This window comes from Engystomops pustulosus, chromosome 9 (genome assembly GCF_040894005.1).
Source record: "Engystomops pustulosus chromosome 9, aEngPut4.maternal, whole genome shotgun sequence".
Lineage (NCBI taxonomy): Eukaryota > Metazoa > Chordata > Amphibia > Anura > Leptodactylidae > Engystomops > Engystomops pustulosus.
Genome location: NC_092419.1, coordinates 84834947 through 84907035, shown reverse-complemented (window position 1 = coordinate 84907035; position 72089 = coordinate 84834947). Strand labels below are relative to the sequence as shown.

Genomic DNA, 72089 nt, shown 5'->3' with positions numbered 1-72089 from the left:
AGATTGTACATAGATACGATTGTTTGCTGAATCTACCAGCATAACCAAAAAAAGCATAAATCACAAGTAAAGGCCTGATGTGTTAACTCTAAAAATGTATAACCTGACCAGGAGGACCAAACCGGAAAATTACTCAAAGTACATGATTATAATTTAGATTTTATTTTGGATTTGTAATAACACCTGATTGGTTAATAGCTTTTGGCCATTCGTGTAATGTTTTGTGTAGATTTGTTGCTTTGAATTTAACTCCCTTTGAATATCTTATGTACTTTTACTTTATATTATGTTATATTTTTTTGTTGATGAACAATAACATTGTGATTTTTTTTTAATCTGATTTAGGTCTTTTGTTATGTTGCAAATTTTTGACTGTAATAGCAATGAATAGCAATAGTTATGATTTTTTTTCAAACAAATAACCCATACAACAAGAGTTAGTATTTTATTGTGGACACCACTTTGTATTATGTTCTGTACATATTATCTGGCTTGGCATTTTTTGCTTCTTTTTTTTTTTTTAACAAATTGCTGTGGTCCTATATGCACTCCTTTATGTGCAGTTTGCCTATGTATAGTGCAGGGGGCGCCAGATTCATCATTTCTGGTGCCCATTCATCATAATCCTGACGCCCCCTGCATTGTTATAACAGAGTGCACCACTTTTTTTTTTTTTTTTTTTTGTGTACCTTTAACATGGGGTGTGCAACAGATTTCTTGATGAATGTGGCGCACGGTCCGACCAAGTATCAGAACACCCAGAATTCAGTGCAGAAATTTGAGTCACGTGATGTCTAGTACAGCCACGCCACAAAACGGTTGTGTGCGACACAGTTGTGGTGCAGACACTTCTTATATACCTGTTCAAGCAGTTTGCACCTAAGAGAAAATGCTAATTCCGACAGAAATCTCCCTTTTTTTATTTTTTTTTTATTTTCATATATTCAATACCATGTACAGTTTGGGGTCTTTTAAAACCTGTTGGGGTGTGGTCACACATGCATTAAAACAATGCAAGACACCGGGTTCTGATTATCGATCCCTATGCTAGCGCTGCATGTGTAAACGTAGAGCTAGCGGTCTGCGTGACCGCACCTTTAAAAAAAAAAAAAAAAGAATGAAATCCAGGCTGCACCTGTCCTTTATGAGCAGCACCTGTGCTAGTGATTCTTTGATTTTCTTCTATACTTCTGGATTCTGCTGTGTACAAAAACCTTAAACAATTGGAAAGATTTTTAGGTAACTAGTTGATAAGTTAGTGAATGTGAGTGTTACTGCTGAATTCATTGTTCAGAGGTTGTGTAATTTATAACTTTCCTTCAGGTCCTGTGACATTTATTATGAAAGTCTTCCAAGTCCAGTGGAATAATTCTGCTATATAGAGAGGATTACCTGAGGGTACTTGTCTTTCGGCCCCTAAGGCAAATTGCTCCGTGCCAGGAGGTTTTTGCCATCGACTGGAAGACCTCTGATAGGAGAAATTTTATGTTTATAAGTTTCTTAATAGGAGTCTACTACCTAACTACCCCCAACTATCTGCTGCCTGGGGCAATCTATAGTATGGTGCCCCCATCCAATAGTAATATATCTGGTTATTATTTTAGTAGCTGCAGTGTCTCACACCGATGCTAACGTCAGCTGTGAAGAACAACTATTGTTAAGAGTCAGGTCCTGCTTTGTAGTAGGTGATTGCACTCCTGATGCTGCACCCATTTTTCTGCAGGTGGTGCTGTCTGAGGCAAGAGGTTCAACCCGCCTCTTGGCTAGTGCACCCCTGACAATGCTGTTGTGTAAAGGTTGGTGATTGGTCCAGTGTTGACCTGCCCTCAGATGGCAAAGAGATCTACAGTACAACCAGCTACAGCAGTGGTTACTGGAGGGGAAAGATAAAATCATGCATGATAATCCAAGGGCACTTAGGCCCCTTCTCCACTGGCGTTTTTCACGCGTGAGTTCTGCGCGTGCATTTGACGCTCAGAACTCGCATTGCACTCTGTCCCATTGTATTCAATGGGTCTTTCTCCATTAGCGTTGTTTTTGACGCGCGTGCTTGCGTTCGTTTGCACGCGCTTCAAAATCGCAGCATGCTCTATTTTTGCGAGTCACGCGCAATTTTCACGCCCCATTCAAGTCTATGGAGATGCATCAAGAACGCATTGCACTCGCAATCATTGCAAGTGCAATGCAAGTGCAATGCGTTTTAAACGTAAGGGTTGCTAGGTGACCAGAATAACATTATTTCCCCTGCTCGCGAACGATCATTTAATTAAAAAAACACAGTGAAGAACAGTGAAGAATAGAATAAAAACAGTGAACACAGTGAACACAGTGAACACAGGATCATTTAAGATAAAAACACAGTGCAGAACACAGTGCAGAATAGATTACAGATGTTCGGCACATCTGCTTACTTGTCGGGAGATACGCGCGGAACGGCGCGAACAAAATAGCATGTGAAGAACAATATATATGTGTGAAGAACACATTGCAGATGTATTTAAACATCTGCAATGTGTTCTTCACACACATATATATTGTTCTTCACATGCTATTTTGTTCGCGCCGTTCCGCGCGTATCTCCCGACAAGTAAGCAGATGTGCCAAACATCTGTAATCTATTCTGCACTGTGTTCTGCACTGTGTTTTTATCTTAAATGATCCTGTGTTCACTGTGTTCACTGTTTTTATTCTATTCTTCACTATTCTTCACATCTGCTAACTTGTCGGGAGATAATATACACGGGGAACAGTGAAGAATAGATCGCAGATGTTTGCAACTTATCAGAAGACATTATTTTTCAATTAAATAACACATTTTAATCCCAAACCATGGTCCCTTTGAAAAATGCTCGAGTCTCCCATTGAATCGCGCGTCAAAAATGCGCCGAAAACGCAAAAAAAACGCAAATTACTCCAAGGAAAAATGGAACAAAAACGCAGCCAAAACGTCAGTTTTTCACGCATTGCACCCTGACGTGAAACGCAACGCTAGTGTGCAAGAGGCCTTACTCATACATCCAGGCACTGTGACTATGAAAATACTCTTATATTTGTTATCTATGCACACTGTAACAGCCTATGAAGCTACAGCAAGGAGAGGTTCTGGAAACATCCCCAGAGCCCTTCTGGCTAATTATCATAATTTTAAATGTTAATTTAAGAAGGAAAGGAGGCCATAGATAACAAATATAAGTAGATTACCACAGTACCTGGATTTATGAGTAAGTGTCTCTTGTTTTGATTTCCTTTAAAAACACACAAGCTCTTCATTATGCAAAAACTTTCATCATGTCTTTCCACCACTTTTCACCACCCACCTGATAAATGTCCCCTTAGAACTAGCATCAACAATCCTTTGCCTTTCAATTTTAACCCCTGGCAGTCTGCAACCGGTGACACTCATGTATTGTAGATGGTGACCTGATTACCATGAACTGATTTGTCCACTTTAGTGACTAGTGACCCCCTTCAAAGGGAATAATCGGAGAGGGGATTCCTTTGGCTTCTGCCTATTAACCTTTATATGTCATAATAATAATTAATTTATACATTTTATTTTTTCTTCTTTAGGACTTTTAAATATTCCTGGAAAGAATAGGAACTTTATACGAAGAGGAAGAATTTCCACTGATCATTTCCAATTAGGGATTCCCAAAATGGAGGGTTTTCCTGCAGTGTTTTACAGTGAGCCGGCGGTGCTGGGGCTACTTGCAAATGCTGTTAGTGCATTTCTTGTCTGTATGCAGAATTTTTCCAAGTTTAATACTTCTATCAGTGCCGGAGGGGTGGAGAACATTCTTGCAGGTAAGAATCCTGCTCCATATACATAATAAGTAGACTTCATCTATTGGGGGAGATTTATTAATGTGTTGGTCTTTAGACCAGTGCAGAGTAGAACAAGACATTTCTCTGCTGCTCCAGATTAATCCCTGTGTCTGATGCTGGATGATTAATCTGGTGCAGTATAAGGCTGGTGAGGCCTACTTTGCACCTCCTATTAGTTGGTATAGTTTGCTGTGCCACAATAATTAGTTTTATGGCGCATGGACTGAACACAGCATTTCAAGCGAAAATTACTTCACAATTCTGGCATAAACAGATTGATACATCTCCCCCATTGTATGTAATATGAACCATGTTGTCAACATTAACATCTTTTCTACCTCTGTACTGTATCAAACATATCAGAGTATTACAGTAGCTCACCCCAAAAATTAATGACATATTCCACCAATGTCCGATCATTATGGATTCAATTGCTGTCACCCCCAACACTAGGATGAACAGAAGCTGCAATGCCCTTTTATCTGCCAAATATGTTTAACAGGATGCGATAAGGAAACATTGCCTCTTTTGGTAACCTTGTAAAACAGCCCCCTTAACATCAAGCATGACTTTTAGAAAGCCTAATGACATGATGCAAGATTAAATCCAAGCCAGTAAATCTATTCCAAAATAGACTTCTGACAACACTGTTTCAATGTCCTTGCATCTCGTCAGTAAAGTGTAGAGAACTGGTCAGAGGCTTTTCACTAGGGTTGGGAAGTAAGAATTCTCCTCATGGAGACTTTGTCAATTAAGGCCGCCTTTCAGGTGTGTGGAAATTTTTAGCCATTAGCTCCAGTGGGGGATTTTGGAAAATATTAAATATATTCTCACTTCTGGGCCCTAGTCAAAAGCCACTCACTCAGCTAAACCAGTATCCTACACTGTACTGACAAGATGCAAGGAAATCCAAACAGGGCTTTCTAGAGTTGGGAATCTGTTCCTTTTGGAATAGATAAGCTGGTTTGGTTTTAATCCTGCATCATATTATGGGGGTTGCCTTACAAGGTAGCCAAAGATTTTCCATATCCCATCCTGGAAAACGTATGTGCATATTTTCCCAAAATTGGATCTTAAAAATGTTGGATTGTCATTAGAACAAGGATTAACAATAAAGCTTGATTGTAGACACCTTTAATAACTGTTATAACTATTTATTGTAGCCTAAGGCTAAAGTAAAGTAAATTACTAATTACCAGAGGTCCGTTTGTAACTGGGGGTCGTAAGTTGGGTTTTCTTACGTAAGGGACCGCCTGTATGTGAAATATGATATATTTTGCACAATTCAGATTAGAAGTCCAGAACCACATGATTGATCCTAATGATAAATGTACTTGCTGCTTATGTATATGGCCTGGTGGCTAATAGACAGAGCCGAATGGTCCTATAGACTTTTAATGAATCTGCATCATGGATGTTCTACTTTCGCTTGCTTCTTACCATAATATATTCATGATCTCATCTATGAATGCTTTCTTCTTATTGCAAAAGGGAGTTGTCTGTAGCATTTATAGTTCAGCAGGAAAAACAACTTTTAAAGTAAACCACTTGATTATAGCTAATGAAAAGAGGTGACATCTGACCACTTATAATGTACTACTACACACTATAATTGGTGTAGTGGTACAGCAGAATGCCCTGTATGTAACATTACAATAAGGATACAAGTAAACACACAAACCTATAAAATATGTACGAACGATTTGTATGACCAGTTTTTACTTAGAAATCTATGTCATCCTTAAATAGGAGCAATAGTCCACGTTCCACAAAAGACAAAAAGGAAATACTTATTAAGAGCAAAACACTAAAGTAGCTGTTCTAATCTTGCAAATTTTCTATTATGGTGCAATAAGTGAACAGTTTAGACAGTCAGAAGGCTAAACCCCCTTTCCAGCTGTCCCTGCCTAATTGCCCGGCCTACCTTTAGTAAATCAATATACAAAATAGTCTGAAAACAATAAATCCAAGAGACCAAAGTCAAGATAAATGCCAGGTAGCTCCAAATAAGGCTTATAGCAAGCAAATCTTTAAGAGTACCAGTCCAGAAGATGAAATGGACCAGTTCTCTGATATCCAGACAGGGACGACCAGCAGATAAGGAATGTGAGTGGAGGAAAGTTTTGTTCATCTCAGCTAACCTAACTGTTTGCTACTCAGAGCAAAATCCAAAGGAGACAGATAGGTATGGTCGAAATCAGTTAAGACATTAAGACGGCCAGGAAAGTAGTTAACCATTGTTCAGAGTAGTAAGCACAGAATGTATCAAAATCTCATCTAACAGGGGATCAGCTGTTCTTTATTGACCGAGGATGGTGCTGAAGCCTGAACGGGTACATGGTCTTTATGATCGCTGTGCAAATTTGGAACTATGTCAGATTTATAAAAGTGTCTAATATTGAATCATTTATAGGTTGGTATAAGACTGTCTAACATCTCAAGTTCGCTGGCTTAGTTTACACTAGACAAAGTATTTTGGCACATCATAAAAAGTTTTAAAACCCTTGATGATGTTGCACACAATATTTGAGTGGGTTTTTTTGGTACAAATTTTTCTTGTGCAGATATTGATACATTTTTCATCTATCCACTGCAGGTGTTCACCTTATCCTGATCGGAGGAATAAGTCAACTCATTGCTGGGTTCCTGTCTTTTCGAAAGTATGATCACCTAAGTGGCACTGCCTTCCTCGCCTTCTCTGCCTTGTGGAGCAGCTATGGTGCCACCCGAATCATTGTAGGCTCAGAGTCAAGTGTCCAGAACAGTTCATCTGTAGATATTCTCTCACAGATCCCAGTACATGAGGGGGCAGTGGCTGGATTGGTAGCCTACATCGTAATTGCGTTTATCTTATCATTCTGCTCTGCAACAGTCAACTATATCATGCCTTTTGTGTTTGGGGCTTTAACGCTAACATTAATATTTGAGGCAGTGGGGCTACTTGGTAACTGGGCCTTAGTGGTATCTGGCGTTTTAGAGTTGATAATAGTATTGTGTGGACTTTATGGGGCAGGAGCCTTACTACTGAAAGGCATCACCCAGAGATATGTACTTCCTGGATTTGGAAATTCTCTTTTCAACGTTCTACTTCTTGGATCCGCCAATCGTAACTCTTCAAAAAATACTGGAGAAGAAAAGAAAAAAAATACCAAATATGCTGAGCCCATGGCGCTAGGTTACCTGTGCGACACCATCTCACCTTTTATAATGCTATTCTACTGCTTTGGATACATTACAAACTTTTATGTAGGATGTATTTGGATCAGCATCAATGTTCTTTCCCAGATGTGTTCCAGTTATTACAGTTATCTACGAGATGATGTTTACTATGCTACTAAATTTGCTTTCCATGGGATTTTCTGGTTGGTTCAGTCTTGGGAAGCGTTTACTATTTCGGTAGTCCTCAGGTCTGAGGACATAACTCTGAGCAGACAATCTCTGGTTGGTGACTGGTTCTTTGTGGCTGTCTCGTGTATATTTTGCTTTTTGTCATTCAATAAGGAGCTTCTAGAAGTGATACATAATGCTGCATTTGTTGTTATGACAGTAGCAAGAATCCAGCAGATCCCAACCAAAGCTGGCTACATATTTTTTGGAGTGACTTGCATCATATTTACTGCAATTTCTCTTTACACAACATTTGCAAGTCTTGTTAACTCCATTGCGGAGAAAGTACTAATCCCAATCGGAAATGTATTGATATCCAAAGACAAGTTTCAGAATGTCCTTTCTTGGGGCAAAAAATGCCTTAAAAAGCATGGAGAAGAAGCGGAAATCAAAGAGAATTTCAGGTCACGCCCTTCAGACCCTCTGTTTTATATCTGCAATGGATTGGCTGCCCTTGCTGCGATTCAGCACTCTTTAAACGATGGAATCCAGGCACGTCTATCAATTCCTTGGGTGCTAATACCTGGTGCTATTATACAGCTATATGTCAGTAGAATCGATGTTCAAGGAGGACGAAGATTTGGCTCAGTTCTGCCATTCTGCTTCTCTGCTGTCTGGGCTACTTGGGTGTGGCTACGTTTCGCAGGTATGGAATATACTATACAACTTTACTGTAATTAATACACAATATATTATATACTGGTATAATGATATTGAGTTGTGAATAGCAAACAAACAAAAACTTAGTGTGGAAGGTAAATTTTTGATTGGTTTAAGAATTTTTTTTTTTTTTTATTGATGGCATACTTCCCAATTTTAAGATTTAGAAAGTTACAACTCACGTAGGGCATTATACTGTCTACTATATGTGGCCTCCACATTGTGAAATGCCCCCTTCCTATTGTTAAACATTGCATTATTCCTGCCTTGTGTCACTTCCCACACTGTATCATTATTCTATGACATACCTCCCACCACCTGTGACCCCATAATCTGGGACTGAATCCAAGATGGTTGGGAGGTAAGTGATAAGGTAAAGGCCAATTATTTATTAATATACATAATAATGTGTTAAACGTTGTAAAGTATATTCAACAATTACACTTCTTCACAAGACAATCTTTAAGTCTCATAAATTATGTGTCTCTTCAGGTTCTTTATTGGGAATTTCTACAGATAATGATGGAGGATTTACAGCCGGTGCAATTGCCTTTTTGGTGATCAACTTATTTCTCATAACCTTTGGTGAGTAAAATTTGTATTAATGTTTTTTTTTTTCAGGCAATTTGGAACTTGTTTACAGAAGAACTTGGTAATAGCTATACATCTAATTAATATTTAAAGGGACAAATCAAAGGTGTATAGGCATAGAGGTCCAGGATTAAAGAGATGGAGATTCATATCACATATTATTTTTAATCAATCAGCTGTTCACCTCATCAAATACATAATTGGGCATAGAGTGTGAAGCCATTGGCTCTGTGTCCCTTAGTGGCTGGAAGAGGTGACTCTGAAGTTGATAGAAGCTTGTGTAGTGTAGAATCTGTAATAAAATATGATTTTTGCGTGCTTAATTTCACAATGTCTTGGCATCTTTCCCTAAATGAGTGAAAGCAATTACTTAATGGCTTTAATTAATAGACAATTATAAAGCTTGGTTGACATTATTCTGTGGTTATTTATTTTTTTATAGATTTATAACTTCTATTGTTGTTTTTTTCCAGCTACTCATGCAAACATTGTTCTTCTACTTGTCACTCTTGTAATGGAGTCTGTGATTGTCAGCTTTCTCCTCTTCACCCTCGAGAGACTTCCTCTGCAACTTGAAAGTAAGTGTAATATTTTCTAAACTCTTTAGAATGTTACTGAAAAAAGTGAATAAAAAAGTTGTCATTTATAAAACATTATACATACCGTATATAGACATTATTCTGTATTCATTCTTCAGTTTAAGTCACTGGATGAATCAGAGTTTAGTAGTCAGTTTGGCTCAGCCCCCAAACCCCTTCCACTCCCCGGTAACCATTTGTGGGTATTACATGTTTAAATGCTGCCATCAAAGTGCCATTTTGCTCCCTGTGATGTCATCAGGGAGTGCCAAACTTTGGCAAAATGGCAGTGCACACAGACGCAAGCTTTGCAAGCAGCCGTTAAAGATTGGTACGAGAACCGATTGTGTGTGTTACTGGATTTTGAGGTTCAGCTGGTCTGCTCAAGCTTATTTGTTAACTAAACTCCTTAAAATGCTGATATTAAATTACTATATCCAACAACAACTTTACTAACTGACGGTGTTTCTTATTCTAGTAACCGTGCTGTCCATCTTTAGCATCATTTGCCTGTATGGCTTTTTGGCTTCCATGACAAACTGCTTGTTCAACAAGGAATTGATTCCATTGGGACCTGCAATTTTCAAGGTAGAAACTACCAACTTTAACTCATTCAAGTTCTAATGTAAAACAGGCTGAATTGTTTGATTATCAGTGGGATTAATCGTACTTCAAGCATTAGCATCACAATAAGTATGCCATATTAATATAAGAATAATACAATAGTGCATTGATATCAAAATAAGCATAAATTCTGTAACTTAATTTTTTCACAGAAACAAGAACCAGAGAAGAAAGTAGACGTCTCTAGTTCATGCATCCTACCTGAGTCTCGTCGTACAAGTGGCCTAAGAACTATTGCAAAGACATTGGAAAGTGGGGGTGTATGTGGCATCCCAACGGATACAGTGTATGCTCTGGCTGCTTCATGCAAACATCCAGATGCCATCAGAAGGATTTATTCAATAAAGGTGAGAATACCATAACCCTGCAATCTTCCTAATCTAAGAGAAGTGACAATGGTGGTTTTCCTTATCCCATCCTAGAAAACTTATTTACATATTTCCCAGAATCCCCTAGTGGAGCATCAATGGCTATGTCTCCACACGCCTACAAGGCAACCTTAATTGGCAAAGTCTCTGTAAGGAGAACTCCTCCTACTTTCCGATAATTGATTATATTTTGATATGTGAACAGATCATAGCTGTTAAGATCCTAAATTTTGAAAATATAACCGGCCATAAAAATTCCTCAATTCTCTAATTCTCTAGTATGAGCCCTTCTAGGTGCTACTAAAACAAATTATAAGAGCTCATGACTGAAATGCAAATAGATTATCCAAGATTTATAGCCATACTAAGCCGTAACAGGGCACCCTTAAAGGGAACCTGCCATCAGGAATTGGCCTAATAAACCACTACCAGTTTATTGTCACACGGCATATTACTTTCTAGGTTTTTGTTTATTTCATGCCCTGGTGTGGTGGCATCATCCAGAAAATCAACTTTGACGTGAGATGTAAATTGGTTGTATGAAGTCAAGGGGGCGGAGAGTTTAACACTGAAGTAAAGGTGACGCTCTGAACGCCTCCTCCTCTGTGATTGACATCATGCAATGGACTTTAGAAGATCTGTTTAGTGATTTCTCTGGATGCAGGTCAATCAATTACAGTGAAGGGGCTTTCTGAGGAAGAAAGATATTGACTCCAGTGTTAAAATCTCTGAAATGAGATGCAAATTGGTGATATAGAGTCAAGGAGGCAAAGTAGATTTTCTGGATGATGCCACCATACTGGGCCATGAAAGAAACACAATCTAAAAGGAGTTCAGATGCTTGACAACCTACTAGTAGTGGTTTATTAGTTCAATTTCTGTTGACAGGTTCCCTTTAATAAACCCCATGTGCTTATAAAGGCTCCATTTAATGCAGCATCCATTTTTACATATATTTTACATGGATAGAAAAAATTATTCTAGTAGTGCTATTGGCCCCTCTAAACGTTGTCATTGTAATTATTTTTTTCTAAAGCAAAGTCCCTCCGGTGCCATGATATGAAGCCACACATCACTCTACAGCTGTGCATGAGGCTCTTTGTATCTGGTTAATGCAGACTCGCTATACTTCTCTGCTTAGATAGTCTGGTATAGAAATACCAGTTATTATAAATAGATTCTGCAGGTATCTCAGGTTACTAGCAGCTTATAGGGCGGTTCCCAACAAATGAAAGCTGGGTGATAATGTGATGAGCAATATTTTACAAGGCTGGCAAGTAAATAAACCTGACTGACTGCAATACTGTCTCTCCAAGAAGAGGTTGTGTCAGTACATGCAGCTTGTGGGAAAAGACTGGGAACCAGTCACCAAGAATGTGATATTTAGCTGGTGATGGGTTCCAATAGCCTATGCTATGCTGATTCTAAAAATGCCTTTGTCAGCATTCTGAATCATTTCATGAGTTTATGTAAGTTTAATTCACATTACCTGACTCCTTGACAGGAGCCTGTGGTGAGTCTCTGGGGAGTGGACCACAGCCCGTGTGCCTGTTTCAATCTCCTCCACACTCGCCCAGCTTTCTTCCCACTTTCTGTCATGTGCATTGAGCAGGTAGGGGAGGGGATGGTGTGGAGAAGAGGAAGAATACATGAGAAGACACAGGCACACAAAGGCTGCAGCTGTCTCCCCCTCCTGGGACTCACCACATGCTGCTGGCAAGGAGCCAGGTAATGTGAATTAAACTTGTATAAAGTACTGAAATGATTCAGAATGCTGACAAAAGCATTTTTCAAAACAGCATGACATGGGCTATTGGAACCTTCTCTATGTGCGGCAATTTGTAGCGTGAAGTGCAGTAGTATATCTTTGCTGTAAGCTATGCATTTGTTCAGCATATTATAATTACAGGGGCTTTCAGGTTAACTGGAACCCCTTAGTGGTCTTTCAGTTGTAAAATAAAAGAATTAAGGAATACTCACCCACCTCCAGCTCTCCATTTTATAAGCACAACCTCTATTTCCCCACCTGCTGGCTGGAGAAGTAATGAGAATCAAGCCAAAGATAGGCCGTAGTGATCACCTATTCCTCACCATTATCATTCCAAGTGGACCTAGAGGCAGAGGAAAAGAAGGCCATGCCAATGGAATTGAGCTACAAAAGTGGATCAATACCTTCTATTTACTTCTGCCCTGTCCTCCAAGGAGTTTACAAGATGTGTATAAAATGTGCAAAATTCTCAGAATTTGAAGATCAAAACTTGGTAGAGAAAACTGGTGTTATGGATCTCTGCTTTACTTTGTTTGCATGTGGTTATCCATCTAGACATTGTCCTGTATACATATACTGCAAGAAAGCCATCTGTAGAACAATAATTGTTCTGCAATATAAAGTATCACAAATATAACGTATCATTTGATGCCGTTTACTGCAGGAACGACCTTCAGAGAAACCTATCTGTATATGTATTTCTAACCTGGAGCAGCTGAGAGTAATAAATCCTCCATTCAGTCCACTTTTGTGGAGATTTATGGATTTGGTATATCCTGGAGGGATAAGCTGCATTGTGAAGAAAGGGGAATGGTTAAAGCGACTAGGTGAGTGATTTGTATAGTACTGTGTGCTGTTAAGACAATGTTGATATGTCTTATATTTTATCTTTTTTCCATGCCTCTACCTATAGTACAGTGTCTCTATGCTTATCTCTTTTGCTGCCTTGCCCCCAATTTAATAGTCTGTAAATGTGACCTGTCTCTTTTCTGATACAGTAAACTGAGACTCTGATAAAATTGAAAAGTTTAATTTTTCATTAAAATTATCTGAGTTTTAAAATTCGAATTTATACTCAATAGAATTTGAGCCTTAGTTAAACTCTTACAGAGTCTTTGCCGTTTTGTGTATTCTAGGAGTGGGCCCTGCCTATGAATATGTTGGGACCACTGACTCCATAATGATCAGAGTCCCAGATCATTCAGTGACCGCCCATCTCACTGACATGACTGGACCTTTAGCAATTACATCTGCCAACCCCAGTGGAGAAAGTGACAGCACTCACCATGATCATGTAATAAGGTAAGTTGGAAATGTAGTTAATTATATGCAATTGCATGTGATGCTATTAAACCATGAGCTGGTCATTGACTCACGATAACCACAGGACAGATTTCACTAGGTTAAGTATTACACAAAGAAGAAAGATATGTGTCATAAGGCCAAGGTAGTAAATGTATAGTAAATCTTTATTCAAGCAGAGAGATGGTGAACACATTAAAAGCAATAAAAAAATGTACATATAACAAACTAGTTGGATTAGCCAGATAAGGTTACCAACAATACACCTCCTCAAAGAGTGAGTAATTCTTAAACCACCCCTAAAAGTAAATCAATAAATATAGGTCACATCCAAGGTATCAACCAATATCAGATAGGTATGAGAAGCGCACCAATCTGTACAAAAATGGTATTCAACCAAACCGTTTGACATATTAGATGTGGATCACTAAAATACATGCACTGTCATACATTACAGGTAAGTAGGATAATAAGGTCAGAGTAGTAGAATAGCGGGTTGGTTAGTGGGTATAGAGGAGGTAGAGGGCTTCCCACGCGTTTTGTCTCCTACTAGAGACTTCCTCAGGAGACTTCCCCTAGGCTATCTAAAGACATGTAAGAGAGATGGTTATAAGCCAATCATAGCATTTTATTTTTCTTCACTTGGTTGACATTGGCTACCATTCTCGCTAAATATTGACAGTGAAACCCATAAAACTTGTTAGAATCCTATGTAAATCTGTCTATCCTATGTTCTGCGGTGTATGTAGTAGTTACCAAAAAATAAATGATTACCATAAAACATGTCATTTTATTTATCTCTTCCACAGCCGGCTCAGCCACAAATTGGATGCTGTTCTGTGTGATGGTTATTCCAATGAGCTTGTGGGATCAACAGTTGTAATCTGCACCAAAATAGATGAAGGTATGAATAGATTAAATGCTTGTAGTTAAATTATAGACCATTAAGAGAAGAACTACTTTGAGTTGATGAGCAGTAGATGGTATCCAAATGGATTAAACTGACACTTCCCATAGTGCTACACTCTGATCATCAACTCCACTAATATTCCTGTGCACAATGGCCAACTAGGGAGTCTGTTGGCTCTTTCGAGCTAGCAAACTGCCGATAGAACAAGGCATGGATGCACACGACCGCAATGAGGGACATGGTCCTGCCACGTGGAGGTCTATGGCACCCAATCACGGTGAGCAGACAGTGCTTTCTATGGAGAGGGGAGGGATGAGGAGTGCTGCTCCCCCCTGCCGAGTTATGGGACAGGCGAGCACAGAGATGTGCTTAAGCCAAATGTTGATCAGTTGACAGATGGAGAAGAACCTGCAATAAACGGTCAGATGGAGAAGAACCTGCTTATTGTAGCAATAAACTGTCAGATGAAACTTGCATTCATTCCAGAGTTGGGCAGGAAACCTGTCAGTCAACTCTATTGCCTCAGAAAAATGCTGTTGTTGGCATAATTGCTATAATACGAAATATAAAAAGGATTCTCCAAAAAGCACAACTCCATTAGTCCATTTAGTAATAACTTGGATTATTAAGCACATGATTTGATGATCTTAAACATTGTAACTTACCTTTTGGTGTTTATCTTTTCAGGTTCCATTACCATATTACGGGAAGGCTGTGTGCCAGCTACCAAAATTATGCAATTATTTGAGCATGCAAAAAACATGGAACAAGACGTGTTATAAGCACTATCGGACATGTTTAGCCTCCCTTGTTAAGTAGTCCTGCAGGTGGGACTCGTTCTGTATAAATGTAAAGTTAGTACATACATGTATTTTATATATTTACTCTATTTAAAGTTCTGTTTAAATGTAGAAAACCATTACTTTCAATTGTCTGAAGGTAATTGTAAAACTAAACAAATAAAACGTTTAATATCAATATCTTGTGTATATTTCTTACAAGTGTCACAGCTGTACATAAGACCCTATTGCAAAAACTTGAATGGGTCCAGCAAATGAGTCCCGGGATTTGAAAAGATTTTCAAATATAATGGTTTTTCCTGTAAGGGAATTAAAAATAATGGCCCACAGATTTTACACTGTTATTATCTAATTTGACCAAAATAAAGCCAAAATGGAAAAACCATATGGGAAAAATAAGTACAAAGCCTGAATCAATGGCTTGTAGACCCACCTTTCACAGCAATACCTTGAAGTAGTAGTTTTTAAGTATGACTTTATATAAGTCCTTTGCAAAATTCTGTATACTGTAGTTCCTTTACACTACTGAATTTTCCATCTATTTACCTTTTGTAACATATCACATAGTAGATAAGGTTGGAAAAGGACACGGCTCCATCAGGTCCAGCCTATAAGATTAAACAAATGAATTTTTCCTATAACCTGTGATATATTTTTGTTTTTCTTGAAAGGCATCCAGGTCTCTCTCTTAAAGGGAACCTGTCATCAGGAGCCTTATTTCTGGCTCCCCCATGTCCCCATAGAGAATAGTGTGCACATTGCCAAAGTGTTTTTTATAATAAAACTTGCTTTTTCTGATAAAAATAAAAGTTAGATGATGGCCAGTGAGGAGCTTCTCCTCAGTAGGGACACACTTGGCTATTTGTACATTGTAATGAGGTCTCCCCTTAGACATGATTTCTGTAAGCTGAATAACCTCAAGTTTAGTAAACTGTCCTTGTTTTCTTGTCCACCCAGATTTCTCTACTCTGCACGGGAGTGGTATTTTATATAACAGGCTCTCTCCAAGCGGTGCAAGAAAAAAATTATATCTACTCTAATCAACTATTCCAATATTTAAAATGCACTTAATATTAATACAATATGTAAATCAACCTTTTGCATCTAAAATTATTTAATTAACCCTTATATAGACATATAAAGCACCTTTACCAACCCATAAATACAAAAATGTTGTGATAACTGCATAGATGCAGAAAGAAGAACACACACAACACCAGAACTATGTCAAATACAGCACCAGAGCCAAGATCAGACCATAAATACAGTCCCATAACCAAGTTCTATACATATACAGCACTAAAACAAAGTTCATACACATTTACAACACTTGATCCTGGAGCTGTGGCACAGAGGATGCTGCTGCGCATGGTGAAATCACACGTCCACCTGTGCAAGGTCACCTTTGGTCCGGTGCAGGCAGACATGTCAATACATTTAGCTTGACCCGCATTCACCATCACACGGTCACACGCTGGCTGGTGATGAAAGGAGAGCAGCCTGCTTGCCACTCTGCTTTGCTTCAGCTCTTTGAGCAGGTCATCTCTTCGCCGAGGAAGAATGAACTGGTCAGATCCCACCCCTGCCTTAGTACCTGTTCCAGTTCTACTATGTCATTTTTATACATTGATGGCCAAAACTGTACACAATGGGGCACATTTACTTACCCGGCCCATTCGCGATCCAGCGGCGCGTTCTCTGCACAGGATTCGGGTCCGGCTGGGATTTAAGATGGTAGTTCCTCCGCCGTCCACCAGGTGGCGCTGCAGTGCCGAAAATAATCTTAACGCCCCGGAATGCACCATCCCATAGAAGGTGAAGGTGAGCGCTCCCCAAGCGACACATTTTCGGTTTTTAAATGCGGCGGTTTTTCCGAATACGTCGGGTTTTCGTTCGGCCACGCCCCCCCGATTTCTGTCGCGCGCATGCCGGCCCCGATGCGCCACAATCCGATCGCGTGCGCCAAAAACCCGGGGCAATTCATGTACAAGCGGCGCAAATCGGAAATATTCGGGTAACACGTCGGGAAAACGCGAATCGGGCCCTTAGTAAATGACCCCCAATGTGTGGTCTGATCAGTGATTTTTTTTTTTATAGGGATCAAACAATGTCCTTATGAGAATTTATTTCTCTCGATTCTGTACATCCCATAATTTTATTTGCCTTATTAAGGTCACAAAAATTTTATTTTGGTGCCAAGACTTTTTCACCAAGTAATTAACTATTTATAACATAATTGTCACAATAGAGAAGAAGGTACGGGCCCTAAGTTATCCCACAACCCCTATTGGTTAAGGATTTCTGGTCAACAATCCTTACACTGGCTGAGTGCACAGGAAAGTTGAGCAGACACAAAGGCACAAACAACTGATAACAGACAGGCAAGCAAAGTCAGACAGGGTCAATTCCAAGATGGCGGTGAAGCACAGACTCAAATAGCAAGAGAATGGTCAAATAACCCAGCAGATGTCAGATACACAGTATAGGAATAACAAGCAGAAATAGGACACAAGTATCAGAAGACTATTAAAATCTGCATGGTGTAATGGAACAGGGCAGATATATAAAGGAGTTCCTGGATGCAGCCCCCAGCAGCTGACATCTATCACTCAAATCACAGGTGATACATAGCATATCTCTAAAATGACAGCACCCAGTTTTCCCAATGGAAAAGACTCTGCAAGGCAATTTCCAATAAAGTGTTTTAGCAAACAGCCCTTGGTGTGGTTCTAACTCAGAACACTGGAGCATGCATTAGTGTGTCCATTTCTGTGCCCCTGGAAATACAGAACTGGATGACCACATATGTGTCACAAAAATAAAGACTATATACCATTTTGCACGCTTACGTTAAAATAATCTGAAAAATGGATACACGGCTTCATTCATTAACATATAAACAGGACTTCCCAAATTAATATTATATACAGAGCCCCCCCCCTCAACTATACACAGCACCCTTTGTTCATTATGCTTAATGTTTACCATATATACTCGAGTATAAGCCGAGGTACCTAATTTTAAAGAAGACCTGTCACCAAATGTTACCACCCTGACTGTACCTTAATTACAGAAGTTTTTCTGATATGCAAATTATCTTTCCAGGCTCATGTCTTCTGGCTGTGACTCTTCTCTCTCCCAGGCTGGCAGTGAACCATGTCCCATTACTCTGACTGACAGCTCTGTGTCTCTTCAAATGTCTGTCTGCTAATATTCAACTACTGACATATAAAGCTCTATGTACTTAGGAAATATTGTGCCAACTTTTTTACTTGGTGCCTTGTGTTAAATTCATGACATGTGACCAGTGAAATTGTCGCAGATCCTTTAATCTTCTAACAATAGCAAACTGTACATCATGTATGTGATCACATGAAATCACAGCAGCCTCCATGGAGGATGAAGAAAAGTAGAAGTCCTTGGAGGCTGCTGTGACTTCATACATGCATGGGGTACAGTTTTCTATTGTTAAGAGGCTCAAGGTCCTGAGATGTCACTCTGGTTACATGACCTGAACTGCTAAATAGTATGCAGGCATAAGGCATGGAAGGGGTAGATGGGAGGGGCTGGAAAAGCCCCTCTGATGCCAGATAATATAAGATAAAAAGTGATTCATGTGGATGTAAGGGAAACAATTTGTAGCTAAAACAAGGGTGTCAGTTAGTGAATAGAGCTCTATATGAACCTGTCACTGTTTATGTGAAAAGTTTAACTCTAAAGACTGGGAAAACCTATTGACTGAAGTATAAGCCTAAGGTGGAAAATGCATTGGTGACAGCCAGGGCCGGCATTATGGGCAGGCAGTGGGCATTTACCCAGGGCCCCCTGAAAGAAAAGAATCTCTTCTTTCAAATGAATCTAAAATTGTGTTTCTAGGTGTCAGGGAACCGGAGATATTCAGGTTTAAAGTGAGAATATCAGGTGCGATATTTATATATAAAAATCACTCCCGGCAGCAGTTTAACAGTTAATATCTCCATTTCCCTAACACTGATAAACACAGTTTCATATAAAAGATGAGACTCTCCTATTTCATTGGAAAAAAGAAGTGAGTTTCTAGGTGTCACAGAGCCAGAGATACAGCCCCCTGAAGTTACTGCACACAGGAGCTGCAGCACCTCACAGATAATGGAAATATTGGGGGAGATTTACCATTAGGCAGGATTTTGTGCAGATGTCTATGTGTTAGACTGGCAGTTTTCCAACAGTCAGATTTATAGTCCGGTGTATGTGCGGTGTTAAATGCCTTCTTATGTGAGTATCAACTGTGGGTGCTCTATGCGGATAGACTGCACTAGTCGCACGAATATTGAGCACATCTGCTCAATTTCTGCCTTTTCGCGATGTTTTTGCACAGGAAATTCAAATTGAGAAAAAATGTAAAATTCATCATTTCATTCTGCCGTGAGTTTGGTTTCCTCCATTGCGCTGCATCTATCTTCCCGTCTGTTGTTCTTTCCTTGTGCTCGTCTGATTTATTTTCAACTTTTTTTTAAACTGGTGCTTATGCTGGCGCTAAAATATGCCTACTCTGAGGAGCTTACAGAGCACGGGTCAGCATTACCTAGACAACGAGCAGAACTATAAACAAAAAAAAATGTCAGTAGGAAAATACGGAAAAACGATATTCGATTTGTAAGCCTCGGGACATCAAAATAAAGACTTTTCAAAAATGATGAAAATGTAAAGTTGACATATGGGAAATGTTATTCAGCAACTTATTTAGGTGGTAAATCTATCTGCCTGAAAAAGCGATGATTTTGAATTTCGATAATGATAAACTTTTCAAAAAATTTATAATTTTTTCCTTTTTTTGTAAATAAAAGCAACTTATCAGCCTAAATTTACCACTAAAATGAAGTACAACATGTGGGGAAAAAACAGTCTTATAATTGCTTTGATAAGTAACAGTGTTCAAAAGTTATAACCATATAAAGTGACGCAGGTCAGAATCCAAAAAATGACATTACACCTCTGCAGCGCCGTCAGCTGATCACCTCCATGCCACCCACTATGGATGCCGTCCTACATGCAAAAGGAGCTCCGACCATGTACACACTTTTCCTTTGGCCAACATTTCCGTGTTCAAAAAATGTTTTACAGTTGTGTTAAAATTTTCTCAGATGATAACTATTTGGTTTTTCTTGGGTGTAAGCCATAATCATCAACCTTACAACAGAAATAAAAGTTCTCTCTGTTCGTGATGAATATATGACTTTCACTTTTTGAATTTAATTACTGAAAAAAAAACTATTTGCTGATATTCTAAGATATTGATAAGCAGTTGTAGTATAGCTCAGGAATAAAATGAACTGAACTCAATCAGAGGTTGATGACATCTATATACAGGATAGACTTTTGCATAACCCTCTGTCATACAGCTGACTCTGTAGAGTTGACATATAAGGCCTGCATGCATATTGAAGACCTTAGACCTACCTAACCATTGCCCCCTTTAACAAAAACCACAGACACAATTATTCTATTAAACATGTGGAGTGACATCTGGACGTCGGCCACAGCTTTATTAACATAAATTAATCATTTTAACTCCTACTCATAGAGTTGCCACTTATTTTTTAACTCTTAACAATAAGAACATATTTAGAGGGCACCGGAAATGCCAGCCATGTTAGAGGGCATGTAGGTCCTCACCGCCTTCTACACAACCCGCCAGATGTGACTTTATAATTTTATGTATTCATATTTATGAATACATATCTCTCTCTCTTTTTTTTTTTTTTTTTTTAATGGGGAAGGAGGGAGGGATGGGAAGGATTCCAGAAAGAAGGTGAGTGACATCACCAGCCCTCTTTTAATCCCTAGGTCCAACCCCCCAGGTTGCCCTGCCCCCAGTCACGTAGCCCAAGAACACCAATGCCAACAGGCTTCTTAAAGGGGATGTGACCATTGACCCCTGGCTGACCCGACAATGCCTGCAGTCCTTAGCCCAACGGCTATAAGCCTACGGGCTGACAAAAACCATGATTATTGAAGGTTAGGGATGTGCATGGAATTCCTCAGAACTGGTTTAACCTGCCCTCAGTAACAAGAAACCCCAAAAATGTATAAACAAAGTCAATTTCCTCTTGAGTGGAAGGAGCGTGGGCAGGTATTGTGTATAAATAGATACATATCCCTTGTACCTGCTGGATATTGTGAAAGTTACTTATTAATCTTAAGTACACTCACACTAACTGACATCCTGACATCATTCTTAAGTGATGGCAAACACAGAATTTCAGAGGTAAATGCCTGCAGACTCATAACTGATAAACCTAGGATTTTCCTCCTACTCATACTTATGGGTTACAAAAGAAAGGCACATAGAACCTTACGAGAGTTGGTTTTTGGCAGGACAAATAGTACATGATATAATAATCTGATGGAATTACTGTGAATCTAGAATAAATTTAGAATGAAGTGGAGTTGAAATCTGAATTTGCCCCATTTTCTTATTGGATTTGTTTTTACAGTGTTCACTGCGTAATAAGTTACCTTTATTTTGTGGGTTTTATAGGGATTCCACTTCTATATGCTGTTTATTTATTTTAATACAAGCAGTCCCCGGGTTACGTACAAGTTAGGGTCCATAGGTTTGTTCTTAAGTTGAATATGTATGTAAGTCAAAACTGTATATTTTTGCTGTAATGGGACCAAGGATTATCAATAAAGCTTCATTACAGACACCTTACAGCTGATCATTGCAGTCTGGGACTATAGTAACATCCAGAGAGCTTCACCAGAGGTCACAGGGGGCAGGGGGGTCCGTCTGTAACTAGAGGTCGTCTGTAAGTCAAGTGTCCTGAAGTAGGGGACCGCCTGTACCTGTAAAAATATTAAGGTTTTGAATACATTGTGATATCATTATTGCAGTCTGGGACTATAGTAAAGCATCCAGAGAGCTTCACCAGAGGTCACAGGGGGCAGGGGGGTCCGTCTGTAACTAGAGGTCATCTGTAAGTCAAGTGTCCTGAAGTAGGGGACCGCCTGTACCTGTAAAAAATATTAAGGTTTCGAATGCATTGTGATATCATGATATTGGTAACTTTAATTTCTCCATTTCCGAAATTGTGCAAGAGCATTTTTTATTGAGGTAAATGTTTTATTGGTTTTGTGGAATGTGATGTTTTGTACCATTTTTAGTTATTTATCTGGCAAGTGAAATAGTGAAAAATGGGTTGCAAAGAAACCTAGCAAAAGTAAGCCTGTAAAACGTTGAAACTCTACCACCAAAAATAGAAAGTAAAAGTAACCTGTAATTGTGTTCTTGAATAAAAGACCTGCAGGCCACGGAGCCATGTCCAACAGAGCTCAGTAAGGAGTTAAAGGGGTTGTACGATACCTGGAAAGAAAATTATTTGTGGTAGGGATGGGGTTGCCTAAAAAAATAAACCTGTGCTTACCTCTGTGGTCCATCCCGGTGCCCCATGCTGCCATTTCTCCTGACCATGCCCATGTTTGTTTACAGAGCTACAGAAGCTGTGTTAAGTTCAGCTTCAGGACCACCACGCCCGCATATCCCTATATCTCAACGCATGATACAGTGCTGGGATATGGAAACCGGTGGGTGTGGCTTGTCACCTCAGTCGGCCGGAAGCTGAACTCAGAACAGCTTCTGGCCCTGTGTAAACAAACAGGGGCAAGGACCGGAGAGAAGTTGCGGGAAATATATATATACTAAGGGGACATATGCTGAGGCTATCTGTATGTATGCTGAGGGGGTGAGGATGTGGTGGGGCTATCTAAATATACTGTGGGGGCCTGTAGATCTTTTATTTTATATAAAAGTAAAAAACATAACAATACAAACAAAACTTAATATACAATATATACAATATATACAATATCTTACCTGCTGGTCCAGCCACATTCACACCTAGTAAAAACAATAACTTAAAATACACCGAAATGAATGAACACCAAATACCACAACCCCCACCCAACTGATTATCACAACCTAAACCAAACCAATAAACAATAAGACAAACCACACCCACAAATAAGCCTTACAGCTAATCAGTGCAGCCTGGGACTATAATAAAGCATTCAGAAAGCTTCACCAGAGGTCAGAGGGGTCTGTCTGTAATTATGGGTTGTCTGTAAGTCAGGTGTCCTTAAGTAGGGGACCGCCTGTATATATATATATATACATACACTCACCGGCCACTTTATTAGGTACACCTGTCCAACTGCTCGTTAACACTTAATTTCTAATCAGCCAATCACATGGCGGCAAGACAGTTCAAACCGCAGTTCAAACCGAGCATCAGTATGGGGAAGAAAGGTGATTTGAGTGCCTTTGAACGTGGCATGGTTGTTGGTGCCAGAAGGGCTGGTCTGAGTATTTCAGAAACTGCTGATCTACTGGAATTTTCACGCACAACCATCTGTAGGGTTTACAGAGAATGGTCCGAAAAAGAAAAAACATCCAGTGAGCGGCAGTTCTGTGGGCGGAAATGCCTTGTAAATGCCAGAGGTCAGAGGAGAATGGGCAGACTGGTTCGAGCTGATAGAAAGGCAACAGTCACTCAAATCGCCACCCGTTACAACCAAGGTAGGCAGAAGAGCATCTCTGAACGCACAGTACGTCGAACTTTGAGGCAGATGGGCTACAGCAGCAGAAGACCACACCGGGTGCCACTCCTTTCAGCTAAGAACAGGAAACTGAGGCTACAATTTGCACAAGTTCATCGCAATTGGACAGTAGAAGATTGGATAAACGTTGCCTGGTCTGATGAGTCTCGATTTCTGCTGCGACATTCGGATGGTAGGGTCAGAATTTGGCGTCAACAACATGAAAGCATGGATCCATCCTGCCAGGCTGGTGGTGGTGTCATGGTGTGGGGAATATTTTCTTGGCACTCTTTGGGCCCCTTGGTACCAATTGAGCATCGTTGCAACGCCACAGCCTACCTGAGTATTGTTGCTGACCATGTCCATCCCTTTGTGACCACAATGTACCCAACATCTGATGGCTACTTTCAGCAGGATAATGCGCCATGTCATAAAGCTGGAATCATCTCAGACTGGTTTCTTGAACATGACAATGAGTTCACTGTACTCAAATGGCCTCCACAGTCACCAGATCTCAATCCAATAGAGCATCTTTGGGATGTGGTGGAACGGGAGATTCGCATCATGGATGTGCAGCCGACAAATCTGCGGCAACTGTGTGATGCCATCATGTCAATATGGACCAAAATCTCTGAGGAATGCTTCCAGCTCCTTACTGAATCTATGCCACGAAGAATTGATGCAGTTCTGAAGGTAAAAGGGGGTCCAACCCGTTACTAGCATGGTGTACCTAATAAAGTGGCCGGTGAGTGTATATATATATATATATATATATATATATACATACATATATACTGAGGGGGCATGTGCTGGGGCCATCTATATATACCCTGTTTCCCCTAAAATAGGACATCCTCCGAAAATTAGACTTAGTAGAATTTTGTTCAATCTTAGAAATATAAGGCCTCCCCTGAAAATAAGACCTAGTGGCAGCCATTGCAGCAGCTCTCCCCCCATGTTGTACATTAGTATCAGTAGATCATATAGATACCACAAGAGGTTGTGACATGCGGGAAGAAATCATTGGATAAATCTCTGACTGTTGCACTGCAAATGTGATACAATGTGATCATTTATGGAAAGTGATATTGCTAAACATGAGAGATTGGGGCCAATGATTCCAATAGAAATGGAGTCACAAGAAATTCAGCATGAAATAAGTTTGGAGAGAGGGATGTTAAAGAAGTTGATTTTTTTTGTCCAACAATAAATGTGAATTATTTTTCATGGAAATATAAGAAATCCACTGAAAATAAGACCTAGCACCTGTTTAGGAACAAAAAATTAATATAAGACACTGTCTTATTTTCGGGGAAACAGGGTATATACTGAGGGGGCATGTGGTGGGGCTATGTACATGTACTGAGCGGACATGTGCTCAGTCTATTTATACTGAGGGCGCATGTGCTGGGGCCTCTGCTGGGGCTATGGGAGTATGGGAACTTTGCGTCCGCTCATCTCTGTATATAATGGAAAACTTCACAGTGGCTGTACTGCTGAAACCACACCCTACTGTCCCACACAATACCCTTGATGTACCCTATACTGTGTAAAACTCCCCTTAGTAGCCCTGACATCTAATACCCCCTTGTACCCTCCCATTTAAAATATCCCCATTTTGTGTTTCCACCTCTTAGTTTGTCCACATTTTGTGGCCCCATCCACTTATAATGCTCCCTATTATGTTCTGATAATTACAATGCCCCCCTTTTGTGTCTGTCCCCACTTTTAAGGTCCTATTTTGTTGTCTGCTCTATGTACAATGTCCTCCTTTAGTGGCCTCTCTCATTTTTGTTGTAAAGTAAAAAAAAATTGTGGGGCAGGTAGATGATGGCCCCCCATTTCACCTCTAACCGCAGGCTGAGGAAAACAAGTGGAAACAAGGGGAAATAGAAAGCAGTAACCTATATAGTAACTACCAAATTACACATAATATAATGCATGTCATGTATGGGTGGAGTAAATGAATTGAGTTAGAACTGAAAATCAAATTCACTGACTTTCCTATTTACCAACGGCCAGCCAAAAATGTCTTCACAACCAGGAAACTTCTGAAGGGGAAATTCCAGACATACTGACACTCCTATTTGTAAGGTAGGGTTGGTTTACACATAGAACTGATATCAACTCATTTACATCATTATTGATAATGTGTGAAGAGTATTGGCTGCTGTTGGCTCACCTGTGGTGCTGCAAATGTAACAGTAAACACATAAAAAGATCTAAGCGGGTCAATGAAAATATGCCAAACAATAAAAGTGAATAAAAAAGGCATCAGCGAATATATAAGGGATTAAATGGACTGACCACTATTTTACATGTTGTCCATATGTCTTTACTGCTTTGTAGATAATCCCTGAATGTTCATCAAGTGATTCAACAGTCCTGCTATTTATTTTTGTACTGTGTGCAGTCTCTCCATGCTTCTATTTTTACATCTCTGAACTCTGCTGTATAAATGGATCTTAAGCAGGAGAGAATAATTTATCATTCTTCCTCCCCCCCCCCCCTGTCTGTGTGGACAGACTGTGAGAAAAGGGAGGGTTAAGTCACATGGACGACCTGGAGCTTAGACAGATAGTGCAGCTGTGTATGTGCAGTATATAGAGGGGCGCATGCTGAAAGCAGGGTAAAGGCTTCAAAGGGTTTTCAAAGGAAGCAAATATACAGGTGCATATACATGGAGAGACATGTAACCAACCCATTTAAGACATATGCTGACTAGGTGGAGAATAGTACTTGAGCATAGCACCTGAGCCACTGAGAATTCCTCAGGGTCATCCCAGTCCTCAATAGTGATCAGCGATATGTGTATCTATAAGACAGCAGACAGCACCCTCTATGACCCAGTTGCAGTGCCGCGGACGTCATTGCATAGGCAACGGTGCCGCCTGGCTGACAGGGGCTAGCTATATACTATGGGGCTGGTTGGCTGTATACAGGGGGCTGGTTGGCTATATACAGGGGCTGGCTGGCTATATACAGGTGGCTGGATGGCTATATACAGGGGCTGGCTGGCTATATACAGGTGGCTGGATGGCTATATACTGGAGGAAAGGGGCTAACTGTATATATACTGGGGGGCATGAGCTGGCAGCCTATATACTAGGGGCTGGCTGTATATTGGGGGCAGTGGGCTGACTATAAACTGAAGCAGGGTGGTGGCTGGCTATATACTGGGGAATTGTGCTTGCAATATATTGAGGGCATCGGTGGGCTATATACTGGGGGCTTGGGCTTCCTATATACTGGAGGAGGCTAGGCTACATATATTATGAGGCATGTGCAGGGGCTACCAAATTAATTAGGGGAAACTTATGTGGTAGTATATGTCATAATATGTTGAGGGATCACTTTGTATTATATGTATATGCAGGGGATACTTAGCTGTTATCTAGGGTACATTATATATACATTTATATGTTTATATATACAGTATATATACACACACACAACTAAAGTTACATGTAAAGGTACTTGCATTTTTGCTATACAGGCATCCACAGACCAGCAGGCGAAAGACTAGACGAGAGGAGTGGCACATAGACCAGGTGGGACTGGAAGGACAGCCCACAGACCAGGTAGGTAGGGGAGACTGACAGGCAGGGAAGACGGGTGGGTGGGCAGCCTAGCCACATATGAAGTTTCCTGCCAGGCAGGTGGGGGGCCCTAGGATGAGGTGGGGGCCCTATTATTGTCATGCTGGACGCCACCGTAAGCAGGGAGGGAAGGACCTGGGAGAACGGCAATAATAAACTTTGGTTTCGCCATCATCCCTGGCCCCTGGACAGTGCGAGCCTCGTAGCAGTCGCTACGATTGCTACGGCTGTTGTTTATAAGTGAAGGATATTTTTACTGTGCAGTTTATTCATTGCTGGTAAATATTTATATGTGCGGCCCAGTCATTGTTATTTGTGTTATCTGGGTATATTCATTGCTGTAATATATTTATGTGTAATTGGCTGATTTATAGTTTTGCTATAAGCATCTCAGGTATTTTCAATGGAGGGACATATTTTTCTATATCTTTACGCTATATTTACAGCTGGGAGGCCTTATTGTAGATGTTTCCATAACAGTTGGGCACTTAGTTTTTTTTCTTATGATTTTTAATAGGGGGAAATTTCATTTTTCCCCTTAGGTTTGTTCCTAATTTGGCCGCGGTTTAGGGGGGAAGGTGCGCAATTTTGCTTGTCTGCCTAGGGCACCAAAATGTCTCGTCCCGACCCTGCTGTATATATGTTTTTTTTTCATGGTTGAGGAATAGCACCCAGTCAGTCCACATAAGCTTAGTATAAATAGTGGAATGCAGAAAAAGCACAAATGATGCTGAGAGACAGGACTCACACCCAGGAACTGTAAAGATTCATGGAAATCCCTATGACATCACAGGGCAAAATGACAAATGCAATAAATGTAATCTGATAGATACAGTAGACTGAGATTGAGTAACCTAAGACCTATTATTAGAATAGTAACGTCAGATTTTATGGGATTTCTTCTATCCATATTCTCCTTTAACAACACTCCTAGGTCACTGGCTGGAGGGTTGTGCCGAGGACATCTGCATGTTCAGTGCAACCAGTGACATTGGAGTGAGTTGAGGGAGGAGGTGTCCTTTCAGTGATGAACAAAGGTTACCACTTGGCCACCTGACCCGCAGGAAGTGCTGTAGGACATGGGAGAACCCAGAATGTCCCTAAAGTGGCGAAGTACAATAAGGGTGACCCTATAAGGGGAAATTTAGTATTACTTGTCACAATAACGTCACAAAGACAAAAGAACGACTGACACTTTAAATTAGACCACAATCTGGCTGTTGATAGTGGAAAAGGTGATAGAGTCTGGGTGAACTAGAGGACCAAGGTGAAACCAGCATTATGCAAAAATATTCAGCAGAAGTAAGAAAACAAACTTGGACAATGCACTTTGTTGGTGGAACCGCCCACAGCTCTGTGCATGCTGGGTTTAAATAAATGAACGATTGGGGATTCTACTTGCCACTTTAGATATTACTTGCCAATACTTTTAACTAGTTTGTTTTTTATGCACATTGGTCAATGTTCATCAACATACTGCATTTAGTAATTATATATATACATACAAACAGGGCGTCCCCGGGTTACGTACAGGATAGGTTCTGTAGGTTTGTTCTTAATTGAATGAATTTGTATGTAAGTCGGAACTGTATATTTTATTATTGCAACCCCAGACAAAATTTTTTTGGATTTTAAAAATGTTGGATTGTCATAAGAACCAGGATTAACAATAAAGCTTCATTACAGACACCTGTGATAACTGTTATACATGTGTATTGTAGCCAAAGACGAAAGTACAGTAAGTTACATCCAGAGGTTCATTTGCAACTAGGGGTCGTGTTCTTGAGTAAGGGACTGCCTGTATATGTATATATATATACCGTATATTCCGGCGTATAAGACGACTTTTGAAGACAGAAAAATCTTCTGTCTTCTCTGGGGTCGTCTTATACGCCGGTAATCCCGACCGCCCGCCGTGTATTCACGGCGGCTGTCGGGTCCCGGTGCATGGAGAGGGCTCACGGGCTGAGCCCTCTCCATAGTCGGTAAGTCTTTGCTGCATATATTTTCACAGCGTGGGCGCCGCCATCTTACCTGGGATCGCCGCTCCCCGTGACGTCATCCATGGTAGCCTCGGGTCTTCCGAAGACCCGAGGCTATTTCGTTTTAACCCCTTCATTACAATGTGCTGATGCTGATATGAGGAAAATCCCCATATATTGCCATACTGTAGTATGGCAGTATATGATAGTATCGATCAGACAACCTAGGGTTAAAGTACCCTAGGGAGTCTGAAAAATAGTATAAATAAAAATAAAAAACAGGAAAAAAAAAATAATAATAAAAATTTATCAAATTATCAAATTTCGCAAAAAATGACACCACCCACAGCTCCGTACACCAAAGTATAAAAAAGTTATTAGCGCCAGAAGTTGGCAAAATCAAAAAAATAATTTTTGTACAGGAGGTTTTCATTTTTGTAAATGTATGAAAACATTATAAAACCTTTATAAATTTGGTATCCCTTAATCGTACCGACCCAAAGAATAAAGTAGACATGTCATTTGGGGCGATCAGTGAAAGACGTAATATCCAAGCCCACAAGAAAATGGCGCAAATGCGTTTTTTCACCATTTTTATTACATTTGGAATTTTTCTGAGTACATGGCATGGAATATTTAATAAAATAAAAATTTAAGGTACAGTATGGTAACATTTACAGTAAAATGGACGATGGTAATGTTGTTGTTGTATGCCTTATGTTTATGAGCGACAGTTTTTCCTGCTATATACCTGCATGTCATAAGAATTTAAATTAAAAAAAGGACCATGTTAAATTCAAATCTGTTTTTTTTTTAATTTTTACCGGTGTTTTGTATGCGTTGGAAAAGGGGTAGTCTTATACGGCGAATATATCTTAAACAATATTTTAAACAGGAAAGTAGGGGGGTCGTCTTATACACCAGGTCATCTTATACGCCGGAATATATATATATATATATATATATATATATATATATATATATATATATATATATATACGGAAAGTAGTCAGCACTCCAAAGCTTCCAGTATAAGTGGTTTTCTTTATTCCATGTTTAAGAGTACAACACAGTACAGCTACATTTCGGTTCACTTGGAGCCTTTTCAAGCCTTGGACTTTTGGTATTTTATTATTGGAGGGCCTGAGGCCTGGTTCTAGTGAGCCTGCACCCACCATTTTTCTTGTGTGCTGTTTGAATTTCTCCGAATATATATATATATATATATATATATATATATATATATATATATATATATATATATATCCATCCAAAGAAAACAGCACTCCAACAGGCATTAGTAGAAAAAAGTACGTCCTTTAATTCCATCAAATGCACCTTTTCCTTGTATATATAGGAATACATATAGGAATATGCTGCCATCTGGTGGTTGTTAGCCGTAACTGTAGACTATGGGAGTCACTCATCTTATCTCTGTTTGTTTTGGCTAGTTTTTGTAATTTTTCCATCTGCTCCTTTAGTAATTTAGCAATCTCATTTTTTTCCTTGTGTTAAATGAATCTTTTTTTTTTTCAGATCTCTTTTTGAGACATTTGTTACAAATGTCATCAAAATGTTGCACAAATGTCTCAAGTCATTTCTTTCCATTTTCTAAGTTTTCCTTAAGTACGGTTTTGTCTGGATTTTTTAGTGCCAGAAAATGTCACAAATATTTGACAATTTAAAATGATAAATGTCATTTGCGACATTTAGCACATCTGAAATAGAAGATAAATGTGTCTTACAAGGGTATAAAAAGCTAAAAGAAGAGCAGATCCTGCCAGAGGAGGCACACACCAGTATGTCAGTATGCTTGGTTTACAATCCGTCATTCTGGTGGTAGATGTCCATCACGGAATACCAATGGACACTATAAAGAGTATAATATTAAAGCATACTAAAATTCCCAGAATGTTTACATAATTTTTCTGGCATAGTAGGTTGTCATTGGGGGGCCATGATCAATTGCTATGACAATCTGGAGCCTCTCTGAAGCACCCAAGAATGTCACTTAGAGAATTGCGGTCCAGAGGTAATGCTTTTTTGCCATTCCCCACCTATAAACCATTGGATGAAAAGTGATCAAAAGGCTGTACAGCTCCTGATACTACATCCCTTTCCCAGTCATCCCTGCCTACTTACCATGCTTACCGTAGGCAATAGGGGACAACCAGTCGACATTCCCTTTCTGCATAAACAACAGAGATGAAGACAAGACACAATATAAACAAGAATAGTTACTTTTTCAAGGTCAGAACCAAGAGGACAAACACAGTACAAAATCACAAGAATAGTCTGAAAACAGGCAAAGGCTCAAATTACAGAACACAGAAATAACTGAATACCATTGGTTACCAAACTCATTAATGTATTATAAAAGGGGCAGTTTGGGTGGTAGCCTGGGGCCCGAGCCTTTTAGGTGACCCATGGCCACCCAAACCACCCACCAAATGTTATACTCAGAAGGACCTTGACCCATGAAATCCTCGTACATTTGTTCCTCCTCTCAATACACATGTACACAAGAGCCATTTCAGGACCTTTGTAGGTCCTCCAAAGATCCTGAATCCTTAGATTGAAATCAGAAAGGACACATCCTCCATTCCCCAAGAAGATGATTCTTGTGCCATATGTAGGAAGTGATTCCAGACTTGAAGGGGTTATAATATTTATACAGCACAGGGCCCATGGCAGTACAGTAAGGGAGGAATGTGATTGGAGGGAGAGTCTGTCAGTAACAGCAGGTAACTACTGATGAACTGGATCAGAGCTGCAGGAGAGTGATGGGTGTGATGCAAATCAAGGTATCCAGCAACAATAAACCAGTGTTCGTGCTATCAATGCCAGAGTGAACTATGGTGACACTTTAAGGACAGAGGATGAAGCCTTCACAGATGTTATAAAACACTTCAGCATGCCGAAGTTTAAAAGTTAACATTTTTAAAGATATTAAAACATGACATAACCTAGAGACATTTGAATACCTGTGATCATACTGATCTAAAGAATAAAACAGGACAGATTATCAATATTTTTAGCCATAAATGGTTAAATGCTTTATTGATAACAGAAATCATATTCTTTATCTACAATGTAAGTTTACATTTCAGAGAGGTCAAAACAAAGGGAAAAGCATTTAGTGCAATGATACAGAGCCTAACCCTAATCATATAGAGCATAACCCTAAAGATGTGACTCCCCATTTATGAGGTATATATAAGTACATGAAGAATCTGTGAAATTGCAGGTGTTGACCATGTAAGTGCTATTGGTGCATCCACTTAGCCATCTTGATTGTTATAGTAGCCAATCCCACCTCTAGCCGCCCCCCATGACCAAATCGGAGGGAGACAATCATTTGCTATAGAAGCCGTGAGCCTGTCACCGCTATAAATTAGATCAGAGGCAAAGTCTAATGCCGTACATTTATAATATATTTCTATACTGTTATTAAAATATAATAAAACTTATTATAATACTATTAAACTATAATATATTTTAAACAATGGGGCAGATTTACTTACCCGGTCCATTCGCGATCCAGCGGCACGTTCTCTGCGATCCAGGTGGCGCTGCTGCGCTGAAAAGCATCGGAACGAGCTGGAGTTCACTGAGCCGGGCTGAGTGAAGGTAAGTGCAATTTTCGTGACAGTTTTTTTTTTTAAACAAAGTTTCACCACATTTTGAATCTTTTTCCAGCTTCCCAGTCTATTGCACAGAATATTAAAAGGTGATTCTAGAAAGTATTTAGCATTTTCTTTCATTTTTAAGGTTATTATTATTACAATATCACATTGAATTACACAGGTGCAGAGGTACTTACAGGTACACAAGTAAAATGAAGCTCAGAGAGGACAGAACATTTATAGCTGTTGTCTCATAAAATGTTCAGCATATACGGGAACAGCAGAAGGATTTCTCCAGGTACAGCAAGAGGAACAGTCATATGTCCGATGCTTCGATCCTTCACTTTGCCTGTTTGATAAGGAAATTTCCGATTCTCCATTGAACAGTAATTTCTTTGTCAGATTATTTTTCTTCAATTGCTGGAAGATTAGCAATGCTCACACCAGGGGCGTAACTTTAGGGGGTGCAGAGGTTGTGATCGCACCTGGGCCCAAGAGGTTTAGGGGGCCCTTATGGTGTCACTTTCCCATATGAGAAGACTATTACTATAAACCATACATTATAGTCGGGGGGCCTGGCACAGACTTTGCACTGGGGCCCATCAGCTTCTAGTTACACCACTGGCTCACACTGTTAATATGGGAAAAGATTCTCACATTCATTCAAATACATATATAAGATATGTAAAGTTTAGCAATCATTTCCTATAAAGCAACGCAGCAGAAGGATATTTTTCAGCCATTCTACAATCAGATGTACAGAGCTCCTAGGGAGACCTATGTGGCAGATTTATCAGGACTTGTGCGCCAGTTTTCTGGCATATAAGGCTGGAAATAGTCGCAATTCCTTCTTACTCCACCTCCACGCCAAGAGGGCGTGGAGAGGCATAAAAGGGTCTGTCTCAGGCAGTGGATTTTGGGTCAGTGCTGGGAGTTCAAGCTTTCGCAGACTACAACGCAACCATACACCAGACAGGACCTGGCATAGAGACCGGGCTCAGAATGGGCAGGGATGCAGAGTTTAAACATGTAGTCGCATCAACACCTGAGGCTTTCTTACTAATCAACAATCAAGGGAACAGAGGAAAGAAATATACACATGAGGATCAGACTATAAGTGGTTAATTGTAGTTTATAAAAGGAAGCTGAATATAGAAATATATTTCCATATTTAAATGAGAAATTTTGGAACTAATTTATATACAGTTGAGCACAAAAGGGTAAAACCCTTAGACACATTGAGGCACATTTATCCATGCTTGTAAGCCTGAAAGGATCAATAACCGATCCTGAAAACTACAGACCTGTGAGTCTAACTATATTTGAGGGGTTTGTTAGAGATGCTATCCTGGAGTGTCTCACTGTACATAACCTTATAGTATCAGCAAGGGGTTTATGAGGGATTTGTTCTGTCAGATTAATCTGATTGGTTTCTATGAAGAGGTAAGTTCCAGACTGGACCTGGGGGAGACTGTGAATGTTGTATATCTGGACTTTCCCAAGGCATTTGACACACAGTGCAGCATAAAAGTTTGGTACATAAAATGAGACTGCTGGGAATAGGGGAAAATATCTGTATATGGGTGAGCAAATTGGCTTAGTGATCGGACTGAGTGCAGGATTTAACTTTAAAATTGTGTCGCACGACATTGCACTTACATACACCGGGAAGAAGAAGGTGAACTCCCTGGTACCTGAGAACTGAAGCGACACATGCAGGCTAACGGGCGCACAATCTTAGTGAATCACGCCAGAGTGCATTATCGCAGAGGCAATGCACTTCGGGTAAACTCCTCGGACAGGTAAGTAAATGTGCCCCAATAAGTAGATGGTGTTAAATAAACATGCACCTGATTTATTATCTGCATCAGCCATAGTAATATATCTAGCAGGATTTAAAGGGAACCTGTCACCAGATTTAACCCCATTAAACTTGTTGCCCCTTCAGGTAAGTTTGATGTCATTTCTAGAACTCCCTCTTTCATGTAAAATCTTGCCCTTTTACCTGTTAAAAAATCTCCTCCAAAGTCGTGTGAAAATGAACAAAGATGAGTCATGTTTTACCTGTGCTAGTCAAGTTTAGAGGCTGCAGGGGAGTCATCCTCCAAATCAAGCTTGTGGTTCTGTGAGCTACAGAACCACAGATACCGTCAGTTAATGACATAGTTAGAAATGGGAGTTGCATATAAAGATCCAGTTCCCTTTTACTTCTTTTAACTGCCTTTAACTTCCTGTATATGAAACCAAAAGCCTTCTAGCTACTATAGAACCGAAGATCTGAAGGGACATCTGAAGTGACACTCCAACTCCAACTTCTAAACTGGACTAATCTCAGGCATAATATACTTTTCTCAGCTCATTTGCATATGAATTCAGAGGGTATTTTTTACAGGTGAGATTTCACTTAAAAGAAGGGAATACTAGAAATGACATTTCATACCCGACCTGAGTATTTCAGTGATGAAAAATCTGATTACCTCTAATGGTGTCCCTTTAAGGGTGCATGCACACGGCGGTATGCCCATCGGGTGGGCATACCACCGTGCGCTGGAGAGGAGAAGAGGTGACCCCTCCCCCCTCCATAGGAAACAGCAGCGCACGCCCGCACACTCGGGATAAGATAGAGCATCTATCTTTTCCCGGTGTGCGTCGGGAACGGTGTACGCCACTACAGTGCCGCCATTTCCATCTATAGGCACATAAATGTACGTCCCCATAGATGGGCGGCTGAATGTACCCTAAGAGTGTCACGTGTATTGTCAAACACTTTCTGCCACATTCTTGCACAGTTTACAGCTGATTACTTGGTATCCCCAGTTCTGTCCTGCACAACTCGTGTGGAAATTAGATTGATAATAAATGGAAATGCTTAGAATATTATTTAAATATATAATTAGGGGAAGATGAATAATACTCATTTCAACTTATCAATGAACAAAAACTACTATCAATGACATATAAAATGTTACCTGATAAAAAAGGAGAACAATAACAATAGTAGGAATAAAAAGCGCTAAAGTTGCTGGTAGATGAGTTCTTGCAGGTCTTTTCCCTGTTAAAAAAAAACACATAAAGCAGATCCATGGTTTACAGGTCGGTAGCAAGTAAGCATCTCTTCTATGCTTCTATGTTTTCTTCCAGAAATCTGACCATGATCACACAGGTGCACGGCTCGTTAGTGTCATAGAGAATAATCAGAGCCGTGTGATGTAACGAGCCGTGCACCTGTGTGACCATGGTCAGATTTCTGTCTACTCAAAGTAAACATCAAAACTTCCTATAGAGTAACAGCAAGCAGAGATCTAGAAAATCACGAAGAATTGATACAGAAAGTACATTGGTAAAAAAAAAAAAACAATAACAATAATTTGCTCAAATCAGAACCCCCCTTTAAAGCCCAAACAGGCTGGGTCCTTAGGGGTTAAGCATCTAGGTAGGAAAGTTACCGAGTCATATTTCTGGATATATTCCAATACAATGTAACAAAGGTTTCTATGTTTGTCTTAGGCATACTACTAAGGCATGGTACTTTCCAGAGGTGTAACTTGAAGCTTCCTTATTTCCGTATGTACCAACAGCTACTTTATGCCTTTTATAATACAAATGGTTACTTTGTGCCTTGAGCTCCTTGTAGCACTTCAGCTCAAGTATAGCTGATTTATCTTCAACTCCTATCGCGACAGTGTGCCCTGGTATTTTGTATCTGTCTTCATTCATATGTGTTGTATTTTTAGGTTTGTATGAACAAAACATATAAAAAAATTCAAAAGTTGAATTTAAAGAGGACCGGTCACCCATAAATCGGGAACTAGGAGCTGCTTACTAAAGTAAGCAGCTCCTAGTGCCTAAACAAATGCAGCAGTGTTAGACGGATAGCGTTACCGGAAATCTAACACTGCGGTGGAGTACAATGTAATCATCGGAGGTGCTGCCTCTTCCCCGGACCGCCCTGCTCGCTCCATAGGCCGGTGGTAACTGCCTTGCGTCATGTGGCATTCACCGCCCCTAACTCTGCCCCTCATGAATACATCGGACCGCTTGGTGAACGGTTCGACGTTTACATTGTACTCCGCGGCAGTGTTAGATAGTGTTACCGGACATTTCCGATAACGCTATCCTTCTAACACCGCGGCGTTTGTTTAAGCACTAGGAGCTTCTTACTTTATTAAGCAGCTCCTAGTGCCAAAATTATGGGTGACAGGTCCTCTAAGTCTTAGCAAGTTGTCACCGCACCCTCACAATTCTCCTTCATGTTACCTTGAATCTCAAGGTGATACTCAGCCAGGTCCTCACTTATAGGGTTTTTCAATCGAACCACCAATTTTCTCTTAATATCTTCTTCCTTTAGCCTCTGAATGATCAGAGTCCTGTTGTTGTCCATGAGGCGGTATCTCAGAGGTTTTATGGCATCATCCACTTCCCATTCAATAGTGACTTCAGCCCCAGAGAAATGGACATGCAGTGCTATGTTGGAGTCTATTTCACTGAAGTTGCTGGTGATTTTTGTAATTTTTACTGCGTCTATAATGTGAAGACAGAGAAGGCTTCATAAATTCATGAATTAAAACAGTACATTGAGGTTCTCCAGTGACAACAAGTTAACCCCTATCCACAGAACTGTATTCGGCTATCTCCGTCAGCGCCATAGAGATGAATAAAGCAGCCGGGGCATGCGCCTCTGTACATGCTGCTCTGTTCATCTGCGATACAACGGGAGTATAATAGATCCCTGGTCTCGTGGTTCCCATCACTGAGACCCCCACCAATCAGCAAGTTAGCCCCTATCCTTTGGATAGGGGTTAGCTTGTAGCTGGAGAGCCCCTTTATTATATTTGTTGGAGTCTTATATTTTAGAGTTTATATCATATGTAATGTAAACATATATGATATACCATTTCTATGGAACAGCTGTTTCATTTCTATTACTGCTGCTTCAAATCAGTTGTGTCTATGGCTAGAATTCATGTGTGTTTGGCTATGTTTATATTTGTGATCTATATTTTGTTAGTAAATGTTGAAAATTCTCCTAATATATCTGCCAAAACTGTCCTAGGGTCATATAAGTCTGATGGAGACCAAAATAGTGTTGATCTGGATCCTAAAAATAATTCAGACACAACACTGAAAAATTAGTTGCAGCAAACTTTGGAAGGCGGGTGAAAAAGTTACACAATTTTGCTCAAATCGGGCAATGCTCCCAAAAAGTTGCAAATATAAGAGAAAAAACTGTGAAAAAATAAGATAAATGACCCACACAGACTTACGTATGGTTGACCATTTGTATATCTATCAAAAGACTGATTCAGACTGAGTGTGGGATTTAACTGTCAAATTGTGTTGCAAGCCCAAGCACTTACATGCACCCCTAAAAAGATGGTGCGACACATGCAGGATATCGGGCGCACAATCTTAGTGAATCAGGGCACAGTGCATTATCGTTGGAAAATGCACTTTCTGTGAACTCCAGCGAACGCCTAAGTAAATGAGCCCCATTGGGGCACATTTACTAAGGGTCCGCAGCCGCGAATCCGTCGGGTTTTTCCCGAATATTTCCTCTTTGCGCTGTAGTTCACGGGATTGTGGCGCAACCCCGGACAACCCGAAGGATTCGGAAAAACCGCAGAATTTAAAAAGCCGTTTGTGTCGCAAGATCAAGCACTCACATACACCAGAAAAAAGCAGGTGAACTCCAGCGGACCTCGGCGCAGCAGCGACACCTAGTGAATATCGGCGCACGGACCTTAGTAAATCCCGGCAGACCCGAATCAGCGTCGGAGAACCCGCCGCTGGATCGCGACTGGACCGGGTAAGTAAATGTGCCCCATTGTGTTTTGCAGAAAATGCAGTAGTGAAATATTAAATGACTTTGGAAAATGCATTAATGGTATCATAAATGACAAGGTTGGAAAGGTCTATGGCAATGGTCGAACTGCCTCTCTTTTAGGGATAAAACACAATGGGGCTCATTTACTAAGGGTCCACGGAGCGCATTTTCGTCGGGTTTCCCCACGATTTCAGTTTTGCCCTGCATTGCGCCGGGGATTGTGTCACACGCGATCGTATTTTGGCGCACCGGCACAGGCTTGCTGGGGGCAAGCCGTCGGACAACGCGACGGATTCGGACAACGCTTAAGATTTAACATTTAGAATTGTGTCGCAATTACACGCACTTACAAGCACCGGGAAGAAGAAAGTGAACTCCGGTGGACCTCGGCGAGGAAGCGACAGATGCAGGAACTAGGGCACACAATCTTAGCGAATCGCGACTGACTACATCCTAGTCGGACTGTCCGAATCGGGATCACGACTGGACTAGGTAAATAAATTTGCTCCAATGGGCCGAATTTATCATCATTTATTACATTGTCTGTTTTCATGTACCACTTTATGAAACTAGTAACAGTAATGGTGGATATATATATATATACATACAACAATTTGATCACAAGTATCCCTTTGTAATAGAACACTAAATACACATAGCGTGTTGTCATAATGCATATGCACTTATGTTAAATATCTATTCACACTTGTACAACATGTAAAATTCAATTTTGTATGTACTTTTATGCAATTTTTATCACAAATATGTAAATGTGGTGGGCGGGTTGCTATAGGTCATGTGACCAAATTGTTGTATGTATATATATATCCACCATTTGCACTGTTTAGACAGCTTGAAAAAGTCTCTCTTGAGCCGAAACGTCGCTGTTGTTACTCACTATTGAATAAAAGGTTTTTTTACTTTTTTACCAAATTGGAGTGCTGCACATTTCTTTAATATCTATGTATCACCTATCTAATATATTTCTATCTATCTATGTATATCCTATCTATATCTATCTATCATCTATATAGTCATATCTATCTCTCTATCCCATATCTATCAATCTATAATCTATCTATTAATCTATCTATCTATCTATGTATATCATATCTATCTATATTTCTAAATATGTTCCTACCTATCTAAGTAAAACTCCAGCACAGCACATGAGGGCACAGCTTGAAGACTTGAAGAGTCTCTCCTGCCATTTCCTGTGGAGTGTGAGGTGATGAGGGGATGGGGGGGGCTGCATCTTGTATCTGTGTGGATTATTTATTTATATACAAGTGTAGGGAAAACTGAGGGAGAGATAAGTGTAGTTGTGTGGTTACTACATTAGTTATGGCTCCTGGCAGCACATGCCTGAGTGCTGGAGTACTGAGCCATGAGGAAAACACCTGAGAGCAGGGAGAGGAGAGAGTGTGTCACTTGTACAATCTCCCTCAGTAGTCAGCTCAGTGAAGACGAAATGTGCCTAGCAACACCTATTTGAGAGATCACTGGCAACAGGGGGAAGTCTGCAGAATAGAATAGGAAGGGACAAGATTCAGTTAAACTAATCCAATTGCAAAAGGGCTTCAAATTACCTGCCCTTCAACATATCAAAAGTTTTTTGAAATGACGGTTATACTTTAAAAAGTAAAACCTATTTTTAGTAAAAACCGAATTACTAGTAATGCCTTAAAATTAAAAACATTTAAATAGAGTCATTCTTTCAAGGATACATTAGAAGATATGTTTCTGTTCAGCATTATTAACCTGCTGATCTCTTGTGTAAATATTTTACCCAGAAGATTCTCTTACCAAGTATAATAATCCTTGTCAGTGTTATTTTAGTGAAGTTATCACCATAAAACCGGATTTTATAGACACAAGAGTCATTTTTCTGCACATTTTTAAGCAACAAACAACCACTGGAGCCGTTCAAGTGGAATCGTTCTTTGTTGCCTCTTTGAACTTCAGGTATTGAATTACTGCATTTGGCGACGAAAATGGAAGGTTTTGGTATGCACTGAAGACGTAGGATTCCATTTGGTGTATAGCAGATTAACCCGCATATGGATGTATTTGTGCCAGCCTTCACATGGCGATGAGCTGCACTGGCTACTGAAAATATAATAAAAAGGTAGAAGCAAACTGCAAAAAAGAAAAATATAAAACTCATTGAGTTATACCGGGGCAGAAGTACTGATAAATTCAAAAATTATACAGTCCTAGATAAGACTGCAGATATCTCAACGTGGTTATTGGGAGATTTATCAGGAGTCTGGGGGCATAACTGTTTTGGTTGCTCATGACAACCAATCAGAGCTCAGCTTTCATTTTCTCACAGCAGTTTTTAACAAATAAAATGTGAGCTCTGATTGGTTGCCATGAATGACTACAGCAGTTTTGTTCTCAGACACTTCTGATAAATCTCCTCATCTGTATCTATCATGCTAATTGACGGTCTAGTATAAATTTACAACTCTTGGATGGCTCTCTCTACACCTAAAAATTCCTAAATGTGGCCCAAATAAGGCCCTTCCCACTTTCTATGTAGCCACGCCCACTGCCCTTTACTAATCATAGTTTCTAAGAAGTATCAAACAATATGGGGCACATTTACTGGGGCAATGTCCCGGGCCGCATTTTGGTGAGGTTTCGCGAAATTTTTACAGTTTTGCGTTGAATTTCCCTGGGTTTTTGGCGCACATGATTAGATTGTGGAGCCTCCGCGCCGGCTTGCATGCGACACAAATCGGGGGGAATGGACGTCGAACAACCCCACTGATTCCGACAAACGCGGAATTTAACTTTCAAAATTGTGTTGCAAGATCAGCACTTACATGCATCGGGAAGAAGATGGTGAACTCTGGCGGACCTGAGCGGGGAAGCGACAAATGCAAGAAATTGGACGCACGACCTTAGTGAATCGCGGCAGGTCCGAATCCTCGTCGGACATTCTGGATCGGCGGCGTCAACGGGACAGGTAAGTAAATGTGCCCCTATATATATGCAACAAGAAACTGCAAGAAAACTGTTCGTAAATCCAGCCTTTTACTTTTTTTGTTGGAAAAAAAAGGAAAACAAAGAGGTCGTATCAGTAAATTTAAGGAATATCCCTCCTAAGACCTGTGACTTTTTTAGTATTTTTAAGGTTTTTTACAAGTTGTTAGGAGGTGGTTTAAAAAAATATTCTGAGAATATTTAGGTGGCATATTTATTAATAGTGTCTCCGAGTTAGACAGTGTAAATAGGGATGAGCAGACCGAAACCGGCAAACTTCATTATTAACCCTTACTTGTCCGGGTTCATCAGCATTCATCAGAAGTACAGGGCCGGGTTCAGGTCTGGCTCAACCAACCCACCATCCGTGCAGGCATTTTCTATGTAAACTGATGTGGCGCCTGCGCACAGGCATGTACTTTGGTATTTTTGGATCTGGGCCTTACAAGTCTAATGATAATATATTATACAATTTAAAAGCTACTGTATATTCATCTTCACCTTTAGTAGAATCCATTTGCTGATTATTTTCACACTTCACTTCTTCGAATGTTGGCAGTAGAGTTGAAGCCAAAGAGATTACAAGCAGATACAACCACACCTGGTGGTTATGTCAAAGTTCCATTATTACCGTTCCAGTTCAAGCCGCAAAAAAGAAAGAACGAAAAAAATTGTTTCCATACAGTAGAAAGCCCAGGACATTTACATAAATGAGCTTCACGTCTTTATTTTGCAGGTTCTTTAGTTGATATTGATTTCTGTCTTGCTGGTTCACACTGTAGTTCTCAGATTGTCTAGAAATAGTAGGTCTGGTGATAATCTCAAACTTGCTTTAGAAAACCTAAAATAAATCAGACAAAAAGGTAAATCTAAGAATAAACATTAAAAGCTGCAAACATTCAAAGGTGTTGTTTTGTATTTTATGTTTTTTTATATACCATAAAATGTGAGAACTTAATAAATCAGGTATTGAGGTCCAGCCTAATATAATGCTGAAATCAGATTACTTTATGGCCTGCCTAATGGATTTGTGCTGTAACTACAGACTCTCTTCCCATTGATTTCAATGTTGCGCAGCCCCTAGACGGGGCATGAAGACAATTATTTTTGGCTTTGTTCTCTGTGTTGTCTCGAGAGCAAACAGCTGATTCACCCAGCATGTTCACCCACCCACCAGTTACACAGTCTAAGATGCTGGAAGTACTGTCATGAAAAAGCAAAGCAATGAGAGAGATACATCAACTTATCTCAGCCAGAATTCTGCAGAAATTTCTGCCCGAAATACAGAGCGGCACATTTATTACAGGTTTAAAGGGGTTTTCCCATGAAAGAAAATTCTCACTCCCCTAGTGATGTTACCACAATAAAGTTCATTTTAACCTTACTTTACAATGTTACTCAGTTTTATTGCTGTTTTAGCTCCTATCACTCCCTAGGCTGCTCGGTGTAAAATTCCAGGTTATGGGCGTGGCCTCACTAAGCACACATTATTATCCATCTAGTTCAGTAGGGTGAAAATGTGGTGACATTATCAGGGTACAGGTGTATATACACTTTCATCTGGCTTCTGACATTGTACTAACACACTGACACATAGGAAGAGAAATGAGACAAATCAGAGATGCATGAGATTACACAGAGGCATGACAGACACAGGCTGACAGACAGAAACACTTTTAGCTCTGCTACATCTGTGTTCTCACAGATATGTGCCTACCTCCCCCTTCCCCCGGATCACTCATCTCCTTGTAGTTTGCAGCCTCTCTCTCTGCTCACAATCTCTTGGCAGGATGTCAGTGTCTCTGAGCTCCTTGCAGGAGCTTATAAATTTTATTATTTTTATTATTATGGAGACAATTATTAATAATAGTAAAAATAATAATAATTATCTCAATAATAATAATAATAATAATAATAATAATAATAATAATAATCTCCATAATAATAATAGTCTCAATAATTACAATAATCTCTGAGCAGATCCCTCTCTATATACCAAGTTATTAAATCTGTGTCACAGTGTAACAGTAGTCATAGTTCTTGGTTACCAAAATTCTAAACATTGATAATCACAGAGGTTATAGCTCAGTTGGTTGAGGCACTGTGACATTATTGTACATGGACACTGCAGGTTCTAGGTTCAAATCCCATAGAGGATAATTTTTTTTTTTTTTTTTTAATTGAGATGATTTTTATTATTATAATATGGCTAAAATTTGGGGCGTGGCCAGGGAGTGATTGGGGGTGTGGCTTAGGGGGATCGCTACGCGTGCCTCTTTCCCTCTTTCCCTTTCACAAATGTTGGGAGGTATGATAGTCCGCGTGCTAATTTATGTATTAGAGCCCTGGGCAGATTTCTTGTGTATAATTTGTAATGTGTATTATGTATCCACTGTGACAACAGTGCAACTGGACCCCTGAAACACTTCAGACTTAGTTATGTTCTTCAGGCTCTCACTACAGTGCACAACAGTGGACAGGCAAAGGTGCCAGATGTTGCACCCCCATGATCAATTATGAACTATGGATAGGATATTGATAATATGAATAACTATATATTTTAAAATTGAAATATATTATATAAAAAAATAAATATAGGAAATATTATAGGAAACCTACCACTTTAAAATGACATTTATAAGCCAAAACTACCTTGCAACAGCTCCGGGTGAGCCGATGCCGGAGCACATCTTCACTATTTGCATAAAGCACTGTAGTCCGTGTAAAACATTTTAATGCATTATATTCAAACCCCCCTTCGGCGCACCACTATATATAGCCGGGCGCACCACTATATAGCCGGGCGCATTATGTGCGCAACCATGCGCACCTTATTACAAGGTGCCTGCGCAACTTCAAATTTTTATTGTGGCTGGCTTCGCACGCAAAGTTGTGCAGGCACGAGTGTGCCCGGGAGCTCGGTGACGTCAACGGCTCTCCGGCATCTCGTAATAAGGCGCACGCACGGTCGCGCGCACGGTGCGCCCGGCTATACAGTGGTGCGCCAAAGGGGGGTTTGAATATAACGTATAAAGGTGTTTTACACGAACTACAGCACTTTATGAAGATATGCTCCGGCATCAGCTCACCCGGTGCTGTTGCAAGGTAGTTTTGGTTTATAAATGTCATTTGATAGGTTTCCTTTAAAATGTAAATATATTATATAAAAAAAAATAATAAAAATAATATATTTTAAAAAATGTTCAGATCTGTTTTACTCAAATAACCTTTCTTATGATGTGAAAATGAAGCCCAGAATGATTTCATACAGTTCCTATTTGCACAACACCTTCCTAGTTTATTTCCATAGTTACATCAACAAATATTAAACATTGTTTTAGGCATTGTAAAACTGGTATTATGTGTTTCAACTCCTTCAGGGCATAAATTTACGTCAGATTTTATTGTTACAAATCGCAGAAAGGACCCAAATTTCCTTCATGACAGTGGCCAACTTCAAGCGGCAATATCTCCTGAAACCTTAAATTTATACTAAAAAAGTTGATTTTTATGTGCAGCTTTCTATTGCCGATCGTTACTATAAGAGTGGATATTTCTGGTTCTGGTAGGCATCCATATATCATATTAAAGGGGAGACTATCCTGTTTAATATGACACCAGAATTTTGTTTCTATGTGCAAGAGTTCAGGTGATATAGGCAACTGAAGTGTGCCCCCTCCAGCCGGTCAGCTGAAGGCAGAATATAGAAGAAGCTGCAGGAAAGACGTTCACTTTCACTTTGCAGAAGTACCTGCACCCTCTGCATCTGTAGCTGAACCTGGGAAAGGAAGATGGAATAATGCTGTACATATTTATAACATTGTTTGGTAAAAGTTACTACTTTTTAAAAACACTTTAATTGAAAAAATGACAAAAATCTTATATTTTCAAATTTTAAATGTGTAATTATTAAAACTCTGGTATCAACATAAAGTCTCACAAAACACAGTTGATATGTAAAGCTTTTCCGGAGATATCGTCATTTAAAGAAGTGCATAGCAGAAAAATTAAAAAATTGACCTGGTCTTTTTGGCACCAATGACCACCGGTACTCAAAGGTTTAAAACGACTCCCAAGTTCTGATAATTTCTTAATAGTTTACTAATAGTGCGAGATATTCTGAATTCTACAAGTGGGAGGTGAAAGGCATTATAGGTCTTCCCATTTATTCTGCTAGTCACTATTAAACAATATCTGTTAGTAAATGTAACACTTTAGCAATGACTATTCCGCATAATGCTGTATATGTGAGACGACAGACTGGAAGCCTCTTAATTCATATCCATGTGTTTATTAACCCCTTAGCGCTCCGCGCCGTAGCTGTAATGCGCAGCTTCCGACGATTAGCGCTCAGCGCAGTACAGCTACGGCGCAAGCGCATAGGATTTTAGAATTGTCACCACGTCTCGCGACGTGGTGACATCGGGACGAGACTTGGGTGACAGAGGCAGGAGGAGTTCCTGTCTCCGTCACCCGACCAATCAAATCGGTCCCGCCCGCCGATCGCCGTGATTGGCCAGTCAAACCTGACTGGCCAATTACAGCGATTTTGGGCTAAAAAACGTGGTTTTAGCCCCTTCCTCTTCCTCCAGCGGCACCATTTTGGTTTGGTATCGCTGGAGAGAGGAGAGAGCGTTACTGTGTGCACCAAAATACACTTTTACACTATAAATAGTGTTCTGATCCTTATCTGATCCCTATTGTTCCCTACAAATTCCCATCCCTATCTGTTTTTTCCTGTGTCCTGTGTGTTCCCTGTGTGATCGCCTTGTGTGATCCCACGTGTCTTCCGTTTTTCCCTGTCTGTCCCTTCTGAACCCAAACGCACTTTTCAGTGTGCTGTGTTAGCGTTGTTCTGCACTGGAAGCACTTTTCAGTGCGCCGTGTGAATAGCGCTGCACAGAATCTTTAGCAGTCTTAGCGGTAGTTAGTTTGTCTTAGGGCAAGCTAGGTGCATTTGTAGCGCCTTTTTGCGCGGTGCACATAGGTTTTTTTTCGGTGCCTGGTAATATTTTTTTCCAGAGCGCCGTAGGTGTACCCATACGTAGCTACTTTTTGTGTGTGCCATCTGTGCGGCTGGTCCGTGTGGTTTGGTGTGCATTATCTTTTTTTTTGTGTGCTATCTGTGCGGCTTGTCCGTGTAGTTTAGTGCGCATTATTTTTTTTGTGTGCTATCTGTGCGGCTTGGCCGTGTAGTTTAGTGCGCATTATTTTTTGTGTGTGCCATCTGTGCGGCTTGTCCGTGTAGTTTAGTGCGCATTATTTTTTGTGTGCCATCTGTGCGGCTGGTCCGTGTGGTTTGGTGTGCATTATCTTTTTTTTTTGTGTGCTATCTGTGCGGCTTGTCCGTGTGGTTTGGTGTGCATTATCTTTTTTTTTTGTGTGCTATCTGTGCGGCTGGTCCGTGTAGTTTGGTGCGCATTATCTTTTTTTTTTGTGTGCTATCTGTGCGGCTTGTCCGTGTAGTTTAGTGCGCATTATTTTTTGTGTGCCATCTGTGCGGCTGGTCCGTGTGGTTTGGTGTGCATTATCTTTTTTTTTTGTGTGCTATCTGTGCGGCTTGTCCGTGTAGTTTAGTGCACATTATTTTTTTTGTGTGCTATCTGTGCGGCTTGTCCGTGTAGTTTAGTGCGCATTATTTTTGGTGTGTGCCATCTGTGCGGCTTGTCCGTGTAGTTTGGTGCGCATTATCTTTTTTTTTTTGTGTGCTATCTGTGCGGCTTGTCCGTGTAGTTTAGTGCACATTATTTTTTGTGTGTGCCATCTGTGCGGCTTGTCCGTGTAGTTTGGTGCGCATTATCTTTTTTTTTTTGTGTGCTATCTGTGCGGCTTATCCGTGTAGTTTAGTGCACATTATTTTTTGTGTGTGCCATCTGTGCGGCTTGTCCGTGTAGTTTGGTGTGCATTATATTTTTTTTTTGTGTGCCTGCTACACGGTTTATCCGTGTAGTTTGGTGCACATTATCTAATTTTTCTAGTTCTCTATTTTTTTTGTGTGCAATGTCTCAGAAGACGTACACCGTGTTGGAGGCATATAACATGCTTGCCTCTGACACCGAGTCAGCTAGTGGGGATGATGGTCCCTTTTACCTATCATCATCCTCCTGCTCATCTTACAGTGACCTGGAAGGATCCCCAAGAAGGCGCCGTAGGGTTCCAGGGACTTCTGCAGGAGAAGTGCCTGGGACTTCTGCAGGAGAAGTGCCTGGGACTTCTGCAGGAGAAGTTTCTGGGACTTCTGCAGGAGAAGCATCTGGGGCTTCCACTGACCCCACATGGGTAGCCCCAGATAATTATACCCCTCAGGTCCCTGACTTTTTGGGCCATCCTGGCATTAACTTTGACACGACAGGGCTCAGAGCTGTGGACTTTTTTAAGTTTTTTTTTGATGAGGAGCTGCTAAATATTATTATATTTCAGACAAATCTCTACGCTGCACAACATATTGCCCAAAACCCCACGTCCTTTTATGCACAACCCTACAGGTGGACCCCTGTCACTGCAGCAGAGATGCACAAGTATTGGGGCATAATACTCCTTATTGGGATAGTAAAGAAGCCTTCAATCAGGGACTACTGGAGCACAGATATACTGTACCACACCCCCATGTTCCGCATGGCAATGAGCAGGATGCGCTTTGAAGCCATCCATAAGTTTTTGCACTACACTGACAACACACAGTGCCCACCCAGAGGTGACCCCAGTTATGATCGGTTATTTAAGGTCAGGCCCATATTAGATCATTTTAGTGCCAAGTTTGCCCAGGCATATACCCCCGCCAAACATGTGAGCATAGACGAGTCCCTGGTACAATTCAAAGGGAGACTTCAATTCCGCCAGTACCTGCCCAATAAGAGGGCAAGATATGGTGTGAAAATGTATAAGCTGTGCGAAAGTTCATCAGGGTACACATACAAGTTCAGGATATATGAAGGGAAGGACTCCACTATAGTGCCCCCAGAATGCCCCCCCTTCCTGGGTGTTACAGGGAAGATAGTGTGGGATTTAGTGCACCCACTGCTGGACCAGGGCTACCACCTCTACCTGGACAATTTCTACACCAGCACCACCCTGTTCAAGTGCCTCACTTCCAGAAATACTGCGGCATGCGGCACTGTACGCAGAAATCAGAGAGGTCTCCCTAAGTCGCTGCTTGGGCAAAAACTTAAAAGGCACGAAAGCAGGGCACTATGCAGCGACTCTGTATTGTGTGTTAAGTACAAGGACAAGAGAGAAGTCCTTGTATTAACCACAATACATGAGCACACCACCACCCCTGTACCAGTACGAGGTGCCAGTACAGAAACCCCCAAGCCAGACTGTATTTTAGATTATAACAAATACATGGGAGGGGTGGACTTGTCTGACCAGGTGCTTCAGCCGTACAATGCCATGCGGAAGTCGAGGGTGTGGTACAAGAAGCTGGCCGTGCACATCATGCAGATGGCACTGTATAATGCTTATGTGCTGCATCTATATGCCGGCCAGAGGGGAACTTTCCTGGAATTTCAAGAGGTGGTAATAAAGTACTTTCTTTTTGGAGACCAGGAAGGGGGGAGTGCTAGCACATCTGGAAGTGAGGCCACATCACGTATTGTACCAGGGCAGCACTTTCCAGGAGTAGTTCCCCAAACAGCCAGCAAGGGAAGGACACAGAAGAGGTGCAGGGTGTGCTCCAAAAATGGCATTCGGAAGGACACCATTCATCACTGTGAGACATGCCCAGAAAACCCAGGGTTATGTATGAAAGATTGCTTCCCTGACGCACAGCTTATACATCATGCCGCATGCCGCACCTTCCCTTCTAAGCCCTGCCATGTGCCCAGCCTGTAGATTACTGTCCCGTATGCTTTACCCGGGAAAACATGCATCATGATTTTTAGGGTGTTTGTCTCCCATGGCAGCAGCTGGGCACAAAATGACATAATGGATATTTTTTACTATGCACTATCCATTATGCACTTTTTCAGGGGTCCACCTGTGGGTTTAAAATGCTAACTATACCCCTAGATTAATTCATGGAGGGGTGTAGTTTCCAAAATAGGGTCAGTTCTTAGGGGTTTCTACTGTACTGGCCCCTATTGGCATCTACAAATCTTTCATGATGCCAAAAAGAAAAAAAAAATGTACAATGTCTGTGCTCCAACAAGTTATTCCCTTTTGAGCCCTGTCGTGTCTCCATCCTACAGATTATTGACTCCTATGGGGTATTGCCCTAACCGGGGTAACCCGCAGAATGATTTTTGATGTGTTTTTCCCCAGTGGCATGAGTTGGGCAAAATACTTTTGTCACTTCAATGGCATATTTGATAAATTGCAATACAATTGTTTCTCTGCACTACTCACTTTGTATTAAATTTTAGCCAGCACCTTAGGGGTTAAAATGCTCATACAAGCATACATACATTCTTTGAGGGGTGCCCTTTCCAAAATGAGTTCACTACTTGGGGGTTTCTATTGTACTGGTACCTCGGGGGTACCCCCCATTACCAATCTAGTGAAAACGAAGCTTGAAAACCTAAATTGTGCTTCTTTCTTCCTGACCCCTGCCGTGTGCCCAGCCTGTAAATTATTGGCACATGTGTGGTATTGCTGTATTTGGGACAACCCGCAGAATGATTTTTGGGGTGTTTGTCTAAAGTGGCATGGGTTGGGCACAGTACACGAGGCACTAAAATGACATTTATGAGATAAAAACACAATTTTTACTCTGCACCCTTTACTTTGCATTCAATTTTGGCCAGCGTGTTGGGGGTTAAAATGCTCATACAAGCCTACATTCATTCTTTGAGGGGTGCCCTTTCCAAAATGGGTTCACTACTTGGGGGTTTCTATTGTACTGGTACCTCGGGGGTACCCCCCATTACCAATCTAGTGAAAACGAAGCTTGAAAACCTAAATTGTGCTTCTTTCTTCCTGACCCCTGCCGTGTGCCCAGCCTGTAAATTATTGGCACATGTGTGGTATTGCCGTACTCGGGACAACCCGCAGAATGATTTTTGGGGTGTTTGTCTAAAGTGGCATGGGTTGGGCACAGTATATGAGGCACTAAAATGACATTTTTGAGATAAAAACGCAATTTTTACTCTGCACCATTTACTCTGCATTCAATTTTGACCAGCGTGTCGGGGGTTAAAATGCTCACCACAACCACCGATAAATTCTTTGAGGGGTCTAGTTTCCGTAATGGTGTCATTTATTGGGGGTTTCTATTGCACTGGCACCTCACGGGCCCTGCCAACATGACATGGCACTCCAAATCCAAACGTGTGAAAACGGAGCTGGAAAATCAAAATTTCACTCCTTCCGTTCTCATCCCTACTGTGTGCCCAGTCTTTAAATTATTGGCACATGTGTGGTATTGCTGTACTCGGGACAACCCGCAGAATGATTTTTGGGGTGTTTGTCTAAAGTGGCATGGGTTGGGCACAGTATATGAGGCACTAAAATGACATTTTTGAGATAAAAACGCAATTTTTACTCTGCACCATTTACTATGCATTCAATTTTGACCAGCGTGTCGGGGGTTAAAATGCTCACCACAACCACCGGTAAATTCTTTGAGGGGTCTAGTTTTCGTAATGGTGTCATTTGTTGGGGGTTTCTATTGCACTGGCACCTCACGGGCCCTGCCAACATGACATGGCACTCCAAATCCAAACGTGTGAAAACGGAGCTGGAAAATCAAAATTTCACTCCTTCCGTTCTCATCCCTACTGTGTGCCCAGTCTGTAAATTATTGGCACATGTGTGGTATTGCCGTACTCGGGACAACCCGCAGAATGATTTTTGGGGTGTTTGTCTAAAGTGGCATGGGTTGGGCACAGTATATGAGGCACTAAAATGACATTTTTGAGATAAAAACGCAATTTTTACTCTGCACCATTTACTCTGCATTCAATTTTGACCAGCGTGTCGGGGGTTAAAATGCTCACCACAACCACCGATAAATTCTTTGAGGGGTCTAGTTTCCGTAATGGTGTCATTTATTGGGGGTTTCTATTGCACTGGCACCTCACGGGCCCTGCCAACATGACATGGCACTCCAAATCCAAACGTGTGAAAACGGAGCTGGAAAATCAAAATTTCACTCCTTCCGTTCTCATCCCTACTGTGTGCCCAGTCTGTAAATTATTGGCACATGTGTGGTAATGCTGTACTCGGGACAACCCGCAGAATGATTTTTGGGGTGTTTGTCTAAAGTAGCATGGGTTGGGCACAGTATATGAGGCACTAAAATGACATTTTTGAGATAAAAACGCAATTTTTACTCTGCACCATTTACTTTGCATTCAATTTTGACCAGCGTGTTGGGGGTTAAAATGCTCACCACAACCACCGGTAAATTCTTTGAGGGGTCTAGTTTCCGAAATGGTGACATTTTGGGGGGTTTTCTATTGTACTTTTACTTCAGGGGCTCTTCAATTACACTGTGGCACCACAAAATATTTGCAGCCAAATTGGCCTTCCAAATTCCCAGTAGCGCTAACTCTGTTCTGGACATCGCTGTGCGGGGAAACAGTAGCTGACATCCACATGTCTGGTATTACCGTACTCGGAAGAAGCAGGGCAAGAAATTAGGAATATATATTTACCTCAAATTCCTTCTGAATGTATCCATTTTAGGGCTAAATTGGAAAGATTGAAATCAAAAATTGAAATTTCAAAATTTCCACTCCATTTTCATATGCTTCCGGAAAAATAATTAAAGGGTTAACAGACTTCTTAAATGCTGATTTGAATAGGTTGAGATGTTAGGTTCATAAAATGGTGTTACTTGTGGGGGTATATAGTACATAAGCCTTTATAGGGCACTTCCAAACTGAATTGATCACCAAAAAGTTCGCATTTTTCAAATTTCAAGAAAATCTGAGAAGTTGCTACTAAAACTTCAAACCTTCTCACATCCATAAAAAAAATGGAAACTTAAAACAAATAATGGATATGAAAAGAAGACCAATGGCAAAAGGTTTCTATCAAAAAAAATTTGTGGTATCACTTTTTGTCTAAAAAGTATAACATTTGAAACTTTGAAAATAGTCATTTTTTTCAAATTTTTCCTAAAATTTTGAATTTTTACCCCCCAAAAAAGGAACAGATCACCGAAATGACACTACTAACATAAACTACAATGTCTCACGAGAAAACAATCTGAAAATCACAGAGATATCTTAAAGCGTTGAAAAGTTATTACCACAGGAAGAGACACTGGTCAAATTTCAAAAAAAAGTTGCGAGCCTCAGGGTGCTGTCACACGTCGCGTTTACTGCATGCGTTTAAAAACGCATTGCTACAGCTGAAGGGATATTTCCCTAATTAAACAGCTGTTAACGCTTGCGTTTACAAAACGCAAGCGTTAACGCATGCGTTAACATCGCGGTTAACGCATGCGGTTGTTAATGCATGCGTTAACCGCGATGTTAACGCATGCGTTTTGTAAACGCAAGCGTTAACAGCTGTTTAATTAGGGAAATATCCCTTCAGCTGTAGCAATGCGTTTTTAAACGCACGCAGTAAACGCGACGTGTGACAGCACCCTCAACCTGCAAACAGGCTGCGTCCTTAAGGGGTTAAAGTGATAGACTATTCCTTCGTTTTGTACTCACTGTGGTCTTTAAAGCTGCGGGTTGTACTGTCACCTTCTTGTGTTGAGGAGAATGACAAACATCTGGTTCCCAGTGATTTCCAGGGGAGAATTCTGCAGTCCTGATATATTTATGAATTCCATGGATGGAAAACAACAAGCCATGAAATAAGCAACTATAAAAGTTATGTGAAGATGTGCACAAGACTATGATTCAAGGCGTTCAGAACTAAAGCTATCTGCTTAGTGGGATTTACAGAAAACGTATTGTTTGCTCCACCCTGTACTGTACATAATCTTATTGGCTGGGATGTATAAGGAGATCTCGTTACACCATGTCTTGTAACTCTCCTCCCTCTTTACTACAAGGGAAAATCTTATTTATTCTGCTTCTACCTGTTTCTACAAGAGCCTTTCCCTAATGTTTTACCAGGCTTATATTATAGATAATTCAGTCTGTGTTAATCTGACTGATCTGCCAGAAATCTCACCTACTGTACGTAAATATCGGTCACAATGAGAGAAGCATGTAAACAGTATAGCACAAAAGAAATTTCTTGTTAAGAATGAGAAGATTTGTGTTAGAAGATCATATGTCATGGGTGTCCGCACGATCAATGCCTCGGATCACAGGCACACCAGGGCCCCACGATGTAGTTGCACCTGTGGGACAACCTGGGGGCACCACACCGCAGCAAGACCATCCCGCTTTGCTCTGGTGAAGACCGGGTGCCACTTAGATTCCGGTCCCAGGTGTCAGCTAGTACCATCTCCCGCAGTGGTACAGGGGGTCCACTCACCCTGAGCCCTGACAGTTATATCTGGCCATGGACCCTGCCAAGGTGCCGCTTCTGATACTGGCTGATCTTACCAGTATTGTTGCCCAGCAGTCCCAGAAGATTGCTTCACAAGGAGGGCTGCTTGGCCAAGTCACCGCCTTGCAGCAACAGCTGCTTGCTACTCAGTTTTAGGGACTACTCCTGCGACAGCTCCTGCTACCCTGGCTTGTCTACCAGCAGTTGGACCTAGGCTCAGACTCTTGATGCCCGACAAGTATGATGGGGACCCCAAGCTGTGCAGGGGCTTTATTCCACAGTGTTCGTTGCACATAGAACTGATGCCATCCCAGTTTGTCACTGAACGCTCCAAAGTGGCATTTATTGTCAGTCTCCTCTCCGGGAAAGCCCTGGCCTGGGCTACTCATCTATGGGACAAAGGCGATCCAGTCACGGCTACCCTCTTTCAGTTCCAGAGACGCCTGACATGCGTATACATGAGTATATTAAAGAGAACTTGCAGAGAAGTTTCATACGCAAATCCACCTTTCTGCCTGGCACAGGTTTCTTTTTTGTGACCAAAAAAAGATGTCTCTCTCTGTCCTTGTCAATGTCGAGGTTAAAAACCGCTACCCCCTGCCGTTGATTACTGACCTTTTTGACCGGCTGCGTGGTTCCAAGCTTTTTTCCAAGCTCTACCTTCGTGGGGCCTACAACCTTATCCGTATCCGCAAGTTAGACGAATGGAAGACAGCATTGAACACCCATGATGTACATGTTGAGTACTTAGCGAAGTCATTTGGACTCTTTAATGCTCCAGCTATCTTCCAGGAGTTTGTGAATGACATTTTTCGGGACCTGCTGTATACGTGTGTAGTGGTCTACCTTGACGACATCTTGGTGTATTCTCCAGACCTCGAGACCCATCAGTCACAGGTATGTCAAGTTCTTGGCCGGCTATGGGCTAACCATCTCTACTCCAAGCTTGAAAAATGTCAGTTTCACCAATGGAGCCTTCCGTTCCTTGGCTACATTATCTCCGATAAAGGTCTACACCTGAAAAACTTGTGGTTGCAGCTCCGGTAGATCTTTGGCAGCTACCTCCCGGCAAGACGTATGTCACTCCAGAAGAGGATTCTGTCTTGGGGACATTCTTCACGATTGGCTGGGCTGGGGAGGGGAGTTGATTTCGTGGGATCCTGCTCCTCCTGCGCCTGTAACACAGGCTCTCGCCTCAAACCGGCTGGAATGTTACTTCCGTTGCCGATACCCAGTCACCCGTGGTCTCACGTGGCTATGTCAATGATCTTCCTCTCTCCTCTGGCAATACCGCCATCTGGGTGGTGACGGACCAGTTTTCCAAGATCTACCATTTTGTTCCCCTGCCAGGTCTTCCGTCTTCTCCATGGCTTGCCAGTCTGTTCTTCTAGCATATCTTCCGGTTGCAAGGACTTCCGCAACACACATATTTATCAAGCTGTCTGATAGTTCTTAGTTGCCCATGGCAACCAGTCACAGCTCCCCTTTAAAATATTCATGAGCACTGGTAAAATGAAAGCTGAGCTGGGATTGGTTGCCTTTGGCAACTAGAAATATTCTGACTGTCAAACAGCTTGATAAATTTGCCTGTGCAGGACTTCACAGGTGTCCCTGCGATTCATGCCTCGGATCGCAGGCACACTCATGCCCCTTCTCCGTGGCAGTGCCCCTGGCCCCTGGTCCCGGGTAGGGTGCGTGCCAGCACACGAAAGTTTAAAGGGCCAGCGCACCGTTGATTGGCGCTGGCCACTTCCAGGTTCCTATTTAAACCAGCGGCTCCCATCAACCCCCGCCGGATCTTTAAGCCTATAGCCATAGAGAAAGCTCCCTGTTCCTTGTGTTGTTTCTCCTTGTTCCTGTTCCTTGTCTCTGCATTGATCTCCTGTTGTGACCCTGGAACTGACCTCTGACTTCTGCATCTCTGCTGCCTGTCCTGACTGCCTGCGTGTGCCCGACTCCGAGATTGCCCGCTGAATCTGTACCTCGACCTTGGCTGCCACCACGGGCTAGTCGTACCTGTGGAATGACCTGTGGGCACAACGCCGCAGCAAGACCATCGTGCTTTGCGGCAGGCTCTGCTGAAGACCTGGTGCCACTTAGATTCCGTTCCCAGGTGTCGCCTAGTACCATCTCCCGCGGTGGTTCAGAAGATCCATTGACCCCGAGCCCTGACATAATAGCAGGTAACAGAAAACCACAAGTACAATAGATCTTTCCTAACAACAACAGTGTTTTAAGCTGACAGCATGCAGAATAAGGATGTTGTGCTGTGTGTGTGTGTACTTTAAAGGAAATCTACCATGGAAATACATTGTGATAAACCACTTGATGATAAACACTTACTCATAAATCCAGACACCCTGACTGTGGTAATCTTCGTATATTTCTCATCCATGCTCTCCTTCCTACTAAAATGAACTTTTGGCTAGTGAGCCAGAAGGGCTCTAGTGGGTGTTTACAGAGCATCTCAGTGCTGTAGTTTAACAGGCTGCTACAATGAGAATGAGAGAGGTCTCCCTTCCGCGTGCACTTCATGCTGCTGCTGGATTACACAGGCAGAGGGAAGATAAAGAGAGCAGGGGTTGGGTAACACATGTTCTGCTCTTTGTAACAGCCTGTAAATCTGCAGCACAGAGGGGCTCTGGTAATGCCCCCAGAGCCCTGAAGGCTAATTAGCATAATTTTACAAGTTGATTTTATAAACAAGGGGCTAAATATAAGAATATTACCACCAGTCCCACCCCCCCCCAAAAAAAAACCCGGCTGAATTACGGCCGATCCTAACAGGAAAATTAAAAATGTCCCACCCCATTAAAAATAAAAGTAAAGACCAACTGCTATGGAAATCTATATCCATCCACCAACGTCGCAATAAGGCCTCCCAGCTGTAAATATAGCGTAAAATAGAAAAATATGTCCCTCCAGGGAAAATACCTGAGATGCTTATACCAAAAACAATGCAAGGCACAAAAGAAAGGCGCTAACCACATTGTAAAAAATCACGAATTCATTTTATTATTATTTTTATTATTATTTCATTAAAAAATATGCACATCATAAGCAGTAAACAAAAGAAAGATTCCAAAATACAAACAGGAGCCTAAGCATGTGCAAAATAGCATAGGGTTAGGATGAGAGAGAAATGTATCAATGTAACTAAACGGCACACTTAATATCACTGTAGTGTGTGTTCACATTGTAGTAAGCATAGTCACATAACAACACACAAATTTGTCTCATGCGCCCGCACCCTCACCACATCACTTTCCCATAATTGCACTGCTAAGTCCCAGGACCGCAAAACGTGTTTCACGTCCAGTACCCCTCAGTAGTATATAGCCAGCCCCCTGTGGTATATAGCCAGTCTGCCCCCCTGTAGTATATAGCCAGCCTGCCCCCTGTAGTGTATAGCCAGCCTGCCACCCCCTGTAGTATATAGCCAGCCTGCCCCCCCAGTAGTATATAGCCAGCCTGCCTCCCCCTGTAGTATATAGCCAGCCTGCCTCCCCCTGTAGTATATAGCCAGCCAGCCCCCAGTAGTATATAGCCAGCCTGCCCCCAGTAGTATATAGCCAGCCTACCCCCCTGTAGTATATACCCAGCCTGGCACCCAAACAATTAAAAAAATTGAAGCAGCACTCCAGATCCAATGAGGGTGAAGTGTGTTGACAGACAGGTGACATTTGGGTGCAGTGTGCACCATTCTCAGCCTGGCACCCAGTAATATATAGCCAGCCTCCCTTGTAGTATATAGCCAACCAGCCCCCTGTAGTATACAGCCAGCCTGCCCCCCCCCATGTTGTATACAGCCAGCCAGCCCCCATGTAGTATACAGCCATCCTGCCCCCAGTAGTATACAGCCAGCCAGCCCCCATGTAGTATACAGGCAGCCCCCATGTAGTATACCGCCAGCCTGAACCCATGTAGTATACAGCCAGCCAGCCCCCATGTAGTATACAACCAGCCTGACCCCCATGTAGTATACAGCCAGTCTGCCCCTGTAGTATCCAGCCAGCCCCCTGTAGTATAGAGCCAGCCTGTGCCCCCCAAGTATATAGCCAGTCATCCCCCATGTAGTATATAGCCAACCTGTCCCCACAGTAGCATATAGCCATGCTAGGGTGCACAGCAACCAGCGATATGTGTATCTTAAAGATGCACATACCCCTGGTCGCTTCGGGGGCCGGTGCCCCAGGATGGGAGGGGAGGGTAGCACCCTAGGCGAAGTGTCCCTTTAAAGTAACAAGTATGGAGGGAAAACTTCTGGATATTTAAATTGAATATTATGAATCCATATGAAAGATCATGGCTGCTCCAGTGTGGAAATAAAAAGAGTTTAAAACAAGATTTATTTAGTCCATGTTGAAAGGTTAAAACAGTGTTACTCAGAATATGTGCTTTTTTTCATCCTTCCTGTCATGGTGATCTTTCTCCTCCCTTCCCTCTATTTTCCCTCCCTCCCCTCTTGTTTTTCCCACAATGCATTTCTCTACTACCTTTTTAAGCCTGTGATTCCTACAGCATGCACATGTTGTTATGAGTAAGGAGTAGGTTTCCAAAATGCGGCAACAGACATTTTTTTCTTCTTTTTTCATGTACACATGATAACCTTTTAACATGAACTAAATAAATCTTGTTTTTAACTCTTTTCATTTCCACACTGGAGCAACCAGTATCTTGCATTATTTCATGTAATCTCAGAGCAGCCCGACTTTCTCAGATCTCCATGCTGTGGAAACTACCTTTGATTGGGAGACTCCTTTCATCATGAGCTGGCCTGTGCCTCCTTATTTATATATTTGTTTTAGGCCACAAATGTGCATGTATCTGCATAAATGGTTAGAAATTGACTCCATGAGGTTGGTATGAGGGCCCGACGTCCACAAATTGGTATTGTGCTGGAGCCCAACACCGTGCAGGACGCTTGGTATTTGCCAGAGAACATCAGGATTGGCAAATTCGGCACTGGTTACCTGTGCTCTTCACAGATAAAAGCAGGTTCAAACTGAGCACATGTGACAGAAGTGACAGTCTGTAGACGCCGTGGAGAGTGATCTTCTGCCTCCAACATCCTGCAGCATGACCGGTTTGGCAGTGGGTCAGTAATGGTGTGGGGTGGCATTCCTTTGGAGGGGCTCACAGCCCTCCATGTGCTCACAGGTAGCCTGAATGCCACAAGGTACCCAGATAAGATCCTCAGACCCCTCATGAGACTATATGCTGGTACGGTTGGCCGTGGGTTCCTACTAATGCAGGACAATGCTAGACATCATGTGGCTGGAGTGTGTCAGCAGTTCCTGCAAAATAAAGCCATTGAAGCTATGGACATACCCGCTTGTTCCCCAGACCGGAATCAGATTGAGCACAACTAGGACATCATGTCTATCTCCATCCACAAACGTCATGTTGCACCACAGACTGGCCAGGACTTGGCGGATCCTTCAGGAGTCCATCCGCAACCTCATCAGGAGCATGCTGAGGTGTTGTATCGAAGTCATACAGGCACATGGAGGCCACATACAATACTGAGCCACATTTTGACCTGTGTGACAATGGATCATAGTTGGATCAGTCTGTAGTGTGTTTTTCCACCTTAATTTTGTGGGTGACTCCAAATCCAGGCCTCCATTGGTTAATACATTTGATTTCCATTGATGATTTTTGTGATTTTGTTGTCAGCACATTTAGCATTGTACAGAACAAAGTATTCAATGAGAATATTTCATTCATTCAGAACTAGGATGTGTTATTTTTGAGCAGTATATATATATTTATATATATATATTTGTTAACTATTCTTATCTATGGATTGTGTGTTGCCGTTATATTTATATGTATCTCTCTATATGTTATACTTCTTTTATATATTCTTTTATATCAGAAAGTGTAGGCCCCCCATCTTACTGGGATACTTCTTCCACACAACAAGCATATAAGTATTTGCTTGCAATATGTGATATATTATTTAATGCCTAAATGTTTTTGTATATATTAGAATATGAATTTCTGTGAATTTTATTTTAGTGTATCCATAATTTACTTTGGATTTGATGAAGGGGGCAGCTCACAACCGAAATGCGTTGTTCACATCCTCATCCTTCAAATAAAGAAACTCCTTCTTTAAAACTTGGATTTTAATTGTTGGAGGCCGAGTGCATCAACATACCTGGCTTATTGATGTTTAATCCACAGAGGTGAAGTATAATGGAATAACTTGCACCAGTTCTTTTTTTTCTCCCTCTCTTTCAGGGGCGTAACTACAGTGGTAGCAGCTATAGCAGCTGCTTTGGGGCCCACAGTGTCAGGGGGCCACATCATCTGACCTTAAAGTAAAGAATAGAGGATGTGTACCATTATATACATTAACATAACAAATATGTGATTTATATATGCTGTGTTTGTGTGTACCTGTCATGTGTATATGCTGTATGTTTATATGGTGTATTGTGTGTGTATATACTGTACTGTGTTTGTTTTTATATGCTCTATGTCTGTATATGGCACTGTAGGTGTGTGTATATAAATACACGTGAGTATATATGTCCGATCCGCTGGAAGGGACACCACATCTGCTGGTCCTTCTACCCTCCATGCTGACAATGCGAGCGGTCCTCCCCGAGTTCCTGCGCGTCTCTGCGCTGGTTCCGCCCCCGGTCCGCAGCGAGTTAACCCTGCAGTAAAGAATCGTTACTGGACCTGCACGGTAAACGCCGGAGAAAAAAACGCAAAAAAATTTCCAAAAAAAGATCATTTTTAATTAAATGCTCTAAAAAGTGATAAAAAAAGTTCTGCACTCTAAAACAAGACCACTAAAAAGAACAACTCTTCTCGCAAAAAAGAAGCTACTAACCAGATTTGTCAGCCGAAAAAAAATAAAAAAAGTTATGCATATGAAAAGATGGTGATGCTAAAATGTACAAGATTTTCTCCAAATTGGTTTTTATTCAGTACAATTGAATAAATACACAAAACCCCCACATATTTGGTATCCCTGCGTCCGTAACAATCTGTATAATAAAACAGAATCGTTATTAGATCCGCAAAGTGAACCCCATAAAAAAAACGCTCAAAAAAGATAATTTTTAATTAATAGCCTATAAAAAATGCTCTAAAAAGTGATTTTAAAAAAGGTACGCACTCTAAAATAAGACCACTAAAAAGAGCAATCCTTCTCACAAAAAATAAGTCCTTAAACAGATTTGTGAGGTGAAAAATAAAAAAATTATGCATATGAAAGACGGTGATGCTAAAATTAGCAACATTTTCGCCAAATTACTTTTTATTCAGTAAAAATGGAAAAAAAAATCTATATAAATGAGGTATTTACGTAATCATGGCGACCCATAGAATAAAAATAATATACTGTTTTTTACGGTATGGTTAAAGGCCAAAAAAACACAAAAAAATGTTCCAAAAAATTGATGATTTTCATTTCCTCCACCAAAGAGTTAATAAAATCTAATTAATTAGCTATAGATGCCCCAAAATTACATACCAGAAAAGTGCATCTCATGTGGCAAAAGAAATAAGCCCCTATAGGTCCACAATAAAAAAACAAAAAAAAAAATTAGACCCTGTACAATGTGACATAGCAAATCTGATCTGGATGGCGCCTCCTTCCCTTCTATGCCCGGCCGTGTGCCCATACAGCAGGTTACCACCACATATAGAGTATCCGTGTACTCGGGAGGAATTGGGTATCAAACTTTGTGGAGCTTTTTTCATTTAATCCATTGTAAATGTTAGATTTTCCACCCAAAATGAGTGTATTGTGAAAAAATATTACAATTTGTAGACTGCACCTCCATTTTGTTTTAACCCCTATAAAACACCTAAAGGGTTAACAAACTTCTTAAAAGTGGGGCCGCATCCTTAAAGGGTTAAACCCTTTCCAACATTGGATGTAGTACACGGGCGGCAAGGACTTGCTGCAGGGTGACGTAGTATTACATCCTGCTTTTGTCAGCGGCTGCCGAACGGAGCCGGTGCCAGATCACTAACGCCCGCGATCGGAGATTCCTACGATGTGTTGGGGGTAACCCCTGAGGCCGCGGTCACACATTAATAACACACCTCTAACGCACAGGGGCACCTCCGCCCGATCACATATGCTCCTGGGAAACTGATGCAATCGATAACCCGATCCCATGCGTGTCTCTGGAAATGCATATGTGATCGGGCTGAGGCAAAACACGACGCTAGCGGAACCAGTGACCGCCGCGGTCCAGGGGGAAGGGGGTGTCACTCCGATCGTTGCATGCTTCTCTCCACCGTGTCTAAAATTTATCAAAATATAATAACGGTTATTCCCAGAGTTTAAACCCAAAAAATAGCAGAAAATAGCGCCCAAAGTGAAAAATGACACGTTTTTGCCATTTTGCTAAATATAAAAGATGTAATAAAAAGCGTTCAAAAGGCCGTACTGTCCTAAAAGTGTTAACATTGAACATGTCATCTGATCTCGCAAGAAATGGCACCAAACACAGCTCTGTACACTGAAGTATGAAAAAGTTATTAGCATCAGAAGATGGCAAAAAGCAGAGGAGGTTTTAATTTTTCTAAAAGTATAAAATCATTATACAACCTATAATTTTGGTATCCTTGGGGACAGGAGGAGGAGGCTGGGGGACAGGAGGCTGGAGGACAGGATGATGCTAGAGGAGGCTCGGGTACAGGAGGAGGAGGCTGGAGGACAGAATGATGCTAGAGGAGGCTGGGGTACAGGAGGAGGAGGCTGGAGGACAGGATGATGCTGGAGGAGGCTGGAGGACAGGATGATGCTAGAGGAGGCTGGAGGACAGGAGGAGGATGCTGGGGGACAGGATGATGCTGGAGGAGGCTGGAGGACAGGATGATGCTAGAGGAGGCTGTGGTACAGGAGGAGGAGGCTGGAGGACAGGATGATGCTGAAGGAGGCTGGGGTACAGGAGGAGGAGGCTGGGGGACAGGATGCTGCTGGAGGAGGCTGGAGGACAGGATGATGCTAGAGGAGGCTGGAGGACAGGATGATGCTGGAGGAGGCTGGAGGACAGGATGATGCAAGAGGAGGCTGGAGGACAGGATGATGCTGGAGGAGGCTGGGATACAGGAGGAGGAGGCTGGAGGACAGGATGATGCTGGAGGAGGCTGGGGTACAGGAGGATGAGGCTGGGGGACAAGGGGCTACAGGAGGAGGCTGGAGGACAAGGGGCTACAGGAGGAGGCTGGAGGACGAGGGGCTACAGGAGGAGGCTGGAGGACAGGGGGCTACAAGAGGAGGCTGGAGGACAGGAGACTACAGGAGGAGGCTGGAGGACAGGAGACCACAGGAGGAGGCTGGAGGACAGGAGACCACAGGAGGAGGCTGGAGGACAGGAGACCACAGGAGGAGGCTGGAGGACAGGAGATACAGGAGGAGGGTGGAGGACAGGAGGCTACAGGAGGAAGCTACAGGAGGAGGATAGAGGAGAGAAGGCTACAGGAGGAGGCTGGAGGACAGGAGGCCACAGAATGAGGATAGAGGACAGGAGGCTACAGGAGGAGGATGGAGGACAGGAGATACAGGAGGAGGATGGAGGTCAGGAGGCTACAGGAGGAGGATGGAGGACAGGAGACCACAGGAGGAGGATGGAGGTCAGGAGGCTACAGGAGGAGGATGGAGGACAGGAGACCACAGGAGGAGGATGGAGGGCAGGAGGCTACAGGAGGAGGATGGAGGACAGGAGATACAGGAGGAGGATGGAGGTCAGGAGGCTACAGGAGGAGGATGGAGGACAGGAGATACAGGAGGAGGATGGAGGACAGGAGATACAGGAGGAGGATCGAGGACAGGAGATACAGGAGGAGGATGGAGGACAGGAGGCTACAGGAGGAGGATAGAGGACAGGAGACTACAGGAGGAGGCTATAGGGAAGGGGGCTACAGGAGGAGGATGGAGGACAGAAGGGCACAGAATGAGGAGGATAGAGAACTGGGACCACACCATGTGAGGAGGAGTAGGAGTACAGATAATATTATGTGTAAGTTTGGGGAGATAAATAAAAGTGCAAAACCAAATGTAAAGGCAGAATAAAATTAAAGATGGGTTTATATGTTTTACATGTTGCAGAGTTGCATTAGGGGATATTATATTGGTCCACGGGAAGGGGGGGGCACCATCAAGGTAGATATTATACTATGCCTGTGGGTGGGACAATGGGCGTGGTTTAGAAATAGGGGGAGGGGCTTTGTGTCCCTCTTTCTCTTACCCAAAAGTTGGGAGGTATGTGTACAACACTATGGAGACCCCCCTGTACTGTGTACAACACTATGGAGACCCCCCTGTACTGTGTATAACACTGAGGAGACCCCCCTGTACTGTGTATAACACTCAGGAGACCCCCCCCCCCCTGTACTGTGTATAACACTCGGGAGACCCCCCCCCCCTGTACTGTTTATAACACTCCGGAGACCCCCCCCCCCTGTACTGTGTATAACACTGAGGAGACCCCCCTGTACTGTGTATAACACTCAGGAGATCCCCCTGTACTGTGTATAGCACTCGGGAGACTCCCCCTGTACTGTGTTTAACACTCGGGAGACCCCCCTGTATTGGGAGAGCGGAGCCTGCGCAGCTGGGCGTAGAGCGGCCATGACAGGCTTGGCAGGGAGGGACATATAATACATGGGTGGAATTCTATTGGGGGAGGAGAATAACAGTGTTAGGGATAGGGGGAATTTAAAATGGGGGGTGGAGTTAGAGGTTATTTAGGTAGTGGCAGGTAGAGTTGGCCTCATTCTGGCCAGAAAAAATTGTCCCACCCACCCTCCCTTTAGTTTGTTTTGTATAGGGAACACATATGTGTTTTGGGGAGTTGGGATACAAGTAGCAAAAAGATTCTTGTAAGGGTTTTTTAGGTTAGGGAGTGAGGAGGCATGTTTTGTAAGGTGGCGGGTTCTTGGCAACAGCCAGTGGTACACTTAAAGTGTGGTTACGAAAAAGATAGCCACGAAGTATCAGTAAGGTGAGGTTATTGATGTGAGGTTGGTGGTTTTTTCCCCTTGGGATCGGTATCAAGGTGGAATGTTGGTTTTCATTGTCTCCGAGTTGGTTTGGTCTAGGGCCACATCTTCGTTCGCCATTTTGCTAAGAGGTTGGCGGCAAAGTGGAGCTGGGGGTGTGGTTCTCGTGCGCTGAGCGTGCATTTTATGGTTTATGGAGACAATGAGGTAAAACGGTGGTTTTTGGTTACGTTTTTATCCCATGCCAATTAGGGTTGTTGCCAAGAACTTTGCCGTCATTTTTATGTTGATGTATTTTATTATTATGTTAACAAATGTTTCCTGTTTTTCAGATTGACATCCATTTGCAATAAAGCTGTGACCATTCACCTTTCCAACTAATAAATGTGTCTGTGTTTTATTTGTAGCTAGGTGGTGGTCAGGCTAGGGGGTATTGTGGGTCCTTCTCTGGGTGCCGAACTCGGCCATTGCCTGGCCATGTGTATAATACTCGGGAGTCCTCCCCTGTACTTTGTATAACACTAAGGAGACCCCCCTGTACTGTGTATAACACTGAGGAGACCCCCCTGTACTGTGTATAACACTCAGGAGACCCCTGTACTGTGTATAACACTAAGGAGACCCCCCTGTACTGTGTATAACACTGAGAAGACCCCCCTGTACTGTGTATAACACTCAGGAGACCCCCCCCTGTACTGTGTCTAACACTCAGGAGACCCCCCTGTACTGTGTATAACACTGAGGAGACCCCCCCTGTACTGTGTATAACACTAAGGAGACCCCCCTGTACTGTGTATAACACTGAGGAGACCCCCCTGTACTGTGTATAACACTCAGGAGACCCCCCCCCCTGTACTGTTTATAACACTCCGGAGACACCCCCCCCCTGTACTGTGTATAACACTGAGGAGACCCCCCTGTACTGTTTATAACACTCCGGAGACACACTCCCCCCCCCCGTACTGTGTATAACACTGAGGAGACCCCCCTGTACTGTGTATAACACTCGGGAGACTCCCCCCTGTACTGTGTATAACACTGAGAAGACCCCCCTGTACTGTGTATAACACTCAGGAGACCCCCCCCCCCTGTACTGTGTCTAACACTCGGGAGACCCCCCTGTACTGTGTATGACACTCGGGAGATCCCCCTGTACTGTGTATAACACTCGGGAGACCCCCTGTACTGTGTATAACACTCGGGAGACCCCCCCCCCCCTGTACTGTGTCTAACACTCGGGAGACCCCCCTGTACTGTGTATGACACTCGGGAGATCCCCCTGTACTGTGTATAACACTCGGGAGACCCCCTGTACTGTGTATAACACTCGGGAGATCCCCCTGTACTGTGTACGTATAGAAAAGGCGGACAAGGAGAGACCAGACAGTGAGTGTTAGTGGAGCCTATCATGGATCCAGTACAGCAGACCATAGTCTCCTGACACTGACATAATCCGTTTAATGGTCAAAAGGCAAAAACCTCAGTAGAAAGGTTTGTGTAGATGTCCAGATCTTCATAGTCCTAGACGTCCAGCTCTGACACCAGGGGCGGGAGGACGCGTCTATAGGGGCGGGAGGACACGTCTATAGGGGCGGGAGGACACTTCTATTGGCCTAATGAAAGAACAAAGATATATCACTACATACATTCCTCATCAAGTGGCTGCTACATGTCTACAAGACTGGAGCCATCCTGGAATGATCCATATCTAAGTGTCCGTAGCAGTGATGATACCACATGGACATCAACCTAGATTGTAATATTTTATGGACATTGCTCACTGGTAGAGATGTGATACATCTATGTGGCAGAGTATAGTCGGGACTTACAGGTTCGGTAGGTTACAGGTCGTCTTGCTCTAAATTCTAGAAGAACTTCTTATCCTTGGGGATGAAGTGCAGAGTAGTCAGGACATTCATGAATCAAAGCTGCAAAAAAAAAAAAATCTCTGGATTATCTTCATTGTAAAGTCTCACATTAGGTCATATAATCCAACGCAAAAGCCAAAAATCAGTCAGTGTATGTCATGAATATATTTTTTGAGCTCCCATAATGCACTTTTCCAAACTAAGAGGAAAACAGCAGTAGCATCAACTTAGCTCTAGACATGTAATAGTAAAATAGTGTGTGATATCGGGACAAGAGAAGTAAGTGAAATAATTTGCAAGGTCACTGGACAAGTTCTGAAGACTCCGATCTGCAGAATCTCAGATCTCCTTGATGTTGTCCTTGTCACAATGTACTGATGTGTGTTCCACCTACCTCAGAACTCATCCTTATCGACCTGGGTGGAAGCGTCAACCATATAGGAATGTTTCATGGGTTTCACATGGATCAAGGTGACTTTCGGCCCATGTGACATTAGGCTGAGCTCTTCCTCTGTGACTTGGCACCCAAAGTCCTTTGTGCTGGGTCTGCTGAGAGCTGGCGTGAAAGGAGTCACCTCCACTGATTCCCGGCACTACAGAGGAAACATGAGAGAAAGCTGATGATGATGTGTGTATCACGAGTCCAGTCACTTGTGAATAAGATCCTGAGATACACGACACGTATCACCAGGCTGAGATACATGTCCTAGACTGAGATCTCCTCACCATGCAGAAGAGGCTCCTCAGTCTTTGTCGCCATCTTGATCCAGTAGATCTTCTATTCTCCCCAGAGGTTTCTGGTTCATCCTGTTGAGAATTTGGATACACAGAAATTTAGAGTGATAGAAAGCAAATGAATCCTCCATTCAACTAGAAACATGGCTCCAGATTTACTATGGAAAAGCACCAAAAATTGTACACACAGCGGACACCACACACTAAATGACTGTATAGTAATGGCCTCCTTACCGATCTAACAATCCAGCAGGGCTCAGGTGACTCCGGCATCAGGTCTCCTGGTACATCCTGTGCAGCAGCAGCCAAATTATAGGAGGCAGGGGAACGACCTGGCTGTGGGACATAAAAATAGAAACATTACTTTCAATTCAATGACATCTTAGTGATAAGATGTCATGGAGGAGGTGAACCCCAGATAACCCCAATATCACATGTTATGTATAATGTGGTGATGGCTGATGGCGTCTCTAGAATTATTTACCCCGTCCTCGTATGAATTAATCCAAGTGCGCGTAGCCTCCGGCTCCAGTGCCCTGCGGGTCAGAACTTGGACATGGGTGCGCCCAGTAAGATTATCCTATAGGGGAGAGAGAAGAACAGAATTTCGGGTCAGTGAAATTATTTGTGATTCCACATGATGGAGACGTCTCCAGAAGGAATCATGCAAAGTAACCATAGACCTTCAGGAGCGGAGATGGTGGAGACCACTAGTGGAGTATAGGAGGACATTGGTGGAAACCAATAAACCAGGATCAATTACTCATACACATATGTGTTATCCATGGCCTTCTTCCTTCTAAAGTCAACCTTTATAATTCTGCTGATGAGCCAGAAGCAATCTGGGGGGGGGTATTACCAGTGTCCCTCTGTGCTGTAACTCCACAGACCGTTACCCAGTCTCCTCCCCAGGAGGGAAGTGCTGGGGGAGAAGGAGGTGGGGAAGACAGTGTAATAGTCTGTGAAGCTGCAGCACAGAGAGTCTCTGGTAACAACCCCAAGAGTTCTATAGGCTCATTGGCATAATTTTAAAAGTTGAATTTAGAAGGAAGGAGACCATAGATAACAAATATAAGAAGATTACCACAGTCACGGTGCCTGGATCTAAGAAACGTACAGCGAACACCAGATGTAACTATTACATCTAAATTTGTAAATCATGTACTTGATAACAAGCTCTAGTTTATCTTGAGTCTATTAGAGAATATTAGTAAATCTGCCCCATTGTCTATAAGTCGTGTGTGGATCATAGAGTAGAAGAGACATTACCGTGATGATGCAGTCCAAGTCTAGCGGCTGTTTTCCTGTACTACACTCAGGAGCCGGATCCAGTGATAGGAAATTCTCCTGTCAATACATATTAATTGTCAAATTTGAATCATTTTCCCTCAATTCATCATCACCTCCATCATCATCATCAATAGCATCAGCAGCAGTTATGGGACATGGTGAGTCCATGACTATATAGTAATGGCCTCCTTACCGATCTAACAATCCAGCAGGGCTCAGGTGACTCCGGCATCAGGTCTCCTGGTCCATCCTGTGCAGCAGCAGCCAGATTATAGGAGGCAGGAGAAGGACCTGGCTGTGGGACATAAAAATAGAAACATTACTTTCAGATCAATGACATCTTATTGATAAGATGTCATGGAGGAGGTGAACCCCAGATAACCCCAATATCACGTTATGTATAATGTGGTGATGGCTGATGACGTCTCTAGAATTATTTACCCTGTCGTTGTAGGATTTGATCCATGTGCGCTTAGCCTCCGGCTCCAGTGCCCTGCGGGACAGGACTTGGACACGGGTGCGCCCAGTAAGTTTATCCTATAGGGGAGAAGAACAGAATTTCGGGTCAGTGAAATTATTTGTGGTTCCACATGATGGAGACGTCTCCAGAAGGAATCATGCAAAGTAACCATAGACCTTCAGGAGCGGAGATGGTGGAGACCACTAGTGGAGGACATTGGTGGAAAGAGACATTGATATAACCAGAAATGAGTAAAGATGTAGTAGACGGCTCTAGAACATCTTCAATATCACATAGTCTATCTCTCAGAGCATTATGGGTAATACCAGGCTGTATGCAGCAGTGATAGTGATGACATCACGCTAGAACCTGGGTAAATGGAGAAGGATTCTATTGCTATGGTAACCAGTACACACATCCGCCATCTTTTTTTAGAGTAAATTATACAATTTTTGCAATTTCTTCACATAAAGTTTATAATTTTACACTGTTATCAGTAAGAGGAGTGTAAGAATGAGTCTGGGGGTGACATATTATAACTAGTGCACAGTAGATACAGGGTTTAGATCTTCCCCTCACCCTCCCAGACACCTCAATATCACCCTAATGACAGATCTAGGACCTCAGTATAACCAGGAATGGGTGGAGGGGACATCAGGACCTGGACATAATGTCACCATGTTTTATATCAAGTCCTCTAGGGACAGGGGTCTGAGGGTAAATCTTCTTCCTGCTTCTCTGGACACACAGTACTATCAATAATGTCCCAAATGTAAAACAGAAACCAAAAAATGAGAGCAGATATTCCCCAAGATCCGTGTCGGACTGTCCCACCAGAGGATCGGAGGATCCTCTGGTGGGCCCAGGCTCCAACCTTATACTGGATTACAAAGATACAGCAGAAGATAACTAAATTTGGAAGCTGGAAGGGTCTTTTTTTGAGTTGAATGTGAAGAGGATCCTCCAGAATAATGTTATCTGGTGGACCCAAGGAGCCCCAGCACGACACCCCCCAGGATTCCCCTTATCTACATTACAATCGGACCGTCTATTTCCTGATGTCTAAATTTCACCACTAACAATAATCCTGATATCCGTCAATAAATAAAGTCTACTTACAAAAAATCTTTCCATCATTCGTCAGTAAAACAGCAAAAAATCTCCTCTTCACTCTCCACTCCTCTACTATACAACCCTCAGAGAATTATAGGTACAGAGCGGGAGTTTTATAGCAGTGATGACATCACAGCGGGTATGACATCATGTTAAGAACAAAGTTGAATGGGGAGGATTCTGATTCCATGGAAACCCAGTACAGGAAGCGGCCATCTTGTATAATAAATGATGGAGTCATGATAAATGTATATTAAATATGGCAAATTTAACCCTTTTGACTCCCTTCTATTCCGGGAGCTACTCATATATCAATATATCAACTTCTGATAGGACAGACAAAAATATTTCTGCCTAAACCCAAAGACATTTGTATAATAGTGTCCAGGTGGTGACCTCATACCTGCCACATACATCCATAGGTCCAAATTAGCCCAACATATGCCAAAACTATGTCCCATTGTTATACATAAGGCAGTTATACATGAGCTGTTTGTAGTAAAGTAGTGTTTAGTGCTTTCATTTTATTAGCTGCTCTGTATGAATGAAAGCTGAGCTGTGATTGGCTGCTACAGTTATATTACATGGCTATATAGATAGATATCACCGGGAGACTCTATGTATAGTAAGATCTCAGCTTCACATTCACATGTGCTAAATTTTGATAACTGAATTGTTAATTTGTTACAAAAAAAATTTGCACCATTTTACTATAAAATAAATTCTTCTGATCTTTTTTTTTTTTTTTTTAAGACCCTGTCCACTTGTCTAGTTGCCGTTCAGATTTGACATGTGATGAGAGGAGTTGCAGTTTTTGATGCTAATTTGTGACACATGAGATTTTAGGACTTTTTGGTTCAATTCATAGAAAACTGAATTAATTAGTGAGATCCTAATATTAAATCTGCCATCAAATTCCATCCTGATAAACCAGGATCAATTACTCATACACATATGTGTTATCCATGGCCTCCTTCCTTCTAAAATCAACCTTTATCATTCTGCTGATGAGCCAGAAGCGATCTAGGAGGTATTACTAGTGTCCCTCTGTGCTGTAACTTCACAGACCGTTACCCAGGAGGGAATTGCTAGGGGAGAAGGAGGTGGGGAAGACAGTGTAATAGTTTGTGAAGCTGCAGCACAGAGAGTCTCTATAGGCTCATTAGCATAATTGTAAAAGTTGAATTTAGAAGGAAGGAGACCATATAAGAAGATTTCCACAGCCCCGGTGCCAGGATCTAAGAATAAGAGCCCCTGGTTTCATGCTTGATTGCGATGGTAGATTTCCTTTAAGGTCACCCATGGCCAATGAGCCTTAGGGGGTTTATATACAGTTTCTTTCCCTTATGAAGACCTGTACATTATAGATTTCTTACTGGGACCTGGCAGCTTTAAGTTCCTTCTCTGCGGTCACCTATGTTATTTAGGTTTTCCACTATAGGAGAAGTCACAAGCTCAGATGTAATCCTTATAGTGATCCTAAATGTCGGCATCTAAATGACTAATAGAGAATCTTTCTTGAATGAACAAAAGATTGTGAAACCTCCATCTATATTACATCATGTGTAAGATCCATATTATCACCAGGCCACGGTCACTGGATTATGGTTTTAGGATTTCCCATACAGACCTGTCATGTCCTCCTCACACCTGTGACGTCCTGACATCTCTGTGACTAATGGCCAAAATATCCGTCAGATCTGTAATAGATATAATACCGTAATGAGAGGGAGGGGGGAGAAGAGGAGACGTCATCATTCCTATACACATACATATAAACCTCCAGTGATCAGCCATATCCAATCAGGCTATCAGCAGAGCAGCAATTTTTG

At 41.8% G+C, this 72089-nt stretch overlaps 3 protein-coding genes across 6 annotated transcripts in view; 1 reads left to right on the top strand and 2 right to left on the bottom strand.

Annotated features, from left to right (window-relative positions):
- Positions 1 to 14991, top strand: part of LOC140076909 (uncharacterized) — a 15199-nt gene extending 208 nt beyond the window's left edge. The window contains exons 2-11 of the mRNA XM_072123701.1: positions 3571 to 3804; positions 6422 to 7858; positions 8365 to 8457; positions 8937 to 9041; positions 9520 to 9629; positions 9818 to 10012; positions 12466 to 12628; positions 12938 to 13103; positions 13913 to 14007; positions 14701 to 14991. Coding sequence (XP_071979802.1) covers positions 3657 to 3804; positions 6422 to 7858; positions 8365 to 8457; positions 8937 to 9041; positions 9520 to 9629; positions 9818 to 10012; positions 12466 to 12628; positions 12938 to 13103; positions 13913 to 14007; positions 14701 to 14795 — 2607 coding nt within the window. The 5' untranslated portion in view covers positions 3571 to 3656 and the 3' untranslated portion in view covers positions 14796 to 14991. The remainder of the gene's footprint in view (positions 1 to 3570; positions 3805 to 6421; positions 7859 to 8364; positions 8458 to 8936; positions 9042 to 9519; positions 9630 to 9817; positions 10013 to 12465; positions 12629 to 12937; positions 13104 to 13912; positions 14008 to 14700) is intronic.
- Positions 14992 to 32062: 17071 nt separating this feature from the next.
- Positions 32063 to 53243, bottom strand: LOC140077112 (uncharacterized). Of its 3 annotated transcripts, none has more exons than XM_072124005.1 (6): positions 53019 to 53243; positions 41914 to 42253; positions 40228 to 40560; positions 36855 to 37118; positions 35567 to 35649; positions 32067 to 32946 (listed from the first exon to the last, which is right to left on the bottom strand). In XM_072124005.1, the coding sequence occupies exons 2-6, from the start codon at positions 41927 to 41929 to the stop codon at positions 32938 to 32940; spliced, it is 705 nt and encodes a 234-aa protein (XP_071980106.1). In that variant the 5' UTR covers positions 41930 to 42253; positions 53019 to 53243; the 3' UTR covers positions 32067 to 32937. The 3 variants fall into 3 exon arrangements, with proteins under 3 accessions (XP_071980108.1, XP_071980106.1, XP_071980105.1); XM_072124004.1 differs by having other exon boundaries at positions 32068 to 33017; XM_072124007.1 differs by lacking the exon at positions 40228 to 40560 and having other exon boundaries at positions 32063 to 33017.
- Positions 53244 to 66194: 12951 nt separating this feature from the next.
- On the bottom strand, positions 66195 to 70335 carry LOC140076987 (uncharacterized). Of its 2 annotated transcripts, XM_072123808.1 has the most exons (10): positions 70264 to 70335; positions 69126 to 69221; positions 68878 to 68979; positions 68664 to 68741; positions 67879 to 67974; positions 67629 to 67730; positions 67386 to 67466; positions 67054 to 67252; positions 66621 to 66719; positions 66195 to 66404 (listed from the first exon to the last, which is right to left on the bottom strand). In XM_072123808.1, the coding sequence occupies exons 1-8, from the start codon at positions 70279 to 70281 to the stop codon at positions 67055 to 67057; spliced, it is 771 nt and encodes a 256-aa protein (XP_071979909.1). In that variant the 5' UTR covers positions 70282 to 70335; the 3' UTR covers positions 66195 to 66404; positions 66621 to 66719; position 67054. The 2 variants fall into 2 exon arrangements, with proteins under 2 accessions (XP_071979909.1, XP_071979910.1); XM_072123809.1 differs by lacking the exon at positions 68664 to 68741.
- Between the last annotated feature and the right edge of the window lie 1754 nt (positions 70336 to 72089).

Coding starts and splice junctions, on each gene's coding strand:
- LOC140077112 (XM_072124004.1), bottom strand. Junction 37,119..40,227: donor GACAAGGATTATTATACTTG/GTAAGAGAATCT, acceptor TTCACATTATAG/ACGCAGTAAAAATTACAAAA. Junction 35,650..36,854: donor GTATCACCTTGAGATTCAAG/GTAACATGAAGG, acceptor TTTTTTTAACAG/GGAAAAGACCTGCAAGAACT.
- LOC140076987 (XM_072123808.1), bottom strand. Junction 68,742..68,877: donor CCTGCTGGATTGTTAGATCG/GTAAGGAGGCCA, acceptor ATGTATTGACAG/GAGAATTTCCTATCACTGGA. Junction 67,467..67,628: donor CCTGCTGGATTGTTAGATCG/GTAAGGAGGCCA, acceptor AATTCTCAACAG/GATGAACCAGAAACCTCTGG.